The sequence below is a fragment of the Diadema antillarum genome, unplaced genomic scaffold (genome assembly GCF_040938485.1).
Source record: "Diadema antillarum isolate AM-2024a unplaced genomic scaffold, OU_Dant_1.0 seq00001234_RagTag, whole genome shotgun sequence".
Lineage (NCBI taxonomy): Eukaryota > Metazoa > Echinodermata > Echinoidea > Diadematoida > Diadematidae > Diadema > Diadema antillarum.
The window spans coordinates 2203764-2275852 of NW_027272022.1; the positions used below are offsets into that span (position 1 = coordinate 2203764).

Here is a 72089-nt window from a genome sequence, read left to right on the forward strand (position 1 = left end):
TAAAATACGTAGGCCTATGGGTTCAAATTGTTACAATGTAACAGGTTAACTTCCACCATTTTGTTGATTATTAATGTGGTGTATCAAGTTACCCCCATGAATTTCAGTTTAGTTATATTTTGTTACATACAAAAAGTCTGATTTATAATGACATGTTCTTCTTCATACAGCTTATGTGGAGATATTAATTGATCAATCATAATAAATTTAGATGTTCAAAGCCTTATACACTCTTCAACTAATTGAATCAGTGACTAGCATTTGAGCATTCAGCTATTAGTGAAAAACTGTTATGTTGCATGATCAATTTTACGCCTATGTGTCACTGTTTGATGCTTAATTTCGTTTTGCTTCGACGTGAGAGTTAACTTGTATTGCAGGTAAGAGTAAACTTGCATTGCAGGTAAGAGTAAACTTAATTTATCGCGTTTATTCATGATCAATGTTATGTGATAAGTACGTCATATCCATCTATGTTTTAATGTGTAGCCTTCGATCAGAGTACGAGTAAATATAAACTGCAAAAGTGTGCACAAACAATCATAGACAGATAGACAGACAGACAGACAGACAGACAGACAAAATACACATACAATTTCATGATATGTTATAGTTATAGTTACAGTTATACTTACAGTTTTTACAGTCACAGTTTTCAATGAATAGAGGGTCTAGGCTATTCGCACAGAGAAAAAGAAATAAATTACTCTGTTTGTTTCCTTGATGGACCTCAAAACGTAAAATCTGTAGCATTGTTAATAGACTCGGTCTCACCTGCAGAGGTATAGGAAACAACCAAACGCTCCTAGATATCCCGAACCAGAAGTAGAGTACACCCTTTCCACTTCTCCCAAATGTACTGATGTAAAACAATATGCAAGTTTAAAAGTGTGTATATTTTATGTATGTTTGGTTTTGCATTCTGTATTCTTTAACACTGTTCATGTCGTAGTACAAGGGTAAAACAATCAAAAGTCTATTCCATTTTTTTTTGGTTTCTTTAGTTTCAGTATTTCAAGTGATGTTAGACTTTTGTAAACAGTTGTAGAATGTTCTTGCAGATTCTCGCACAAAAACAAAGGCACGCCGAACTATGTATTATACAATCATGTATACTTTCGCGTTATTGTGTATAATTGGTACTGTGTTCTATTTATGAATACATGTATGTCGTATTTTTAAGGAATCAAACATGAAACTGATTTCGATTTTGCCTTCTTTTGGTTTTGTTTTTGGTCAAAAAGTAAAATGTTTTCGCAGCCTCCCCCCCCCCCCCCCACACTCACACATGTATGCTAGTTTACAAGTGACTTAATAGTGTACATGTATTCCTTAAATTTGCGAATTTGTTTTGGTTCTGCGTTCTGTTGGAAACGTAAATCGGATATACAAACATGCATGGTTCCTGGCGTATCAGAGTAAAACAATCCAAAGTCAACTTTGTGTCTTGTTTTGTATTGTTTTGTTTCGTTCTCTTTTTGTTTTTGTTTTTGGTTGGGGGTTGTTTATGTTCTTCAAACTATTTTAGTCTTTCTTGTAAAAAGCTATAATGTTCTAGCATTTTCTCGCGCGAAAAACAAAGGCAAACGTACAAAACGTGCTTGTATTGTATTTGGACGAAAACGCATGATGTGAATTATTATGTGCAATCTGTGGTAAGGTACTTGCATCTGAACTCAAACTGGTCAGGTGCGGGAGATTATAGTGATTTGCAAATGTAGAAACGAGAGCAAGTATTGATTAATTCACAGATATACTCTCTTAGCAAGAAAGGAATAAACTTTGTTGCACATCAATATTGTTTTTGAGATATCTTTTTTTTTTGTACCAACAAAAGGACAACTTAAATTGAAGACATGATATGAGAATGGGTTAATTTTGTTGCGCTATATACATACCAAAAGATTAATTGAAATATGCGATATATTATAACATGTTTGTCTGTGTCATGTGAATGCAATGTGTGGGACAGGGTTTTTTATGATCTGACTGAAGTAATAAAATTTAATCGTCCTTCATCAGAACTGATATAGAGCTCGATTAGAAACCGAATATACTCTACGAGTTTATGATAAAGAAAACCACTTTTATATCAAAGTGGCAGAATTACGTCTCACGAGATAAATCAATTACTTTCGATCACCGTGTCCTCTCTTGCGTTTCCGTATCATAAACTTATCACGACATCTTATAGCTACCCCATCCTGTTTAAGGCAAGAACTCACAGATGCACGCTCAATCATTCTATTCTCCTTCTGTGTTTTAGTGAACAATTCCTCAAAAAATCGAGGCAAACATGTCTTTCAGTTTCACAAACACGTCACGTTTCTTTCAAAGTTTGTCCTCGCAAGCAGACTGCGGCGAGTTTTCAAATTGAATGAAGAGGGGCTTCCGTTGTCACGAATGTATGTGCACTTATGTGGATAATATAATAGACATTCAACCCAGTAGCCGTTACAAAACAGCCGCAACTGTTCATAAACGATAGACCGCCTAGTTTTCTTTTGCAAAAGTAAAAAAAAAAAAAAAAGCAAATGTGACCCTGAATCACTAAACAAACAAAAAGTCGTCTGACAAGAATTTTTAGTTTTGGGCAGATTCTGAAAAAGCAGACTCTAAGCTTTAAGATGATGTACGGCTCAATTGAAATGGACTCTCCTAACCTATATTTAATAAAACTTGGAAAGTAAGCCCACACTCTGGAAAAGTGTGAAGTGAGAAAAGAAGCTCTGAAGCACAGGGTTTATTCAAGCGCTTAACATGCTTCAAACCGTGTTAGCTGTGCGATGAATGGGACAAAAAGCAGGGTTTAAACCGCCGGAGTAACAACAATGATTTTTTTCCGACATGTTTGTTAATTTACAGATCAGCAGTTGCGATCTTAACAAATTTAATTTGTAGATGGAGACAAAGTGAAGAAACTTGCATTTAAACAATGAAAAGATTATCAAATTAAGCTGAAATTGAGCATGGTTTATGAAAACATTCTGCCCATGCTCAGTGCCAACTTTCAAAACAGTAGCATTGTTCTTCCAAAAGTTACTAGACTTGAAAGTGAAGAGTGTGTAAAGAGTTATCAAGAAATGAAAAAGAGCCTCTAAAGACATACGTGATCTCACTACTCTACAAAAAAGGGGTTGTAGAAAAACTGCTGAAAATGCACTTTCCCATTTATTTTATGATTCCCAACTTAAAAATAATGTAGGAGAAGGGTAGCTCTTTCGGAAAATACGAAAAACCCAATATTGACTTGGTTGACCCGTTTCACCTTTTTTGAGTCCTCACATAAAATCAAGTAAAGGGGTGCGACTTTTTGTTTGTTTTGTGATGCACGGTCACAAATGGAATACAGCGAAAAGAGAGAGAGAGAGAAGAAGAAGAAGGCAAAAACATGCAGGATTGAAATCAGCGTGTGAATAAAGATGTGCTGTCTTTAATTAGGCTATAAGGCGAATGGGGTTAATCAATTCATTTCGATTTTAATGTCCGCTTATGGAATTTTGTTTTGTTTGCATGTATTATTGAACACGTTGTACATATTAAAATGCACACGCACGAGTTACATGTTTAACATAAACAAAAAGGAAAACAAGAAATATTCAACGTAAAGTCAATTTCAATGTCAGATAAAACATAACATTACAGAAGATGTTATTAAAGTTGAACTGAGTCAAAATTACGTTTGGTATGATCGCGCGCGCGTGTGTGTGTGTACACTGTAAAAACATCGGTGTTAGATTTAACACCATGGGTGTTAAATTTAGCACCGATCAAGTGTTAATAGAGGACCACACCCACAGGTGTAGAAAATGCACTGTGATGGTGTTGAAAAGTGTTCACCTGACACTTCATGGTGTTAATTTGACACTGTACCTGGTGATATTTTGACAATGTACTGGTGTTAATTCAAAAATGACACCACATGGTGTTGATTTGATATTTGTTGGTGTTAACATCAATGGTTTAACACCCGTCCAGCTTCAATAAAAGACCACACCAGCTGGTGTTACTGTGGTGTAAATTTATTTTCACATTTTTTTTTTCAAAAATCTAGTATTTCAATGTAAAATTCTTGATCGTCTTGTTTAAATTAAAAATCAACAAGAAGTGCAGTTACTATAAGAAACTCTTCAAAAAACAGTTTAAAATTTGGAAATGACACCGGGATGTGTTAATCTAACACCATAAAATATTAATGAGCACCGAAATTTAACACCAGCTCGGTGTTCACTATTTAACACCGGACTTTTTGCAGTGTACGTGAAAATATAAAGAGACTGCACAAAAATTCCAAGACGATTATTCCTTCTATGGATATAAAGCACGTACACTATAGCACGATTACATCGACAACAATAACAATATCGATGAGGCAGTCAGAAACATGACTATCGATGAGGGTCTGCATTCTAATGATCTCTTCGATTACGTTCAAACTTATGAATGAATTTATTTTTAATCATATGATTTCCTTTTCATTCAATTATTCATTTCCATCCAACAAGAGTGAAACAGAATATAAAACATGAATTACACAAAACGCATCATATTTTAGAAATACATCATGCAGTACGAACCATTATGTATTCTAAGAAGTATATCATGTGCAATAAAGTAGACCAACAAGAAGAGCAATGCATACTTTGCAATGTTGACAGAAAAGTAAGTACAACGATGATAAGGATCGGTCTACTAAAAAGCAGGGCTTGTAAAATGTGAATCATATTCAAACACGTAATTTTATCATCCAAGAATGAGTATGTCATCCAAAATCTAGTAAAGTATTGCTGCTAGAATGTAGATGTTACTATTTAATATGATATAATGCAGAATACAGTGCATCACAATTGCTAACAGTAATCATCTTCAATACACATAATTTACACAACCCAAATAAGCTATTTATTTTTCCTTAGATCTTCACTTTCAAATGACTGACAGCCTAAGATAAGCAACGGGTTTCGGAGGACCAATATTCATCGTCACTAAGCCAGAAACGAATGACTCATTCAGTTCTGTATACAGGAAAAATAAATATATAAACAAATAAATAAATAAATAAATGAATAAATAAATAAATAAATAAATATATATATATATATATATATATATATATATATAAAGTAATTAATTAATTAATTGATTAATCAATTAATTAATAAGTAAAGATACAGTATAAAAAAATAAAACCACGACTCTCCCTGATACCATAGAGCATCACAGTCCCGCTTGAAATCAGAGAAAATACAAGTGGAGAAAGGTTTGCGCATCAGTAGGCAACATCGTTCTTGGGTTCAGCCCCATCTCCCAACCCCCCTCCCCCCCAAAAAAAACAACAACAAACAAACAAACAAACAAACAAACACACACACACACACACACACACACAACACACAACTCAACAAAACAGTAGGCCAATGAAGAGCCCGATCAGAGCCCGGACCCATGGACTCAATAGCTTTTGGTTTTCCCCTTAGGCATGGCATTTTCTCACAGTCGACATGTTTTCCTCTTTTTGGTTTACTCACACATACTCGCACCAAAAGAAAAAGTGCTTGAAAATATTATGTTCTTATACGTGTACAAAGAAAAAAAAATGATGCCAGTTTATACGGAACGGGTGGGGGACCCCCTACGGCACACACACATAAATAATTGTTCGTATGCTACATAACAAGGCTGGCGGAGCGTTTCTGGTGCCCCACTTCCGGTTTTCTTCATCTGACAAGCAGGAAAAAAAAAAAGTCTTCAGCGCAAAAACATAAACCTTACCCCGCTCACACTTCAAGGTCTCTATCTTCTATGTATCTTTCTATAGTGTCCCACGTACGCACTTCCGGGGTAAATAAAAAAAGAGTGTTGACACCTAATGTCTTCCTTTCTATGGTATATACAAACAAAAATTGGGGGGCCCGATCAGCGCCCCCCGGTTCCGTCGGCCATGCATAATATGGGAACACATAGGGTTTTGTTGTTTCTTACTTCTGTTTGTTTGTTTGTTTGTTTGTTTGTTTGTTTGTTTGTTTGTTTGTTTGTTTGTTTTTTACCCTCAACAAGTGGCACCCGAGGCTACAACTGTCCCCCGCCCCGTTGCGTGTACAGAGACTCCAGTAGGGCCTACCCCAAGCACCTCTTGAGATTCTCCAGCCTGGAATCCCTAGCGAGCGGGAGACTCTAACTTGATGTGCGCGAAGTTCTAGGATTGTTTATGCAAATGCTCTCTTCGTGCTATCTATAAGGCTTTATTTTTCAACAAACGATGACACTAAGTTAGAAATCATTTCAAGCTGGAGACACAGAGCCTGGGGGGAGAAATTATTTGTCAAGCGGGAGAACGGGAGATTTAGCAAAAATGGGCTTTCGGCGGGAGATCTCCCGTCGAAAACGGGAGAGTTGGAGTCTCTGCGTGTAACATGAGTGTAAGATTATAGACATCGACGTGATACTTTCCATGTTTTCGGTGGTCTCTTATACATTTAAAGGGACTGTACAGTACTGGTTGAGCTGGGGATTCATCTTTTGAACATTCCTAAGTGAGATCAGGGAGGTGGTGAGATGATGAAAAGCCTCTTATGAAATATGAAAGAGTATGTAATTTTAAGAAGGATTCAACGTTTATTTGATGAAAATTTGTTTTCAAATGGCTGAGATATCCAAAAAAGTGCTAATAATAAAAGGCGACATGCCCCAACTTTATTAGTATCTCTTTGTTTCACCTTGTTTTTGGCCCTCTCAGCCATTTCAAAACCGATTTTCATCGAATAAACTTTTGATACCCCTTAGAATTGCATGCTCTTTGACATCTCATAGAGTGGTTTCTGAATATCTCGCAAAACTTTAAAAGCTAAATCTTCACCTCGACCAGAACTGTACACTCACCCTTTAATATCCTTCTTTTCTTTCTTCTTCTATTTGCTCCAACTTGCCTTCGTCTACTCTTTTCTTATTTTGGATTTATTCGATCTAGCTGGTTGATAGTGCTCCTACACGAACCCAAAAAACTGCCCTTAACCAATTCTCACGAAACGACTGGACACTACATCTATCTATCGAATTGAATAGCTCTCGGGCAATGCGAGATTTTACGTTACAGTTTTCAGACAAGTTCTCTTACTACAGGCAGAAATCATGGTACGTAGGAATTACAAACAGATGATCAAAAAGCGCCCAATATCACCACCATCTCATCGTTAATGTACAATTTCCTTAACTCTTAGTAATGAGAAATTATTGCCTGACATTACATCGTAGTCATGTTCTCAGTAACTCTCACGTTATACAGACATTAATCGTTAAATGAAACCCGATTACTCGCATCAGGTCAAAATGTTATGCGAAGTACCACTCGTAGCCACTGATGTCCCGCTGAATACTTGGCACTTGCATGCCTTGCAATGGGACGAGCTGCACGTACGATTTGTAGCATGTATCTGTAATATTCAGAGCCCCTTGGCCCTGTAGTTCTTTTCATTGACTTTCAAAAGGACATAGGCGTATTATAAGGCATATTTTAAAAGGCATAGATAGATGTAAGCCTTCCAACATTTATTTTCCTAGTTGGCAGGGCAGTGTGGTTCATCAGCCCATGCATGCGTGCTACTAAGTAGAGGTGTGACTGCGTGTGTGTGATCGTGATTTCTAATGTTATCGTTAGATTTCTATACAACATGACTCGAGGGAGCCCTTCTGCAGACTTGCTAGCTTGTAATGATACACTGTCACTAAATTACTAGTTCGGGATCTGGCTCAAAAGCATCCCTCCACTTCATGAGCATGGCTGGGGTGCTCACATGATTGGTGGGAGGCCCTGGCTTGGGCTGGGCCTTGGCCTTGGGGCGAGCTGCTCACGTAGAACACTTCGCCTACCCCCCTGTTCACTTCTTAACATGTATCCATCGCACATCTGATACATAAATTGTTGCAAGTTCAGGCAGTGATATTTTGTCCCACGCACTTGTCCACTCTCCTCATTGAGAAGAAGAAGAAAAAGATTGTGTGCGCTTTTTGACAAAAATCAAGTTTTAATCGGCCGATGTGCAGCAACCCACCAAAACATGGGTGCCCGCGGGTTCGCTCACAATGGAGGACTGCCGCACTGATCCCACTCCAAATTTTCAGCATTTTTTTTTTTCCACGGCTCCTGCCTCTCCACGCATGACTTGGCCCCATGAAAGTAAAGTATCTGAGTCCCTGACATGATTTTACAAATATTCGTAAAGAGAAAAATGAAATCAAAACTAGATACAGTTGTACGCTAGAGATTTCTAACCTAGTGTAATCTTGTGCATATTGCTATTCCACACTGGTCAGTGGTGCGGTGGGTACCTCGGTACCAGGTATGATTGAGGGTACCACCTATCGTCACCCTAAGGATCTGTAGCTAGTTTATTCCAAAAGTATTAAACAAAGTCACCAAATTTTTACCTCAAATATGCCATACATTGTAAATGCTGCAGTTTTGAATATTGTGACCGTCCTGTTGATTCTGAATCTCCGTGGGAAAATAACGCAATTTTAGTGGATGTGATTCATTTTCTTTGCGCAGCTAAAAAGGGTACCTTACGATCGGCACCCCCTCCCTCCATAGGTAATACATGTGAATTTCACAGTCATGCGTCATACTGAGCGGATGTGTAATTGAAACTGTTCAGTTTGGTTTGTGTAGTTTGTTTATGAGTTTGATTTCCGTTTCTTCGCTATTATTGTTTTCATAGCTAATGGCACTCAATCCCGCACGTACCTTGTCATTCTATACGCAAACAGCCATGATACGCAGGGTGCCGATGTCAAGGTACCCTGCCGATAGGTGGTACCCTTACCATACTCCAAATTGTTGGCAAAGAAATCACATTGTAGGTATTATGGGTTCACTTTTGCACAAAGAAGATATGCACAGGCAAGCTGCGCATGCGCGATTCGCTACTGCCCTCGCTCGCGTAGCATGACGTCATTTGTCATTCATGAATCGGGAGCTACACCGAAGCTGCATCATCATTGCAGGGGTCGCACTTAACTTTTTTTTAACTAGCCAGGCGGACTACTTAGAATCAATTTTGACACTGAAGCAATATTTTGGCCAGCCAGACGGGACTAGTAACTTCAGAATTTTATGATTTTTAGCTAGTCCGACGTGATTTTTGGTGGCCAATGGCCAGCGGACCATCGCCAATTTCAAACCCTGCATTGGCTCTTTACCCCCGTCATTTACATATTTTCCCACAACGTTATAACAGAGTGTGCGATGATTTCCAGCGCGATTGGCCGAATAGTTTGATACCAAACTCGGCATTTTCACATCAAGTCTTCGATTTTTGGCAAAATATTTTCCTCCTTTGGTGTAACCATGTATTCAGCGAAGCTGTCTTTGTGTTTGAAATTTGATGAGTTATATTTTTACATGATTTTAAGGTATGAATTTGTGAAGTAGTTCGATGTGTTCGTTGGTGTGTGTGTATCAATACATGCGATTTGTATGGTAGCGACATGTACGGGTGTGGAGCGACACACATAAGAAGCTCAACACCACGATGCAAATTAGTCGCCATATTGTGTGGTTGGTGTAGCGTTGTGTACTGATGCGAGCTCTTCAGTCGAGCTCGCCGCCATAGCCGCTACATAACACGATGGCAAGCACGCATGTTGATTGCAGTGCATTGTGTACACCACACCAAACCGCGGAGTAGTGAATCTTGCACACCACGCCGTGCAGTGAAGCGGACAGCCGGGCGATCAGCCAATCAGCGGCCCCGCTATCTTTCTATCGCTGTCTATGGGCAATTGCCTGCGTGTTTTGCTGGGAATTCTGCTGTTTACTTGCCTTTGGGCGTCTTTCGTGCAAGCGTCCTGCTGTATCCAGCGCAGACAGCGCGCAAACTATGCGAGCGGTGGGATTTTCAGAACGAGCTTGCCTACGCACGTGAGGAGATTTCTGAACAAGGCGTTTTATTGCATGGCTTGCGTGTTGTCTGCGCTGGACATAGTGTTCTTGCTTCTGCTACTGTAACGCTTCTGGTATGGGCCCCGTTGCTAGAAACTCGAAATGCGATCAAGTAACTTTACATCAAAAGCAAGTGTTTTTATGTTTTGCTGCTAGTTTTTCTGGAATCATAGAGAAGTCTGCAACATTTTTAAAATAAGCAGGTAACAACCTTACATCGTGTTACATCCCACTGGTTCCTTGTGCAAAATGATTGCAGAACACTAGGTCTATACCCCCTAGATTTGTTTGTGTCACCGCTTGGCTGTCAGGATGCCAGTTCATAGTGCTTTATACAATTTATATTAAAAATTTGAAGCACATGTTTTGTATTCTTGCATTTCAGCCCAAAGCAAAGAAAGTCAAGGGGAAGAAGGTCGCCCCGACCCCTTATGCAGCCAAGAAAGCTGCGCCGAAGAAGGTGGTCAACCCTCTCTTTGAGAAGAGGCCCAGGAACTTTGGCATTGGTAAGTGACAGCGAGGAGAAAGAACAGAGTCGAGATCCATATAAATGACAATACAATTAGGACACAAAATGTGTGAATGTGTCTGATCTGTTCACAGTGTAGTGAAGACTGCACCTTGTGCTCTAAAGTATGACTGGTGTTTACCATCATGTTATGAAGAGAAAATGGAATGGTATAGTTTTGGTTGAGATGGGGCTTCAGGTTTCATACTTGTTTGTGAGATAATGAGAAACCTGTGAAATATTAAAGCACATACAATTCTAAGAGGATTTCAAAGTTTATTTGATGAAAATTGGTTTTGAAATGGCTGACATATCAAAAAAACAGAGGTCGGAGCATTTGTCTTGCTTTGTTTTTGGATATCTCGGCCGTTTTAACACATATTTTCATTGAATAAACTTTGAATTCTTCTTAAAGGACAAGTTCACCTTCATAAACATAAGGATTGAGAGAATGTAGCAATATTAGTAGAACACATCAGTGAAAGTTTGAGGAAAATCAGACAATCCGTTCAAAAGTTATGAATTTTTGAAGTTTTGTGCAGTAACCGCTGGATGAGAAGACTACTGCAGTGTGTGAATAACTTAGATGTCACATGCGTACAACAATACAAGGAAAATATAAAGAGAATTTCACAAAATTCCATCTTTTGAAAAAAGTACACATTCCCCTGACTCGTTACCGACAAATGTTATGGGTAATATTGTTCCCCCCGCCTATAGAAAGAGGCAAGTCAAGTGCTCTTTTATTATGCGAAAAAAGTGAAAATATGTTGAATTTTCTTTTACATTTTCTTTATACTGTTGTACGCATATGACTCACAAGCTGTAGTAGTCTCCTCATCCAGCGGTTCCAACGCAAAAATTTTAAAAATTCATAACTTTTGCATCGATTGTCCAATTTTCCTCAAACTTTCACTGATGTGTTCTACTATTATTGTTGCATTCTCTCAATCCTTATGTTTATGAAGGTGAACTTGTCCTTTAAAATTGTATGTTCTTTCATATTCCATATGAGGTTAAAATCTGAATCCCCCATCTCAACCACAAGTACTTGTGTACCTTAAATCCATAACTTATGAGGTGTGTCTGTCTCTTATGATCTTAGAAATGTCCTTACCACTCATTTTATTCTCTTTTCCTGCTCTACAGTGATGTTAAATTGAATTTCTTCACCTGATACAATGTGATGTTTAGAATCGAGCTTTTTAAAACTGAGTGGACTGCAGGATCCTAGTGTAACGAGTGGTAGACCAAACTGAAACAGACAGGTGCCCAAAATGTTGTAAACCAAGCATAAGCTGAAAGCATAACTGATGCAGTGTTCTATGAACTGAATGTAATCAATAAGTTTAGTAAATGATATGGCGCCCAGTCAATTGAGATGAGGATACATTGTATGTATACTTTTACTTTGTTGGCACATTACTATATGATTGTATTAAAGTAAAAGGCCTACCATGAGTATAAGCCAACAAAATGTGGCTGAGCAAATATTCCCATGTCTTCTTTTTTTGCACCACATTTTCAAAACAGCTGAAAATATCTGCACTGAAAATATGACATGGTTGCAGCACTTTTTCTAAATGGGAAATTAATGCGAGCAACAATTTTTTCCTTGCTTTACTACGTTTTTGATGGACCCACCGCTTCTCTCCCACTCATTCCTCCACGTCTGCGTGTGTGCCAGGAAATGACATCCAGCCCAAGAGGGACCTGTCCCGCTTCGTCCTCTGGCCGAAGTACGTCCGCCTGCAGCGCCAGAGGGCTGTACTCTACCAACGCCTGAAGGTCCCCCCTGCAATCAACCAGTTCACCCAGGCTCTCGACAGACAGACTGGTATGTGCTCTTGGTCAACCTTTGTTTTTCTGTCTTGATTTTGTTTTTGTTGTTTTTCTATCTGTTGTCAAGCAGTTGGCTATAATTTTCTCCTAAATTGAGGAGTCAGATTTATGCATACATGGTCATATACTGCAGAATGTCATTATCTTGCTTACAGAGTCAATGATGTTGTCTTGAGTATTTGCTATATGAAATGTGATTTCAGCATAAACCACTCCTGAGACTCTGAATCTTTTGAAAAGCTTATTTCACATCCCCTTGTCTCCCTCCCCCCCCCCAAAAAAAAAAAAAAAAATGAAAGGAAAAGAAATGCAAGATTTAACTCATTTTACAATTACCGACCCAGCTATCAATAGTTGTTTCTTTTTCTTTCTTTTTGTCAGCCACCCAACTTTTCCGGCTGATGAACAAGTACAGGCCGGAGACCAAGCAAGACAAGAAGGCCAGGCTTCGGGCCCGTGCCGAAGACAGGGTCAAGGGTCGCGAGGAGGTCCCCACAAAGCGGGCACCCCGCATCATGTCGGGCGTCAACACCGTCACATGCCTGGTGGAGAACAAGAAAGCCCAGCTTGTGGCCATTGCCCACGACGTGGAGCCCATTGAGGTAATTTCTGTGGCATGACACTTTCATGCTCTACTCGACATCCATCACTTTCTGAATTTTGTACTTAAAGGGACTGTACAGTACTGGTTGAGGTAGGGATTCATGTTTTGAACATACCTATGAGAGATAATGAAAAGCCTCTTATGAAATATGAAAGAGCATGTAATTTTAAGAAGGATTCAACGTTTATTTGATGAAAATTGGTTTTCAAATGGCTGAGATATCCAAAAAAGTGCTAATAATAAAAGGCGACATGCCACAACTTTATTAGGATATCTTTGTTTCACCTTGTTTTTGGATATCTCGGCCATTTAAAACCGATTTTCATCGAATAAACTTTTGATACCCCTTAGAACTGCATGCTCTTTGACATCTCATAGAGTAGTTTCTGAATATCTCACAAAACGTTAAAAGTTAAATCTTCACCTCGACCAGAACTGTACACACCCTTTAACCCTTTTCATTAAGTTGTAATTGAGTGTTTCCACAGAGAATTGAAAAAGTGGAAACACACATGCAAGCCAAAAGTTTCATGGTTTTGCATAGCTACATGTTGTAGATCTTACACATTTGTACATGTATATTATGTGATTATGCTTTGTGAGTATGTATGTAAAAAAAAAAGTAATACATTCAAAATGAAAAAAAAAAAAGTGAATGCTGTTGTACAAGTTGTACAAGGCTAAGGAAGACTTGTTTGTATGTTTAGACTTAGAAAGACATGCCAATGAGGTACAGTGCACTCCCGTTAAAATGAACGCAGTTATAACAAAATTCCGGTTACAACGAAGAAAACACTCAGGCCGCAAGAATATCTGTGCCATGTTTATTATTGTTCAATTGTTCGGTTGTGACGAAATTTCGATATCAGTGGAAAATGAAAGAAAACTGCAGGTCCTGAGGACTTCGTTATAACGGGAGTCCACTGTATCTAATACATGGCTGTGATTTCTGGGCCTGTAAGAAAGGTCTATACAAGTATTTACACATTTGAAGACTTCTCCTAAGGGAAATGTGTCATCGGCTGGGGAAAGATGATCCATCAAGCCTTTTTCACAGTTTAATCAGATAATTTAGTTTCACTTCTGATTGCTGTGATTGTAGCATCCTAATGAGGACTGTATTCTGATCGAATTACATGTACATACAACAATGTGCCTATCTGAATACACATCATGGAGGAATATCTCGATGCAGTTATAATCGTTGCTGATAATGTTGTAATCACCATCTTTGTAACTGTTTCGTTGGTATGGTTTTCAGTTGGTTTAAAATTGCATGAGAAATGATAAGACGGGGTATTGGCTTGAAATGGATGGTTACTTGCATTGTACGTACTGTATTTCTTTCCAATCAGGAAGTTAAAGGGATGGTACAGTATTGGTGGAGATGAGAATTGGGCTTTTAACTTTTTGCGAGATGCCAAGAAAACACTTATGAAATAGTACAGAGTATACCATTTTAAGAGGAATTCAAAGTTTTTATTTGATGAAAATCGGGTTTGGAATTTTTTTTTTTTTTTTTTTTTTTTTTATTGTTCCATATTCCACATTTCAACAAATATATAAAACATAAACATCACAATACAAAAGCCTGGATGAATTGTCAAGTACAGCTTATAAGACAATAAAACATGTGAAATATGAGGAATCTACATAGAAGCATTGCTTGTAGGGTGTAGATTCCCAGATGCGGATGTGAGATTATTTCTTACTTGGTTATGTAATTTAAGGAATGACAATTTGTGAATTGGAGAAATATAAACGCCAAAAAGTAAAAAGAAAAAACAAAGAAAACAATGTCCACGGCACAGACTTCTTGAGAGTTGCGTGATCACCCGAGCGAGGTACAAGTCAGATGCAGTGTACAATAGCAGAGATACCAAATGTGTACAAAGGAAGTTCAGGAGATAATACAGAAATCACGAGCGAGGCACATGTTACATAATCGATAATGTCAGTAATGTGAAGTATGAACAGAGAATTTCGAGGAGAATTGAAGAATAGCTATAGATATGAATTCAGAAAAACTAGTTTAAGTTTATGCTTAAATGAATAAAGAGACTGAGATTGGAATGACTGAAACATCCAAAAACAAAGTAAACATCCAAAAACAAAAACAAAGTAAATCAAAGCAATTGTAATAAATGGTGGGTCCCACACTTTATTAGAATCGCTCTGTTTTGGATATCTCAGCCATTTCAAAACTAATTTTCATCAAATAAACATTGAATTCCTCATGGAATTACATGCTCTTTCATATTTCGTAAGAGGTTTCTCATTATCTCACCAAAAAATGTTACAAAGCTGAAATTAGGTCTTAGCCAAAACTATGCCATCCCTTTAATATGGGAAGTTCTGACATTCCAGGTAGTGCACTCTTTCTGCAGTGATGTGATGAATTTCTTCACCTGAAAAGCTTCATGTAGATTACAAAATCGAGCTTTTTAAAACTGAGCAGAAAGATGAGGCAAGAATTCTTGGCCTGGTGCGCTATGTAGCCAGGTAGCTTGGAAGCCTTACTCAGTGCAGGTTGTAGTGCTGATTTCAGCATATGTCATGACAAAGAAACTAACCTGTCTGATTTAGTTGTGTTTTGTTCTTTTTCCCCCACCAATCCAATGTTTGCCCTCTTCAGATTGTGCTGTTTCTTCCTGCGCTGTGCCGAAAGATGGGCGTGCCATATTGCATCGTCAAGGGCAAGTCCCGCTTGGGCCAGGTCGTGCACCGCAAGACGGCGGCATGCCTCGCTTTCACCCAGGTCAACCCAGAGGACAAGAGCGCCCTCTCAAAGCTGGTAGACGCTGTCAGGACCAACTACAATGACAGATTTGAGGAGGTATGTGCGAACATTTCACGGAATCGTGTCTTGTTTGTTTGCTTGTTTTTCCCCTTATGTTTCACACAAAGCAAGAGTCCCAATAAAAATTACTGATATTTGTTAAATAGGTCTGAAAGCAATTCTAATGGGAAAGAGGGAACAGAAAATGAAAAAATAAAAAATAAAGATGATGGAGTGTGAAATCTGTGCATGTTTCGTCCTCAAAATTCATAAGTTGCCTTCCTTCAGATTTTTCATCAATGTATTACCATGAAAAACTTGTGAAAAAATGTGCTTTTGAAGGGTATGCTCTGAGGAAAGTAACTTGCCCCTCGGTTGTCACCAACCAGGCTGAAATCATCAGTACAAAGAGCAATCTCACTTGCTTGAAAATGATTGTCCTATCCTCTCAATCCCTTCACGTTGTTCTCCACTCGTCACTCCCAGATCCGTCGTCACTGGGGTGGAGGTCAGGTGGGCAGCAAGAGCCAGGCCCGCATCACCAAGCTGGAGAAGGCCAAGGCCAAGGAACTTGAAGCCAGGGCCTAGGGTGAGATGCCCCTCCACAAACTCCGCATCAGACTTGTGTGATCTCAACACATTACACCACCACACACAGACCCTGTATCTTCTCTCTATTTGTTGACAGACACCCACAGACTGAGACAGCCTTCCCTTCTCCAGGGTTGGTGTTCTTCATCTTGCCTTTTTCTCCCCCATGATGACCAGGGCATGACTCCTAATCGTTGACCAGGGTCCTCGTCACTTTATTTCAGAAACTTCAAACACCCGTTTTCAAAGACCTATGGCATGATTGTAAAATCACATTTCTGCTTTCATAGCAACCAATAAAATGTATTGAAAGACTAATGATGAAGTGTCACGTGTACTGTCTTTTCTGGATGTTTGGAGTCCAGTTTTAGTCATGCCCCGTGCCACATAGATTCAGTGTGGAAGTGCGTATGTGTTGTTTGCCTTGGTGTTGTCGATGGCATGTTTTGTTTTTGAAGTGAAATGTCTGGAGACTGATGGATACAGTTGTAATGAGAAGTATGTGGGTTCATACATGTAGTACAGTGCACTCCTGTTATAACGAACACGGTTAAAATGAAATTCCGGTTACGACAAAATAAGAATCCAGGTTGCAAAATTATTGGCTCTATTTTTCTTATTGTTTATTTGTTCAGTTATAACGAAATTTCGATATAACGAAAGAAAACTGCCGGTCCCGAGGACTTCGTTATAATGGGAGTCCACTGTATCCAATTGTTTAGAACTTCTATCATTTTTTCAAAGAGCACCAGTGTGACAACTTGTTAATGTTCATTTTCTTCTGTGAATTTTGCACATGTATCTGTGACGGGGAAAGAGGAGATGGGGAAAATGAAATAAGTCATGTCTTAAATTGTTCAGTCACTATGAAATCACCATCATCGCATGGGGAATACGAATGTAGCTTGTGAAGCAGTGCGCCGTATTGTATGATTTGACAGGGTTGCAAAGAGAGTGTGCATGCTGTGAGACTGGGTTGCAATGAGAGTGTGCGTGCTGTGAGACTGTATGAGGAAGAGCTCGTTTAGTGCAAAGCTGTGATGCGATTGTAATGACTCGTAATTTCTCCATTAGTTCTTTAGTTGTCATTTGTGGTGAGTCTCTTCAGTCACTTTTATGAAAAAGAGGAAGTGATACTGTTAAATGATTAAGAAGAGACTGTTTTTAATAGCATTTGAGACTGTGATAGAAATTAATTTGGTCTTTTTATTTGCTCTTTATTTGGTACTTTCTCCAGAAGAACAATCATCAAACACAAACATGTACAGTATATATCACTATTATATATTGATGGATTGACTGTATGGTGCAAAAAAAAAAAGGGGGGGGCCTGAGCTGAGCCAAAAAAAAAAAAAAAATGTTTGAAGTTATGTAGATTTGAGCTTCTGACATTCCCATGTTCTATCAGTCCATTTGTTTCCATACAAAAAGAGGGTTGTGTTTTTTTTTTGTGTGTTTTTTTTTCCAGATTGAAATGCACACATGGCTTCATGCAAATACAATTCGAATGATTCTGACAAAAGTAGGAATACATACCTATTATGTAAGCAAAGCATACCTGATCACACAATTCTAGTTACAGTGTTCCAAAAACTGCACAAACATTAATTTCCCATTCATTTTAAAATCCCAAACTTTAAAATTACTATGTAGAAGAATTGCTCTTTCAGAAAATGCTCAATAAGAAATTAATAAAGATAGGCTGTTGCATATTTCATACATTGTATTTTGAGTCCTCACGTAAAATCAGGTTGTGTGACTTTTTGTCCCCGCCGAACGAGTTCGAGCAGGGGACTATGAAACGGGCTCCGTACGTGTGTGTGTCCGTCTGTCCGTCTGTCCGTCTGTCCGTCTGTCCGTCCGTGCGTCCGTGTGTGATAGTCCAGGCTAGGCTCCATAGAAAGTGCACCTAACCTTGTTTTTTGATATATACAATGTTTTTTGATGGTTTCTTGTCAATTCGAGGGTGCTGATTCCAAATCCGATTGATGCCACTCGCGTAACCTTGAGCATTTTCGGCAAAACGCAAAAATCCAAAATGGCCGCCAGATATGCTAATTTGGCCATGATGATCCCAGTTATGTCAATTTTATGACAAATTATTCCATCAAAGTTTTTTAAATTCTTGTTCCGTGAGTAATTCTACTTGCACATACAAGAAATTTTTCATTTGAAGGGGTACATTTAGTATTTTAAGCTTATTTTCAATTCAAAATGGCCGCCACTCCTATACTCATGTACTATATTAATGGCAAAAAGTATGCATAGAAACAGAAGACGAATTTTCAGTCACATACCTACGCTTTTATCAAGTTTTGCATGTGCAATACAAATCTGATGAGTGCCACTAGCAAAACAAGCAAGCAAACAAGGAAACAAACTGAAAGTTTATTGTCTTTAGGCTTATTATATTCTTTTTAATACAAAACTTCAAAATGGATGCCACTCATATACCCCTGCACAATATGAACGGCAGAGCGTGTGAAATAATTTTTTTTTTCTGTCACTCAGGTACTCTGTTTACCAATTTGTGTGCTGATTATAAATCAGAAGGTTGTTACTAACAAAGGCTGTTTTATTTTTTTGATGCAAACATCCAAATTTTCTACCTCAATCTGAATTTTTCCCTATAGGTATTTGGAAAAATCCACCAAAACTTGAATTGAGGCCAAGATCAAGATCGTTTATCAGGAATTATTAGACATGAAAATTTGATACTTACTTGCCTTGAGATGTTCAACATCAAAATATTCATTCTGATTTACTGAATTAAAAGGCTGAATCCTAGATGATGACAAAAATGAAATTTCCAATTAACTGCCCTGTTCTACATTATCTAAAAGCGATATTATACAAATTTTTCAGTCCCCTCATCCGAGAAAGAACATGAGGCAGGGGAAAGTGGAAAAAGGGACCACCTCACTTCCTGTTGTCAAATCTCTGAAATAAAAACAATGCCCCAAAATTTTTAATGTTAACCCAGATGAATTATATATGGTCGATGAATTTTACCACCGTTTTTTTCGGAGTGAATGTGTTTGAGTATAGGCCTATGATGTCGAGGGAGACTCTGAGATCTGGACAGTGCTTCCTCATTCTGAAAGCAGTGTTCTAACAACTTCACACTGCTTGTCTTTAATCTTCAGCATTTGCAGATTCAGGATTGCTCTCGGTAACCAGACCAGCTGTGTTAGGACTCTGAATGATGGCCTCCTTAATGGTGGCTGCAAACTAACTCCACTAGAGGTCTTTTTAACGTATGTGGTGACATTACATTCACTTCACGTAGGTAGTTTGCAGATGATCTTGCCTTTACGTCTCATAGAAAGTCCTTGGATGACATGAGCCGAGTACTGACCCATCTCAAGACAATAGTGGAGTACTTCATCTTCTGGAGACTTTGCCCTAACCTTTATTAGATTATCATCAGACCCATGCCTTCCATCTTAGTAACCATCTTGCCAATGCTATGTTCAAGGTAGCCCTCTCTGGCAAGCCTTCCAAGCATACTAGGCTAAGGAAGTCCACCCTCCTTCACTGGCACTCGATCACTCTCCCTCACACTGGAAGGAAAGGATGGCCAGTGCCACCAGTGCCGTCAACGCATACCCGCATTTCATGAAGCGTTTTGTCTGACAAATTTGTCTGACAAATTTGCTCTCAGCCATCAGATGCAAGGATTTAATAGCTTATAACAGTTTGTCCAAAAGAAAAGATCTGACAAAACACTTCATGAAATGCCCCCTTGAAGAACCTACCATCAATGCGCCTGAAATCCCACAAGCCTAGATTTCCCTACTGTAACTTGAAAGCTTTGACCCTAAAACAGATTGGGGCAGATGCTGGTCTGATGTCATCTCTGATACCACCCAAGTTACCTATACAACACTGTCTCTGGCCTGGCAACAAAGCCACAGGGCTTCAACGGGTGGTGATCAAGCAAGTCTTCATGTTTCATCCTGTTTCTATGACAAGTAATCGCCCTCTGACCCTGAGGAAGTGCTGAACACCACCAGATGTGGTTGCAATTAAAACAATTGCAGGACTAATACGCATCTTTAGATCGAGAATTCTGCAAATTTGGGGGCTAATGTCGCCTGCTGCTAAACATATAATTAAAGGGTTCTTTAAAGACAATAAAAAATAACAGTTTTAGTTTTAAGACAAGACTGAATGAGATCATGATTTCAAAGTTTATATTATCAACACTTGGGATCTGTGAGAGAACTAAAAGAGGTATCTCACATTGCTCCTTGGTTGATGTTTAATGAACAGTTTGTACGGTATTGCATTAGGACAGTTCCGTTTATGCCTTCAACAGTTTTTATTGTTTTAATTCAAGGAGAAAATCAGGTTTGCTCGATAACATCAAGGCGGCACTTCTAAATTAAATCATATCAAAATGATGGAGGTTATGATCCATTTCGAACTCGCCTCAGGACTGCTCCCCCCCCCCCCCCCCCCCCAACTCCTTGCTGGAAAAAAAAAAAATCTACAATGTAAAGGGTTTTTAGTTGTGTCATTAATGTCCGACGTGTTTTTGTCTGCAACCATGTATCTCTGCACTTACTGTATAGGATTTTTCTGTACTTTGTTAATATGATTTTAGGGGAATGCATATATTACAAGCTTTCTAGCTTCCCCTCCATTTTCAACATTATTTGATAAATACCATGTATCTAGGCTCCTTATTATATTGTGTTAGTATTACATTTTTTTTACTCAACCGGCATGTAGAATATGATGGTATATTGATTCCTTGCGAGACGTTTACTGAACTTATATTGTTAAGACTTTTGTTGAGACAAAATGAAATATATAAGAAATTGTGTTCAACATCGTAAGGTTTATGAATATCAAATGCTCATATATGTAGGCCCCATGTATATTGTAAGTGACACCCAACATATTGCACATGCAACACTTCATGATATCGTAGGTACGGGACTGGAAATACAGTAAATTTGTTCTATATTTCCATGCATATGTTTTGCCATTCATATAGTACATAAGCATAGGAATGGCGGCCATTTTGAATAAAAAAATGAGCTTTAAATGTTAAATGAACCTATATGAAATGAAAATTCGCTTGCAAATGCAGATGGAGTAACTCTAGGAACAGAAATGTACAAAGTTTGGTGGAATAATTGGTCATATAATGCACAATATTGTGTTTTATCACGGCCGAATTAGCATATCTGGCGGCCATTTTGGATTTTTGCATTTTGCCGAAAATGCTCAAGGTTACGCGAGTGGCATCAATCGGATTTGGAATCAGCACCCTCGAATTGACAAGAAACCATCAAAAAACATTGTATATATCAAAAAACAAGGTTGGGTGCCTTCTAGCCTGGACTATGATCAAAATGTTCAAAATGCTACTCCTTCGCCATTTCTAACCCGATTTTGATTCTGTTTGCTTCATATGATAGCACTACATGGGAGCTTTGAAACTTGTATACAGAATTTCAGTTGTGACCTTTGACCTTGACCTTTGACCTATATTGTACATTTTGCTTCAAAATGCTACTCCTTCGCCATTTCTAACCCGATTTTGAATCTGTTTGCTTTATATGATGGCACTAGGTGAGGGCTTCAAAACTTCTACACAGAATTTTGACCTTTGACTTCTTTGACCTTTGACCTTGATTTTTGACCTATACAGCGTGTCCCAGAAAAAAACGAAACCGAGTTTCCTTGCAACTTTTTACTAACAAAATCATAAATTTTCTTTTTGAGATATACATCAATTTAAAGATAAACTTTTCTTCTTTCATTTGATGTACATCTTAATGTTCATTGTTCATGCATGACTGAGTTAGAACAACAAACAGTGGTGCTATCAAATTTTCATTTGCACGCGCAAATAGTGACTTTAAGTGAATTTTTCAGACTTTTAACGTTACGTTTTAGAAAAACAAAGTTCATAACCTAAACATCCATATTTCTTTCTTTCGTATGATACCTTATGCATCAAATATGAATAACGCATGCTTGAGAAAAATATGCATGAAAACATGCTTCATTTCTACCGATTCTACCGATAGTCGAAAAACAAGCATTCAGCTGTCACGACTTAGCATTAGACAATGGGCTCACCTGCGCCATTCAATTCACACAAAACAATGGCAGTGCTACAGTGAATGTTGTTCGGGGGGGGGGGGGGGGGGGGGTTATTTACAGAGTATGCTGAATGAGACGGAAAGCCCTTTGTTGTCATTTATTTAGAATAAGCTGTGAAACTTAACCAATAATTGAAGACTCATATCGTGTGTATTCTCAGGTTGCATGCAGTCCAATGGCTATGGGAAATTTTGTATACCTAAAACTTATCTCACTGTTTTCATTCCTCTCTACATTTCCCTCACGAGTGGGTCATCCTTTTACTGACAGGGTTTCGAAGTTTTTGAAGGGGAAGGCGAAGCAGAAAGAGGGGGCACATCACTTTTTAATCACTGAACTTGCGCTTCTAACATTTCTAAGGTAGAAATGCAGGGCTGAAAGTCGTCTTCTTTCCTTTTTTTGTGTGTGTGTGTGTGTGTGTGGGGGGGGGGGGGGCCTCGGGAGGCTTTTTCGGTCGGTTAACTCCCCCCCCCCCCCTTTCAACATTCCGCTGATGAACACCCTTTGCTCTGTGGTTTGCTGCATGGTCAGGCAAGCTCACGATCATGTGCTACTTTAAGACCCTATTACGAATCATCCGTAACATTCCCTTCCCACCTCCTTTCATGTTTGTGTAAATTCATTGAAGCATGAAGGCCATTGTTATCTGCCAAGTCGGGCAGGCGTCGGGAGAGCTTTCTGGCTCCTTATTTTACTATCCATCTTTCTGGGTAAAATGGAAGCATATTTTCAAATTAAGTTTTCTCGAGCAGGCGTAGATCATTTTTAACGCATGAGATGTCATATGAAAGGAAAAAGAATGGGTATTAAGGCTATGATTTTATATTCTGCAAAGGATTGCTGAAAAAGTCTGAAAAACTCAATCAAAGTTGCCATTTGCTCGTGCAAATGAAAATTTAGTAGTATTATTTTCTATTGTTCTAACTCAGTCATGCATGAATTATGAACCATGAGTTGTGCATCAAATGAAAGAAGAGATGTATATCTTTCCATTCATGCATATCTCGTAAAGCAAATTTATGATTATGATCGCAAAGAATTGCAGTGAAACTCGGTTTCGTTTTTTCTGGGACACGCTGTATTGTACATTTTGCTACAAAATGCTACTCCTTCGCCATTTGTAACCCGATTTCAATTCCGTTTGCTTTAAGTGATGGCACTAGGTGAGGGCTTCAAAACTTCTACACAGAATTTTGACCTTTGACTGCTTTGACCTCTGACCTTGATTTTTGACCTGTATTGTACATTTTGCTACCAAATGCTACTCCTTCGCCATTTGTAACCCGATTTCGATTCCGTTTGCTTTATGTGATGGCACTAGGTGAGGGCTTCAAAACTTCTACACAGAATTTTGACCTTTGACTTCTTTGACCTTTGACCTTGATTTTTGACCTATATTGTACATTGGCTACAAAATGCTACTCCTTCGCCATTTCTAACCCGATTTCGATTCCGTTTGCTTTATGTGATGGCACTAGGTGAGGGCTTCAAAACTTCTACATAGAATTTTGACCTTTGACTTCTTTGACCTTTGACCTTGATCTTTTTACCTATATTGTACATTTTGCTACTAAATGCTACTTCCGGCGGGGACATATATTACGCACCGCGTAATTTCTACTTTTCCTTGTTTTGGTTTTGTGATCCATGGTCACCAATACTGCTGAGGAGTCCTGTTAATGCATATGAAGAGGTTTGGTAAACTGTCCCTCTCCTCTTCAGTTCCGTTTCTGTTGTTGTCCCCGCCGAACGAGTTCGAGCAGGGGACTATGAAACGGGCTCCGTACGTGTGTGTGTCCGTGTGACATTTTGAATTCATAATAATTACGTACACATATGTAAATACATACAGACACATTTCTTATATGTACACAAATACACACATTATGCAAATAAACAAATCCAGCTGCCTGGTTACAAGCAACTGGACTTCACAAAGCGTGGACAAATGAAACACGTTTTGAAGGACCCGTGCTTTATTCACACTATATACAAACACAAATTTATCTTTTTGTCACAATATAATTTATGGAAATGTATATACACACAAACATGAGTTGTTGGGGTAAAGCTCTACAATTTACCACCTGGAGTACAGACCACAGCAATCAAAGTCACAATTTGCCAAGACTCTGCAAATCGGACGTGTAGTTGGTGATCTGTAGCATACAGTCTTGTAACTTATGTGGTGTTCAAAAAAAAAAAACAGAGAGGTACATGTAAATGGGGAAAAAAACAGATTATGCCCTTAAACTACAAAGTCAGTTCTAGCGAGGCTGGATATTTTTTTTTTCTTCTTGATTCACACTGTATGAGCTACATTTGGGAAAGTGGTGTGATATGATATTTTGAAAGCGAAAATGACTACACTTCAATTTCCTTTTGAGAGCAATTTGCCACATCATAATGACATCATCCAACTCAAGTGCAAAATACCACGAACAGCCACTCTTCTCCTGTATCTACTCTCTTCCCTATATCATTACCAGCTTCTTAAGCTGGCCATTTTCAAGTCATTTCATTTTCGACCTTTCAAGTTTTCTAAACATGGTCAAAAGTAGCAACAAAATTCAAGGACACAAGTCAGTAACGAACAGTCTCTAAAAAAAAAAAAAATCCCTCAGTGACTGCATCCATTGCAAATTGCTCTGCATCCATTGCAAATTGCTGTGAACAGAAGGGGGAAGTGGGTTTCACAAAGACAAACATAAATCATAGTGCTACAAGGCAATGTTTCGTCTGATTTCTTTAATTTGGTTTGCTGTGCCACGACATTGACTCATGGTCCCAGAAGAGAATCCAAAATGCAATTCTACAAAACTAATTATCCATTTTTTTTTTTTTTTTTCTGAGAGAAATTAATGGCAGGATGCCTGTCTGCCTTCAATGGGAATACATAAAGTAAAACCCAAAACAGTTTCTATTTCTTTGCCAAAGTGAAGGCACTTTTATCTGACATTTTAATTCTGAAATTCTAACTGAAATTCCACACACAAAAGTCTGTACCAAATGACAATTGTAGCTGAGCTATCATAGAAATCCTTAGGGCTTGGAATAATAAAGAGATATGGGATTAAACAAGAATTAATGTCAACAGGATGATTGTTCATTCGCAATTGTCGCTCGGAATGCTTAAAAAAAAAGTTTGGCCCAAGAATCATCATCTCAACAAGGGTAAGAATGTTTCTGTACTGCAACTCTGGCCACTCTGCCATTTCCTGTCAGCACCCACTGTGCACATCAAAAAGGAGCTCACCCTTTCTGGACTACAGAGGGCAGTATTTCCACAAAAATAACCTCACTGCTCACCTCCCTTTTCTCTTTTACTCTCTCACACTCTCTGTGCAGCAAGAGCAGGAATATAGTTTCCAAGTGATGAATGTTCATACCATCCATCTGTGCATGCACAAGATCAGACTTTAACACAAGTGGTAATAATCTTGCTTGCAAATCATGAAAAATACTCATTTGGTTAGAATGATATGAAACATAGAACTTCATCTACACTGTAGACTTCTCTGGAATGATATCAGAAATGCACATAATGCATCACATTTTACCTTTGACCAATGGCAGATTCCTACACTCCTCATTGGGCATACATTATCATTGTTATTCACCATAGAAAAGAGAAAGAAGTACATTTAAATATATTGAGCAAACAAAAATTAGAGTTTCTGTCACACTCCAGGCTGCATTTAACAGTGACAGACACTACATACCCTTGGGACGGAAAACTTTGAGATTAAAAATGAAACCATGGTAACACAACTTGAGAGTGGCTATGTGGCTATGCCCAGTCAACCATAAAAATGTTTGCAAAATTGGCACGTACAATGGAGAGAACCTGACGGGTCCCCCCCCCCCCCCCCCCAAGCTTCTCTGTGCAATCCTGGGAACATCTTGAGAACTCACTCTACCTACACTCTTTCATTTGAGTGAGTCATAAAATGAAAATGCACATAATAATGTCCACAGAAGGGCACTGGATGAATCCTCGATCATGATTGGCTGATGGCGCCGTAAAAGTTGAAGTTAGGTCTTTTTTTTTTTATCTGTTGCAATGTCCACTCTTCTAATTGTGTTCAAAGCAAGAAATGCTACGCCCACTGGCTATGATGCAAGGAACTGACCACTTGGAAAGAAATGGCTAATTTTGGTGGATATTGTGCTCCGCTACTTTCCTGCAAAATCCACTTGCTTATTTCAGGATCATAATTTCTGATATAGTCAATGATTTGTCACAATATAACAGTCAAAGTAAAGTGTAACAGGAAAAAATGATAATGACAAATAACAGATGATTGCATTTTCGTAGTGATCTTGGAATTTTCATGAATTTTGGAAGGATCATTTATATTTTAGCAAACGGGGTCATGAGTTCAAGCGGCGCATATTTGCGGTTTGCATATAAAATGCATACCAAAGAGCGAGCTCTGCTCAAGGAGCTGTATAGCTAGCTGGAAGCCGATGAGGTAAACACTCTTACCTTTTTTTTTTTTCCTTTCTTTCTTTTTTAGCTATCATTGTGGAATTGGGCATATCATTGTGGAATTGGGCAATTTTCAGCATGCTTGTATGGGTGGAAATGAGCTGTTTGGCAGAGGTCTGCGCTCTCACAGTGTTTTCTTCTTCTTCTTTTCTTGTCTTTGGTTTTCTTGTCAGAGATGGGCATACCCTATAATGGGAGATTGAGGGTGGGAAGAGTGATATTGTCATCACAAAAATACTGCCCCAAGCAGTGATAACTATTACAAGTAATTGTGATCCTTGTATCAAGCTCTAACCCATTGAGGACGAGCTAATTTTTGCTATAACACACATTTCCCATAGATGTTTACTTGGATATACTCGGGACTAGTCTGCAATGGGTAAATAGCAAACAAAATTGAGGAAAAGACGGTGCTCACAATGATGAAAAGAAGAGGTCATTTATCAGACACACCATAGACACTCACTGAGATAATGGAATTCTTATGCACTTAATCACTACATCATTTTGGCTAAGCCACTGAAATGCAAAGAATATACCAATATTAGATATTTCCCACGAAATGAAACCAGAGAGAATGAAATCAATTTGTGATAAAAAATCTGCATTCATTTTCTGAACATTGCAAATAATTCAATTCAAAGAACTCAAAGAAGTTCCACTCTGACAAGAATATCAATGTAGAAATTAAAAGTTTGGTCAACATTGTTTGTGCAAGATTCCTTGCAGTCCACAAAATATATAATACAATAAAAAGACATTCTGAAATATCACCATCATTACACAAGGAAATGTAATCATTAAACACTTTCCACTAACGTCACTTTGAACTTTGGCAATGTGCTTACATGTACATACTCTTACATCAAATTTTACAGTAATTCAGATTGACAGTAAGGAGATGATATTCTAATGGTGACTGGCTTCTTACAAGGGTTACAGGCAGCTCATTACATTTCAGTGTGACATCGTCAGAGCTCACACAGCTGACATTCTGCAAGGGCCTTCTACCGCTACTGAATTTAGACAATTAAGTTGGCAGTTATCCTCACTTGCAAAACACAGTGACAATCGAGAACGGGGACAAAAGCATGCCCAGTGCAGCTTTAAATAGAAGTCAGGAAGTGACATTTCTTGGATCCTGATACAATTCCTACAGGCAAACAAGCAAGCACATGTTAAGACCACAGGAAGGCACTACTGTGTAGTCAGAGGAAACCATGATAATATAGATAATGGATAAAGCACTAATGATTTCACAAAATTTGAGAGTATTGCCACCCTATCCCCCCCCCCAAAAAAAAAAAAAAAAAATGCTAGAAAAAAAAAAAAACCAACCAGAACAAATGCAAGAGTAAAACCAGACTGGTACAAGTGCTCAGACTGGCTTGAATTCTATGTAAGTCAGACATGCTCAATGAGAATACTGCACAAAGCGAAACCACCAAAGTTTTCACATGAATACAGTGCAGGGACCAACCTTGGCGGACACGAAGCACTGGAGATGCCTCGGACATGCCGACGCACATGCATGCCACTCTGCTCCGGACTGGGCATTGTGGAACATTCCACTTATGGTGACGACAAGTGAGAGGTAATGATGAAGGAGAAGGGAGGAAAAAAGAGAGAAAAGGTGGAATGAGGGCAAGTTGGTGGGAAGTTTATGATGTGGGGCTACTGCGTCTTCACTCTATTTCCCCAAACTCGAGGAACAGCGCCCTCACATCCAGCATGGAGGCCAGGTCTAGGATTTGCTTGTGCAGCAGGGTGCTCTCCAGAATTTCGTGCCCAAGAAGGTTTGGGAGGCAGCGAGGGTAGTAGCTCTCGTCCTGTGAACAGAAAAGGCAGATTATGATGGAGTGTGTGAAAATTGACGATGCTTTCCCCTTGATGGAAACTTTCTTATCCGCTGAGAGGTACGTGAGGCTGCTGACAGTAAGGACACGTTCCTCTCATCGCCATCACATTTGGTTAATACTACAGCAAAGGTCTCGACCCTAGCTTGGATACCATTGTGATGGATGTTGTTGAATTTCTTAACAATATTTCTCTTTCCATCGTATATTTGGAAGAACCATCACATGTGATGCTGTGTACTTGCAACATTTTTCATGTGGTACAATCCGTCTATAACAGTTTTTCTTCACGCTGATGGAGTCAAAGAATAGCAAATGCACACCAAATTATCCTGAAGCAATTGAAATCCTCAAAAAACTTAATAAAATAAGACTTTGGATAAATTCTATTGCACACAATAAAGCCTTCTGAGAGAAAGAGATGGACCAAAGTGTAACATCTCTTGCATTCACGACAATAAATAATCTAACATAATCCAACAATCGTCAACAATCGTGTAGCCACTGGGCATTCCTGGCTAATGTTACAGCAAGACTTGATATCATTAGTCAAAGCGCAGAGACCTCTGCCCAAAATCAAATCTAATCTAAGTCTCATGCATCATACCTTGGCCAAATACAGCACGTCAAGAAAATGTATAGACAGGCTTCTTTTCTTATTTTATTGTATTAATAAACATTTATGGTGATTTATTTAAATTTCAACACATGACAGAATCAACACACAATTGCATCCATCCCAGTAAAATTTTTCTTTGACTAAGACAATCTTTGACTTGTGCAAGGTCGATTCAAGCACAGTTGACTGTATGTTGAGAAATGCCTTTTTTTTATGCAGTATGACACAGTATCATCTAATATAATAATTACTTTTATTTTCATTACTATACCATAATTGTTACTACCAGATGGAGTAAAAATATCATCACTGTTTCATTATTACCAAGAAATTGCACAGTAAATAACCTTGAATCTGATTACACTTGTGCTTTCTGGCAAGCAGCCGAAGGGTCTCGCAAAAATTCCACATGGGCCACCTACCTTGAATCCCCGGTGGTATCGCAGCACGGCATAGCAGAAGATGTAGCGAGTAACCAATAGCCGAAGGAACTCGTCACTGAAGAACTGCTTGTAGACATGGTCTGCAAAAAACACAATTGTTTCATCAAAAATATGCAGCACACTTGCTCTCTTCACTAGCAAATCTACACATGCATTTACAATTAAAAGGAGTTCGATCAAATTTCATTACACAACTGGGGAATGGTTCATAAACTTCAGTAGAAGCCCAACAACTTGTACTTTCATTTTACGTCGGACTACTGTAGAAAATGTGTTCCTTGTCTGCTTTTCTAGCTTCAGTATATGAACGCACTGCTTTGGAAAGAAACCCACACATTGCTTACGCTGAATGAATTACAGCTCACCACACAATCGGACAATCGGTCTCTGAGATCTCAGGGTGGGGGGGGGGGGGGTCAATTTGACCCAATCCCCCTCCCCTCCACCCCCACACCCCAATCAAAACTGCTCTGAAATAGCCAACTTGAAATAGTTGGGGAGTGGGGTCAATTTGACTCAATCCCCCTCCCCCCCACCCCCCCCCCACACCCCAATTAAAACTGCTCTGAAATAGCCCACTTGAAATAGGGTTAAATCAATTAATACATTGACACTAGTTTGGGGACAAGTACTAATATCCTTCAGGCGAGCAAAAATTGCCCATCTGGCAAAGGGAAAGAAAAAAAATGATGTCACACCTTGTCCTACTGAGTTTTACACCCTTCTGCCTTTATGTGATTATCAATTTTTTCCCCACTTTTTTTGTTGCTGTTGTTGTACTTCTAGGACGTATCAGGACAATAACCCCCCCCCACCCCCCCCCCCCCCCCCACCCCCCCCCCCCGGCTAAATACTGGTTAGTGATAAGATTAGAGTAAAGATTAGGGTTAGGATTAGGTTTAGGGTTAGAGTTTGAGTCAGGGTTAGGATTGGCTTCAGGATTAGGATTACCGTTAGGGTTAGAAGAAGGGTCTAGGGTAGTTGCCCAGGGGATAATTGCCCTAGCCCCCATCTAGGGAATTCATACTGCTGTTGTACCTATTGTCTTGGACTTGACAATCTGCATGTGGCCCTCCAGGATAATCTTCTGCACCATGGCCTGGCAGTTGTCCCAGAGGAGGCGGGGCACGTCGGTGATGTCGCAGACGTAGCAGAAGGCGGCCAGCGGGGCATGGAGGAAGTGGGTGAAGAGGTTGCCCTTGTTGGCCGCGTTGTCCTGGATGGTGACCGGCAGCTGGACAGGCGACATCAGGCAGATGTTGGGCTGACCAAACAAGTTGGGAATGCTCTAGCATGTGTGAGCAAAGGAAGGGCATGGAGCGACAGACATTAAGTATAATATCGTTTCAAAAATCACTTCGGTGCAAATCACATTCCAAAATATGTACAATTTAATATCACTACATCTCCCACAATCCCTTTCCCTTCTCCCTTATTATGGACAGCAGAAGATTGTGTGTTGAACAAGGTTGAATTAGAGGGCATGTAGATATGGTGTTGCTTTCAAACTGTCTCTTTATTTTGTCCCCTTATTACACTCAAAAGAACAAAATAAGAGACATGTCCTATGTATGGAAAGAGCAATTGAACGGGTACATATTTTCTTGCACTTTTATGTTCTCATCGTGGTATGTTATTTCATAATGTGAACAGGAACGCCACTGATATGTTGATTCCCAGTTAACTGGCAAATGCAACTTGCTTTCTTGACAGATACAGATACTGTACTTACATTGTACAGCTAAGTAACTCATAGTATAATGAAAAACCTAGTGCAGAAGTCTCTACAAAATGGGTGTTAATTCATAGGGTACCAGTACTCCTAACTGGATATGACACCTATGTACATAATATGATGCAAGTTTTCAACCTTTTTATGAGGTCCTCTAGTTAATTGGTCTGCACAATCTTATGAGAATAAATGAAGAATACTGGACTATTTGTAACTGCAAATGTGGAAATTTTAGCGGTGTGGAAATTTTGCGTATTTATCGTGACATAAAGTCAACGTGAAAATAAAAGTGCGCCAATATCTGTGCTTCTAATATATGTAATAACATTTCATCACTTTGTTTTTCTGTGAAATCAAAAACATGCAAAATTCATTTCATGAGGTTGATCTCAAAACATTACTCATGTGACAATTTCCATTTTTACAGTAGTCCAGATTTCAGTGGGTTGAGAGATGTAAAGAACATACCGTGAAGGCGTGAGCATTGGGGCTGTCCACAATAATGAAGAGCGGTTTCCTGGTAAATGGGTACAGATCCCCTGGATGAATACTGCGAAGAATCAAAACAATCCGCATGAGAAATATATAAAGATGGAGCAACAGACACTAATAAACAAACACACATATAAACAGCTGCCCTCAGACACATGGAGAAGTATCAATACCCCATTGAACATAAAAAGGAAATTTCTGCACACATTTCGTTGTTAGGCACCCTAGTGGAATGAATGCCATATTTTGCCTGTAAGTACAGTATGTCCCCAAAAAAATTACAACTGGATTTTGGCATTGATAACTTCTCATATGATTAAACTGTCTGAATGCTATTTCAGGGCCTTGAAATACAACATCTTAGCTACATTTTGCAGAAAACCCCATTCAGTTCGGTCAAGTGGTCACAGAGAAATGTGGATCTTTGTAAAGCATGTCATGGATCTGTTTCTTCCAAGTTTAGCACTTGGATGCTCTTGGAGCTGCATGTCAATATGTGAACACAATGGACAAAACTTGGAGGGAAGGGATTCCTAACATTCTCTAGAAAAATCCTCATTTCTCTTTGACCACTGAAGCAAATCCGATGGGATTTTCTGTAAGATGTGGGTAATACGTGTACATTATAGTTTTATGCCCTGAAATTGTATTTGGATTGACTCACTATTTCCAAAGTTATTGTTGCGGAGGGTCCCGTTGTAATTTTTTTGGGGACATAATAGATGGTATATATGAAAGGTGTGGTGGTTAGGTATGACAGCATCATTTGAATTCCTGCTGGTACAAATGCCGAGAGCATCTTGTGTTAAGATCTCAGATAAAGATATTTAATAAACTCTGCTGCATTTAGACTGTGATTGAAATTCTCTAACAACTTAACCAAACAAGACAAAAGCAATCATTTATTAACCACACTGTTGAATTCTAGAATTTCAGAAGATATTAAAATCAACTGCTCGGTGCAATCAAAAGTTAGCACACAAATAGTGTTCATCCATGTGAAGTCATCTTATATGGCTGCCTACTGTACATGCATCAAAGCACATATGGAATAAACACAAATGACACAATTGTGAATTGCTATAATTTCCACATATTGGTGGACTACCTACCCCCCCCCCCCCAACAAAAAAAAAAAGTATGCCTTGCATGAGTATAAGCTGCCATAGAATTTGGTGGACAGTCTCTGCAATTATGTTTTATTGAGTAATTCTTCAAGTAACAATGCATTCCTAGTCTGAGGAAGAAGAAAGACAAAATAACAGGACAAGAGACACCCCCCCCCCCCAATAAAAAAAAAAGAAAGAAAGGAAACATGACCAGGAGTATCCGCTTCCATTTTAACAGGCTGGGGAAGAACTCCACACCTTGAAAGCATGGCTGACAATATTTCTCTCACATACTTCAATCACATATTCCTCACAAAATTGATTACATTCTGATGCTAGGATACTCACCAGTGGATGTCCTTGAGCTGGGCAGAGCGTTTCACATGGTTCTCTCCATTCTCCTTCTTTGGGTTGGTGGCTACCCCGCCCATGTCATAGGCCCCGTCGCTGTCTGGCTTCCCAGGGGCAGAGGCGCTGGCAGCCAGGTACACCAAGAGCACAGAGTTTGGTGGTAGCTCCTGGAACGTGCACAGTGACATCGTGGACATTTGAAGTCTGGTTAATCATTTTATGTGCCCAAGTATTAAACTTGCCAAGCACTTCCATGAGCATCTAAAAAGTTTCCCAAATTTGACTAGATTGCAGACTGACAAAGCCCATTCAGGTGCAGCAATGTGCGTCAGTTCAAAACGAAGGACTATTATTACAATCATCCTCATCACCATCACCATCACCATCATCATCATCGTCGTCATCATCATTATATCAAACTATCATGACACAACAGCAAAAGAACCTATGTTTTAAATACATCACTGGTACATTCTGGTATGATCTCACACTTTAAACTTGCAGTAACAACAGTCACTACTGATTAGAATTAGAATTAGAATTTTATGTTTAATTGAATATGAAAATTTGATTAGAATTTATCTTTGTTTCAGGTGACAACTAAAGCCCCAGTCAAATATAAACATGGATCCTCAAGGATCTACATGATGATCCGGGGAGTTCCGGGACAGCTTTGCCCTGGATGGAGCGTCGACGAGCGTTGATGGCTGTACACACGGTATCAACATGGCAGCTACTCGGATAAGGCCAGAACAGCATGGCATCTACACGGCATCTACACAGCACTCACACGCACCAACTCGGCAGCTACGTGGTGGCCACACGGATCATTCCAGATAGCTCTGCCAACACGGCAGTCCCCGGCTGATGCCGGATGTTTTTGACCTCTAAAAGTTGCCGTGTTGGCCTTCCAGATGTCCAAGGATGCCTGAGGCGTCAACACCGATCTCTCCCCAAATCACCCTAGATCAGATCCGGGGTGATCCGGCATGTCCATGTGACTGGGGCTTAAAGACGCATTGAACGCTTTAAGCAACCAGTGGAAGGACAGCTTTGAGTTCCCTCGGGAGGACTAATCTATGTAGATAAAGAGCTTTGCCTTCTGGCAGAACTGCTGCAGCCAGGGGACTCAAACCGGGGACATTACAAGTGATAATCAGTGGTCTTATCCACTGAGCTACACGTACAACAACTTCATTGCAGCTAACCTCTGTCCATACACAACATAGTTCAGTGACTCATCAGTCTCAAGCCTGAGATATTTTGATAACCAGGCAGACACAGTCCCAACCAAGCCATCCTTCAAGTTATTCAGAACGCCTACCTTCACTCCTGCAGACATGAATGTGTAGAACTGGTCAAATGATGGCTTGTACAGGAGATACTTGTGAGGGTTCTGCCGCTTGATTTGTGTCTGGTCCTGCCAGCAGCAGGAAAAAACAGAACAAAACAAAAGGAAAGGAAGGCTGATGATCAGACATATGAAATTTCAATTACCGGTATGCTTTCCACAATCTGGATGGATGTATTTACAACTAAGGCCTAAAATAGTGCAGTACTGGACCGATGAAAGCATTGCCACATTATGTTTACTTGAAAATAAGATACATCCAGAGGGAGCATTTCATGAAGCATTTTGGTCAGATATTTCTTCAACAAACTGTTACAAGCTACTGAAATCCTTGCATCTGATTGGCTGAGAGCAAATTTGTCCGACAACTTTGTCGGACAAAATGCTTCATGAAATACCCCCCAGATTGACACCTGACAAAGTCACCAAACAATGATTTCCTTGATTTCAGAGTTCTACGATTTGTTTGCTTGGCTTTGCCCGACTATACTGCAAATCTTCATCAGAAACAGGAAAAAAGCTGGCAACCTGATGACAACATATTTAAATATTGAATATCAAATCCAAGGTTAAAATACAGTCATGATCAAACTTTCAAATAAAACAGTTCTACTAACAATGAACCATGTTTCATTAAAAGGGAAAAATAGTGAATTCAATCATACACACATTACCCCTGATATTTAAATAGAATTTCAAATGTGGATAGAAGATACAGCACTGTAATTAATACGTTGAGGATGCACTGATTTTGCTACAACACGCATTTCCCATAAACATCTGCCCGAGTATACTCGGGATTCGTCCTAAACGGGTTAAAGACATCTATATGGAAATTGTTCACTTTTCAGCTGAATATCTTTCTGACTTCTCAGATTCAAAGTCTCTGTTTATGAGGGTAACATGGCAACATATGACAGATTCTGAGTTGAACTGTAGTTTCTTTCTTCCCCTATCCTCCTCCCTTCTCTCCTTCTTCTTATTCAGTCTCCTCTTCTGTCTCTCCCTGACAGTTTGTTTTCTCTCCCCTCCCCCTCTTGATGGATCACAAGTCTTTTTACATCCTGTGGTGGGTAGGACACACAAGAGAATGGCTTCGCTACCTTGACGCTGTTTTCGTCTCTCAGCGTAGGTTCCCTCTCCAGAGTCTGCAGCATTCTGTACATGTCCAGGGTCAGCTCGCTGAACTTCACCTGCAACATCAAGGCAACAGGAGGGTAGTATGCAAATCATGAGGATGATGGTGGAAATTATCATTTCCAAGGTGCTTTTCATACCGACCCTTCTATCACCCGAGGCGTTATCAGAGCAGTTAATATTTGTTTTATATACCTCATCGTTTAAGACTTAAACAAAATCTAGGGCTAGGCAAACATGAAGCAAATTCTAACTCAACTGTTAGGCCTAACGCTAGCCCTAAAATCCGGCCACAGTACTCGCTTGCATGGTTTTCGTGCATTTCGTAGACTACCCAAAATGCACGGTAATCACTCACAGTAAGTCACATGGCCTTCGGCGAGCTCCTGCATAAAATCTTGGCAGAAGATTAGAGTTATACATCCAGTTTCCCGTCGCTCGTGTTTTAATTCGATATTTCCAACATGCTGAGATTTGTCTCTGCTTCGGGAACCTAAGAAATCCTAAAGACAAAGTGTACGATCTTTGATTCAGCTCATTTCAAATCACGGAGGAGCGCTCGATCATCATGCCATGTTGAAACATGCCTGCTGTGCGCTAGTGCGATGATTGTGCATGTGTTGTATACGATGCGCATAGTGAACGTCCTTGGAGGGGTTGCGGACACCGTGCGCGAAGTCTAGTGTACTTGTTATGTGTACAATAGTCGCGGAGGGTTTACGAATTCTATCACGAGGATTTTGACTTACTATCACGAGGGTTTTGCCTTTCTATCACTTACATGAAAACCCTAAGGCAAGAAAGACGGGACTACACCTTGTCACGTGACATACTTTTGACCAATCAGTGAAACGAATCTCACTTATGAGGTATCTTGTTTACCAAGGCCTTTAACATGATGGGGCATTCTTCTACCGCTGAACATCTCAGCCCGCCCCCATCCCATCCCAGTTGATCAAATGAACAAATTTATGATGCCACTATTATTACTGTCCCAATCAGCACTCAAACTACTGCATAAGCTGTTGTTCTCGCACACAGATATTTTTTTTGGGCGAATGACAAGGTCAAGGATATTTTCGCGAGATGTTATTTTCATGATTTTGACACCTCGGCTATCACTGGTGCGCTAGCGCCTGTCAGTCTGAGATATTTTTGCATGTTGTTAAATTCGTGATCCAGTAGTTATTTGCGAAATTTGCAAAAATTAACCCTATTCCCACCGGGGGGGGGGGGGGGGGGGGGGGGGGGGGGGGGGGGGCATTTTGGCCCCCCTCGACGTTTTGCGTGATTATCCCGCAACGCGTGATGCTCTTGCCGCGACAGTTTATGACTTTTTTCTGTCAAGTATCACGCAACTTTTGAGACCAAATTTGTCGCTCCCAGGCATACCGTTTTGAAGCCACGCCCCTTTGAAAAAAATTTGTCGACCCAAAAATTGCTCAAAAATATGATTTTGTGTACAAATCCAATGTAAATTGTGTTTTTGCAATAAATTCATATGAAAATAAATATTTCTACTTTCAATGGCTGATGATTCATTTTAGCCTGATTATGCTTTAGAAAGTTTCTGCGACAAATTTTGACAAAAAAAAAACAAAAAAAAGAGTAAAAAACAAAGAAATACATAAGAAATTCAATAAACAACAAAATAAATAAGAAATAATCATGAAGCTGAAATTTTGCTTGAATATTATTGTTGAGGATATTGAAAAGAATATGTTCACCAAAAATTAGAAGTCTTGGAGCTTTATTCTTTTATCTAAAGGCAAAAAAAATATTTTTGCATAAATTAGCATGAATTAATGAATATAAAATACATTATTTAAAATTTGAAAAATCTAACTATACAGTCTTGTAGATTACATTGGCCTCTACCTTAGAGCGCATTTCGCAAGGATCGCGCGATCAATGACCAAGATCTGAAGGGGGGGCCAAAAAGGCCCCCCACCCCCCGGTGGTTTCAAGTCCCTCAAAAAACCCGGTGGGAATTAGGGTTAAGGAATTCTGACACAAAAATTTAGCAATCATTCAGTCTTTTTAATGGAGTTACAGGTGAAAATATAAATTCCACGCATAAATTTACATAATTAATTTACTAAAAATAGAAAATCAGTATTTTTCTAATATGTGACCATGTAATCTCGTAGTTGACATCCTGCTCTATGTTCAGGAAAAAATTTTGCGGCGATCACGCCATCAGTGACCGAGATCTAAAGGGGGGTCAAATTGACCCCCCACCCAGTAAAAACTTGGTCTCAAATAGCCCAGTTAGAATAGGGTTAAACCCTCACAAAAAAAAAACAGCTTATAGGACCTACAGTATGCAGAAGGTAGAAGGTAACCAACAAGAAAATAAGAACAGCTGACCTGGTGGGCTGAGTTGCCCACAATAATGGCCTCCTGCAGAGTAAGCTCGCTGGTGATGGACGGGTCTTTGGCGGGGACAATCTCCTCGGTGAGCCGGTGGGTTTGGACCTGGGGCGAAGCCTGCTCGTCCAGTACCCGTATGCCCTCATCAGCCTGGGTGGGTGGTGGGAGGTAATAACAGGGCCATGGTTGATATTACAGATCTTATACATTGTGCCTCTCCTAGCCAGGAAATCTGCTTGGCATCGATTGACTAAACCGTAAAGGACGATTTGATTTTGCTACAACACTTATTTCCCATAGACCCCTGCCTGAATATACTCGGGACTCATCCTCAACGGGCTACATGAATTGTATAACTTCTACCTTGCCTTCAGATCTCAACATTTTGAAAGTAGAATATACACAAAAATGTCCATGCTCGTTCAGAAGAATAAAGAGGACGGGTGTATAATGTTTTTCTCTCTTTTCATAATATCAAGATTCATGAAAATTACAGGTACTGTTTTACTAATTGGGTCAACATTTCCTGCTTAAAGATTTTTCCATGGCCACTTTGTGCGAAAGAGTTTCACTAGCAGCAGAGTCAATAGCATTAAATACGCCTGAATGGAGATAGGATGAAACTGTGGCACGCTCAATAAACTTTGCCTTCTGAGATATTGTGGAATGACCTAATAGACATTGACCCAAACAGTCACATTGTGAGCAGAAAAAAGTGCTGCTAAACCCAATCATCTGCATCAGAGACCTCAGTAAAAACAACATACAGATGTAGCTCTTGCCTTATGCTTTTCCTGTTTCATACTCTTTAGTCTTCTAGATCTATAATTGGTCCTACTGCTCTGAATCTCTCATCACTGTTTTGCATTTTGGATTTCACTTTGTGCAGTCATTAAAATCAACCTTAAAATGAAATGGGGTTCCACTTCACACACTAAAATGTTAACCTTCTATGCTAATGCACTATACAGTGGACACCCCAAAGTCCTCAGGACTGGCAGTGTTCTTTCATTACATCAAAATTTGGTTATAACCGAACAAATAAACAATAAAAAACATTGAGCAGATAATGTTGCAGCCCTAATTTTAATTTTGTTGTAGCCGGAATTTTGTTATAATTGTGTTCATTATAGCGGGAGTGCACTGTACTTGATCAGTGGAATAAATGGTCGTAGATGATACAAGCATGACAGCTCACATCTATAAAGGCCTCGATTTCACCCAGCACTAGGTCCCACTCCGGCTGATCCTCCGCATTGTAGTTGGATCGATATTCTTCCAAATTCCTGCTCAATTCCTGTTGGACATAAGAAGCAGCAAAAAATATAACATACATGCATTCAATCAAATTGGACCTGTCACATTCATGCAAGAAGAAAAAAAAGCATTCTGCCAACTTCGGCTGACCATCAGAACTTAACTCTTCGGCAAAAGGAAGACAAGAAACTTTTTATTTTTTTCTGCCAGACTAGGAAAGCACCACAACCAATTGACACAGATCTATGGAGGACTTGCCATTTTCTCCTGAACAAAGCACAAACACACACACACATTCACACACAGACACAAATGGATTCTCCGTTATTTTGTTCCAGGCAAATATAGAGATGATTTCACAATGCAATGGATGGAAGTAATACTTGCAATGGATGACAGTAATACTTTCATTGCATGCTGAAGTCATAATACGAACGGTTCTGCAAATACTATCAATACTGTTATGTTTCAAAGTTGATAAAATGTATAAGAGTCACGTTAACACAACAGAAGCTATCTGTACAATGGTCACACTCATTAAAGAAGACAAACTTGACACCAACCTTTACCAAGTCCTTGACTAGATCCATCTTGCGTAGTAAAAGCCCGACCACAATCACTCGTGCGTAGTACCGCAATTTTTTGACCATAAGTTCAGGACTAAATATGCACAGCATTGGGAACAACATGAAACAACATTTTATCACAAAGTACATTTTTAAGCCATTTCAGATGGACTATGTCGCATTGTTTTGGATCTTGTCTATTGGTTCAGTTGTAGAACTAAGACTTTCAAGCTCAACTAAATGCCAGCATTATAAAAGATGCAATTTGTATGCTGAAATTCACAAAGGTACACGTAGTCCAAATCTATACAACGTATGTTGCAAATGGACTATGCAAATTTCAGTTGCATTATATGAACATGTTCCACTTATAATGACATAAAGGTACTAACAAGATATAATAATCAACATGTGCTGTCATGTGCATATTTGGTGGATGACAGTACACTTTAAGTGTTTTTTTAGCTGATAGATTTGATCTTGAACCATGGATTTGATTCAAATTGCCTTTGTGAAGTCAGGCCCTACTTTCCTTTGCACAAGTTATTCTTTCAGGCCCACATTAGTCGGAACCTGTTGCTAGAATAGTCTCGTGCATTATTCACACATACTTGAGAAGTTCTATCTTTCAAGCATAAATATTCATTACCACTGTTGAAAGAAGAAAACAGAAAGATTTAATCAATTAATTGTGCAAAAAAAAAAACTAGCTACACTTACCTTTTCTCTCTATTAACTTTGGAGAAGTATGCCCTCGCCCTGATGGCAGAGTAGAATGAGTACGCTTCATGGAGGTAATTGGTCTCACTGGTTCTTAAACTGCAAAATAAAAGCATGAATTTGGACCTGTTAGTGAAACATTTCAAAGGAATTCCACATAGTACAAGTTTTGAATGGTAAGACAAAATCTGCATTTAAAATATTTTTGAAAGCTACATTATGTATATCCAAAGACCACAAGCAACTGCATCACATGTGGATTTCCCAATGATGACTCTAAAAATTGACAAACCATACTCCTGAGCTGAAAACACACACAAAAAAGGGAGGAAACAAGGCAAACACCATGCAATGTCTTGCCCACATATCATAAGTTGTGATTACAGTGTTTTTCAGTGTTAGTTCACAAACCTTTGACCTTTGACCTTGTCAGAGATTACTAATTGATAGGTACATTGTATATGAACTTGACTGGCATCTTCAGGCAAAGTACTTTTGGTAAACATTTGGTGGTCATACAATATTAAAGCTGTGGAAAGTACACCACAATACTACACTTGTATACATCTGCACAGTGCTTTAATATCATGCAAAGATTTACTGTACCTATCAATGTTGCCACGGTTGTTTTTATTGCTATACTCATCAATGTTATCATTACCATCACTATTACATTTAATATCAATTTCATTACATAATCATCAATCTTCCTTCTTTATCAGCCATTATTGTGACTATAGCATCTTCACTGTTCTCATCATCACAAGCAGCACTATACAATTATTCTCATAAAATCGTCCTAGTGACGGGCATGCTACTGTGTGTAGGCGAGCAAAAACTCCAAAGTAGCATTCTCTCCAGAGGGAAACAATAAGAAAACAGGAGCAACTGTGCTGCACTATGGGGCTACATCATCACTTTTGATGTCATGTTGCAAAATTTATAGTGCTTTTGGTGTGACTGACAGTCTGTCTCTTGGTATGAAAAGGAATCCCCATCTGTTGCCTAGCAACATGAGTGCAACACTGCTCCATGTCACCTCAGCCACATCCTCCCCTGCCAGGTGGTAGTCACTTCCTCCTGATCAATAAATCACTCTGCACATCTCCTACTGCACATCCAACACTGGCACTAAGTGCATCTCATTTCATAAACAACCTTGCATCTCATGAAACAGCGTTGCCATGGTGATCTGGCTTCATCATCCACACTCGGAAAGCTACATCACTGGTTCTTTAATAGAGGGCAGAGTACATGACTTCTTTTTGTCTTCAGAGTGATTTTGGAGGTGATCCAGAGCTACAGATAAATTTGGTTACTGAAGTACATTTTGAAATAACTGGCAAAGCGCCATTTGAATTCATACTGTAGGTTTACTCAAATTCATTTGGTTTTGTGAAACACCACACTTTGATTATAAAACCTTGCTACAGACCAGATGGAATACGGAATGTTAAGTACCATTTTACATGAGAATGTAAAGGTTGTTATGTTTTATTTCCATTAAACAAAATTGAAAACACATTTATGTAATGAATTTGGTAGTGCAACCTGATACACAGCATACACTATCACCACCCTCTTTCCTCTCTTAATTAGGAAAAAAAAAACAAAAACTTTCAATACAAGGACAGTCTAACAAAGGTTGATGGTCGAAGCCTTCCATGTTTAGAACATATTGTGCGCAGGTGTTCACCCCACAATAGAATGTACTCCACAATGGTCTCTCCAACCTTGGCATTTCTTTTCTTATTTATATAGCTACTGGTGACTTAATACTGACATGTGATGTATCATTCTGTAAAATGCAATCTCTTCCTGCATCAATGGCATTCATCAATTTTTCATCTCTATAGGTGAATGTCATTTAACAAATAACTGAAAATTTAACCGTGGTTTGCTCTGCGATTAGCATCATATGCATGGTGGCGAGCTTTCTTCACCATTTGACACAGCTGTCCCAAAACTACAACTTAATTACAAATAAACAGAAACTACCCAAAATCTCTGATCTCTATATTGCATTATCATGACCTTCCTATTGGACTGAGATATATTACGACACATATGTGGGACTGCAAATATATGTGACCCGCTACAACAAAATGATCCTAAAGTCGGGCGAGGTCGATTATTTGAAAATTGCATGACACAATTCCCTAATCTTTCTGCTTTAAATTGATATACAACACGTCTTATAAAAATAATCGGCTGCGGAGATATCGATGTTTAAAAGAGAGCATGTCAAGACTTGTGGGAAATCACTGTTTCGAGAAAAGCGCCCTAAAAGTTCTCCTTGCGACGCAATCACAATCAAGAGACACGCAAGTCAGTATTCACCTCCGGACAATAGAAGTTAAGCCCTAGCAACCCCCGAAATGCTCATTCAAACACAGCGTCGGCGGTCTCCTCACCGACCAATCAGTGACCAGGATGTCAGGAGAAGCGGCTAGGCATAGCTCAACCCGCCCGCACGCACCAGTCGACTGGGCAGAGTGCGAGCTTCACGCTTCGGTTAGCGGCAAGCAGCAAACTGACCAATGAGAGCACTCTGGTCGTTGTTAGGGGCGGAGCCTATGTGTGGCGCTCAATCCAAATGTTCGAACCAGTTTCTGCTTCGTTGAAACGCCAAAAAAACATGGCCTAGAAAAACGCTATTTTTTGGTCTTTCCTTTCATCATTTTGCTTCAAAATTTCGACAGATGATAGAAGACATGTCAGACTCTAATAATATGTCAAATTCAGAAAATCCTAAGTTTTGACCAATTTTGATGCTCTAACTTCAAAGTCGATTTGCACGGCTTCGACCGTGCGCGACTTTAGGACCATTTTGTTGTAGCGGGTCACATATTAGGCACATAAAGGGTTTAACCCTAACTAGGCCGGGGGGAGGGCTTCTGAGGCCCAACCCCCTCGACGTTCCACGCAATGTGTATCGCTATCGCAAAAAGCTATCGCCACAATGTTTCATGACTTTTTTCTTTCGAGTCTCCCGCATCTTTTGACACCAAATTTGTGATGCCCGGGCGCGCGGTTCCGAAGTTGCGCATAAATATGTACATTGGGTGCATGTCAGATAAAAGAATTGCTCAAAAACGAGAATTTCTGTACAATTTCAATGCAAACTGTGCTTACAAGTTACAGGCAAATTTCATAAAAGCATGATTATTTGGGGGTTTTATCGATTAAAATCAATCAATAACATATTTTCTTGTTCGGAACAATGTCGGGGACAAATTTTATCGAAAAAACAACAACAACAACAAAAAAAAAAACATTAAGTCAAAAGAACAAAAAATACATAAGAAATTCAAAAAACAATTTAATAAAAATACTTTCAAAATTTTTTTCTGATGGCACAATTTTTTTCTCTTACATTTGCTAAGGACACGAAAAAGAATTTACACAAAAAATGTGCCTGTTTTGAGCTTTACTTCGTGATTTATACCAAATTATCTGATTTCATGCATCATTATGCATAAATTAGCATAATTTAGCATAAATGATAATTTTTGTTAAAAATTATTAATACTTCACGGTACCGGTACTTTATTAGGTACATGTACAGCAGTGTGTGTGCCAATTTTTGTTGCGATCGCGCTGTCGACGGCCAAGATCTGGAGGGGGGGGGGGGGGGGGGGCCTGGGAGGCCCCTGCTCTATCATCTACCTAAATACAGTAGCCCGGCCTAGTTACGGTTAAAAAACAAGCTATGATAAATATATACTATTTTGTACATGTACATGTACATTGTACAACTGTAGTCATTCATATACATACAGACAAGTATATCATCAGCTGAGATATAATGTCCAACTGGAAGAAGGCAAAAGCTGTCTGGGTTCTGTGACCAACAGAGTACAGCTGTGTAGCATTGCTTGCCTTAACACATCTTACATTACAATCACCATTCATAACCTGCCAAAAATATTTTTTTCCTTTTGTTTCCAAGTAAACAGTTTTACGAAAACGATTCACGGATGATAAATACAGAAAAAAAAGTCACTATACCATGATTACAAAATCTATGATATTACGGTTTCAAAATCAGATCTGCCAAACAAATTTGACTTTCCCACAAATATTCAACATTTATTATTTTCTTTTTGCCAAAATGTAAAAGAGGAGTGGTTTTCTGACCCAATGTACACATAAGAACACAGATCTGAGATGAGTAAGGGCATTCCTGACAACCAAAACATTGAGCTACAGATTTTAAATTCCTTTGACTTAGATTGTAGAAGGCATCCTTTTTATTCTTTCATCATTTGTGTAATTCTATAGAATATGACATAACTTTACTCAAGTTAACACACATTTATGTCTCTGTTACTGTATCAAGATATTGTTATCAAAAAGATGCTGTTCTGTGCTCTTACATCAAATTTCAAATCATTGCTCCCATAATGGCTTAAATAGTCTCAGAAAAGTGAATATATACATGGGCCCTAGAAAGCTATTCATAATTTGTTTGTTTTTATGTATTGTTTTTGTTAGTCTGTTTGTTTTGTGTGTGCATTTAATAAACTGAAATAAACAATAAAATACATAGATATTAATGAACAAATTACTTCAGGATAATCAATTAACAAATAGCTTCAGAATTGTAAGAACTTATGATTGTTAGTGGAACCAGCAGCACTCGAAATTAACAAAATTAGTAACTAAAAAAAGTGGGGTAGGCAATGTTATCTATCAAAAGAATAGAATAAAATGGTCTTAAACTGAATGTGGGTATGCTGTTTGGGCTTTGTACAATCTGTTTAATCCAAATCTGAAAAAAAATAACTGATAATGGACCATCAAAATGCTGGTCTTCACTTTCCCTTCCTATTTTTTAACAAACTTCACCTTTCCTTGCACGTTTGTCAAAATAACTACATGCATGGTTTGTTTTGTTGTTTTTTTTCACAGCTTTAAAGAACAGCTGCATTGTGTATTCATGCTTTCAGCAATAACAAAAGCTATTATTTACTGCAATTGATCACATTGTCACTGACAACTCACTAGTAGTGGTAGTACAGCTGACCAATCTTGGAGGCTATTTCACCAATCTGCCACCGCTTCAGTCCATACCTCAGATCAAGGACTTGCCTGCAAGAAAGGACAAGATACCATCGATTCAACCCCATCCATTCTAGAATCAGCTGGGAAACCCAAGACTTTGTACATATTGAAAAGAGCAATCAGGTTTGTGAAGGAAGTGGGTTGGCATTCATATCAATTTCCATTAACCTTTACAGGAACATTGCCACTTCCTAAGGATCACATCCTCTTCATCATTGCATTACACTCCAATTATCACCTTTTTATCACAAATGTCATGGTTAAAATTCCCTCACCTCGTCAGTAACAAGAGAAAAATAAAAACTCAGGGCAGCGTGCTCATCACTGTATCTCAAAAAGTGTTCTAAAGTCTGGAAGAAAAATTAAACATTGCCTTTGCTATCAACGAGGAAATTCACAAACAAGGTTGTAAATGGTGCATCCCCCCCCCCCTTTTTTTTTTCTCTCTCTCTCTCTCTCTCTCTCTCTTGTTAAATGGGCATCAGAGTCTAATAGAGAAGGACAACTTACAACTTGCAAAGAACACAGGCTTGTGTGTGGGTGTACATCGCATTGTAAGCAATACCCAGTATTGAGTATTTTCTCATCTTTATGGCAAAGGCCAATTTTATATTACATAAATGACACACAACTTCACTGTGCAAGTACACTTTCATTCTTTTGATGCAAAATACACAGGTAATTCACTTTTCCATCTAAAAGTTTGCTTCAATATCAATAACTGTACACACATAACAGTGTACAAAAGTATGATCAAGAGTCTAGAGCACACTATTCAGGCTCGCACGGTCAATATTTCGCATTGTTCGATACCGTATCCATGCAGTAGACATTGTACTACTTGACTACCTTCGCACAGGTGGATTACCAACTGTCCGGTAGCTTTCAACGGGTAACAGAATCTCATTTGGGGGCATTGAGGGCCTCTCTAAGAATTGTATGGGAGGAATGGGTTAAATGAACAACTTCAATTCTTAAAAAAAAAGGCTCCACAATTTTAATTGAAAAAAACTATGAACAAGATTTAACAGGCATGTGCATCACTGCACAATTTATACTTAATATGAATTGTCTTGATACATATCTGGTTTTTACAGTTTAAAAGAAAAACCTTAGCACTATGAGTGGGAAAAAATTCCTGTGGTTTAGTGTAGCTATTGAGCAAATCCTGAACAACAGAAGTAGGCAATTTGTACTTTTTGAAACACGAAGTTTCATTTCATAACTTAGCAAATTTCCTTGCAGCTACATTCCAACATCTGTCACACTGACCACCACGCGTTCACAATCTCATCTACATTGTAGAAGAAAGCAATGTACCCGTAGCTTTTTAACAGGAGTGACCAAGTTCAAAGAAAATTGCAATAGAAGTTTGTCTTCATCTGCTATTTAAGCTTCCAAAGCAGCCTTACAAAAAGCAAATATCTGACACAAGTCAGCATGGAAATGATTCAAAACTTGGAAACTCTGCATGAAACTGACATGAAGACAAGCTTTACAATGTACAAGTAGGCATACTACGTACCTGTTTTGCTGCTGAAATTTCCACAACTTTGTGTAGACATCAAATGTCCTTGCAAAATATGATTGCCACTGTTTATGTCCATACTGAGGCAAGTCCCTGGAACAAGAAATTACCATAATATAAAATGGCCATAAAAAATGGAATATAAATTATTATACAAAATTACCATACAAAATGGAACAACAAATTACCATTTCAAGATTGCACAACAGACCACAGAGTCTACACATGCATTGCATTCAACCAGATATTCCTAATCCTAATCCGATTTATCACAGGAGACTACACATCTACTATCAGTACAGTCCCTGCTGTTGTATGTATGTTGAGTCACGAAAACTAGAAAAGCACTCTGAGAGCGTAGACCTCTGCCAAGCAGCTACTTTCCACCAATGAGCTCTTCCCAAAGAGATTTTTCTCCTTTCCACCACTGGGGAAAAGCTCTTTGGGCTCTTCTATAGAGATCAGTGATTTCCACCAATTATACGTAGGTATGTACATGCTGAAAAATCGCCCGATTTCCCAATACAGAAGCCTTTGTTACGCGTATGAAACTTTAGTGCGCGTATGAAAACCTAAAAAATGTGCAGCTTGAACTCCAAAGTTTATTGATTCTAGGTTCTACCCGCCAATTTTTTTTTTTTTTTTAATCCTTCATAAATTCCCATCGGATCATATCCATAAGATACACTTCTGTTAACTTCTATGTTTACCACATGTGATTTTCCCAGCTACCTACACAGGAAGGCATGACCATAAGCTCAAGTACATAATCCCAACCGCGACCATAGATGCGTTCAAATTTTCCTTTTTTCCCCCAGCTGTTAGAACCTGGAACCATCTGTCAGGACCTGTGGTCGCAATTACCAACCCATTAACATTCAGAGAGGCTGCTCTTCCAGTCATCCGAGTGATGCAACCTCCTGTTGGGTCACACACGCTCTAAGCAAAGAGGCATGTGGTTTTTTTTACTAGCACTATGCACCATCAGTTTTATTGTACATTAGTGACATTTAACATCATCCTGTTCACTGTAGCAGTCAATTGGGTTACCTCTCAGTGCAAGGATAAAGAACACCCCTTGTTAGAATAATGGATCAATCGGGGCAGGTTTAAATGCAAATTGGGGGGGTCCATCGTTCCGGTCCATGATTGGCCAAAGAAGGATCGCTGCAGAGACTGAGACAAGGACTGAACTGGTTTGAACACGTATGGTCAAAGCTTGGTCTGAATCGGTCTCCATCTGTGTTGTACTGTTAGGCGAGATCCTGTGCTGTAGGTCAGCAGGTGAGCTTGCAGGGTTACTAAGTAGTTTTGTATAAGTAACTAGTAGTTTCGTAGGGTATTTTAGGTGTAATTTTAGTAAGGAGTGCAGCTGTTGACCCGCTCTGCCACAACATTAGCGCGTACAGCAGCGCTAGCGTCTTGTAGTACTCTCACCTGGCGTAGGGTGGGAGCGTAACTACAACATCACCATGTCACCTCTCACTGACGCACGACATTTCTACCATCCCGGGATAGTTTCAAGGAACTGCTGAAAGGGATTACTAGTACTTCAAGGTTCAAGGTTCAAGATCACTACCAAAATTCAATCATCTGTTTAATACTCGCATCATTCTCAACTTTTCCTGTAAGTTTCATCCATATCCGGGAAAGAGTTCCTTATGCCCCCCCCCCCCAATAATTTGCACAAAATAGATAAATTACAATTTTTTTTACTAATAATACACTAAATAAAGGTTATGCCATAGACCTTTATTTAGTTTATTATTTAACATTACAATGTAGTATCAAAAAAATAGTAATTTATCTATTTTGTGCAAATTAGTGGGGGGACATAGGGAATTCTTTCCCAAATCTGGGCTGTTAACTGCTTTTTGAGTTATTTTGCACACGGACAAACAAACAAACAAACTGTACCCGGTACTAAGCATAAACATAACCTCCTCCTCCCTTTATGCCCTTGGCGGAGCCAGAGGTAATGAATGACTGGAATAAAATCTCCTATGAGTCCTAATCCTACAATCAAATTCGGCTCAGATAAACACTGGCACTGTCACTAGCTGAGGTGTGTTAACATCTAACACGTTAGCATCCACCGCATCTGGCACTACCTGGCAGTTTTCCCTTGAGTAGACAGGGTTTAATAGAACTAGATCTAGACTAGACGAATAAAAGTACCTATCCAGATTCTACACAACCTTATTGCCGACAACATCTCAACATCACGATTTCCATGCTCTGGGACTGTGAACATGCATCTCAGTCTCTGCACTGTAGCTGTAAACTTTACCGTACATTCATTGTGTATCCCACGCACGTAGCATCATGTATTTTGTTTACGAATTTGGGCACCTACCTAAGACCATTGAAGAGCTGTTTGGATTTCTCGTGCAAGTAGTTGAATTCCTGCACAATTTTCCTTTCATCTTCTGTAATGGCTGTTTCACCGTCAGTCTCCATCTGGTATTTCTGTTGAATTTTCTCTCGACGCTCGACGCGATCGATCTTGAAGTACAAGTGCGCACGGATCTCCTACGCGACTGTGACACACATTCACCAGCCAGCCGTGCAGATGCCGACCAACCTACTACGCTACGGCCTGTGTTGCAGGGCCGGGCTCTCGTGCAGTGGTGGTGATCAGTGTACGTGTGGATTTTTCTTCTCGCATCCAATACAATACAGTAAATCAAACATACACACACGCACACACGAGCACACATGACGATACCCACACAGCCCACCCGAAATGACTCCCTGTGCGCTTCTGCATTGATTTTACTGAAGTACAGTACGCCATCTGGCTTCAATAGACTGCTTTTCTCTACCACTTGTTCTGCGTTATGCACGCTCTGAAACACCAACCGAAGATGGTTTGGTAGGAGGAGGCGCCACCCGCATGCCATTCTCCAAGACGGAGAATCCTAAGGGCGCCACGGCAAAGTAGAATGGCTCCTTAGGCCAAGTTTTCGTAAGGAACTGTGCTCCCGTACAGAAGAGATCAAACAGCTCAAAGCACAAAAAAAAAAAAATACAAAATACAAAATACAAAATACAAAATACAAAATACAAAATACAAAATACAAAATACAAAATGCAAAATACAAAATACAAAATACAAAATACAAAATACAAAATACAAAATACAAAATACAAAATACAAAATACAAAATACAAAATACAAAATACAAAATACACAATATAGCGTGTAATGATTTTGGATAAACAGGACAGAGGCCCTGCATATTTTTTTTTTCTATTCTCAACCAGAGTTACTCAAATTTTACTCCCGATCCCACTTTTCGCTATATTTTTTTTCTTTCCGGTTGCTATACTGAATGGGCCACATATATTTCTTGTTTGATGCGGAACAAGTGAGAAAGAAGGATGGTCAAAGCTGGACATTGATGCAGGTCCATGACCCAAGCTTTCTAACGTGTCGCTGTGACTAATCTCTTACAGGTTCGATTCCCACTGGTTCCTTTTCCCGACGTGTCCGTTGAAAATATAGCGTCCTAGATCAGCAGTTGCGATCTTACAAATTCCATTCGTAGAGAGGACAGACAAACTGAAGAAAACTCAAAGCTCACATTAGTTCAAATTTGTTTCTACCTGAGTGAGTACTTAGTTCATGAAAGATTTTTACTATAAAGTATTGAGTTAATGAGGAAATTTTGGTCTTTCAAAACAAAAATAAAAAGGCTTCTAATAACCTTTCGCATCATTAGCGCCTCTGTCGACCAATCTGGGAATCTCTATCATCTTAATCATGCGAGGAAAATACGTAGTATATTTAGGGCCTATAGCTATACGTTATAGAAAAACAGTATTTTGGGGGGATTTATTTATCCGTTCTCTTTTCCTTGCAAGTTTATACCAACATAAACACTGATAATAAAATGTCATTGCAACGAATGACAAATTAACCTGCACCAATGTTAACACACGTCAACATTATTCAGTCGTTTTGAGTAATGGCAATCATTAAAAAAAAAATCATGGACATATACTCCGGTGAGATGTAAGTCAATAGTTTTTATCATAGATGTCATTAAGAAGAAATTGATAATCGATACATGTAATTATTATCGTCGTTGAAGGGCACTTTGTCAAAGAGTTGCAGTAATGACATCTTGATGCCATATTATAATCATTAATTTGAATAATGAAAGTTCATTGTGAACTCACTTGGCTGTAAATCAATAGGGAGGTGAGCGAAATTCAATCCCGTTACATACCATTCACTTCATTAAAATGACAGATATAACAAAAACAATCGAAATGAGTAGGATAAACATATTAGTCTTACATGAGAAAGCTGTGGGAAATCATTCTGGAAAAGCTGGAAGAGATTAAAGAGAACAGGGGAAGGGGCGAAGAAAAGGGGGTTGAAGGGTAAAACAAACACACACATACATTGTACGAGGCATGAGACGGATTATTGGGCTCACTATAATGACTAAGGTTTACAGAGGAGAACGTATTAAGAGACGATAAACGATTCATGATTTTTGTAACGGTCTCACAGGATGCAATAAAGGCAAACGCTTGCAAGAGTTATAACTCATTCTGTTATGGGAGTTTCTCTATATGATTAATCCTCTAATTGAAAAGTTAAAAGAATAAAACTTAAAGCTTCACTTACACTGTTCTCAAGAGAATTCCAAAATCTAAGGGGCAGAAAAGGACACAACAGATTCGAGGAAAAAATTATCCTAGTCAAAGGTAAGTGAAATTCATTACAATGCCAAATATGCTATGAGTGAATATAGTTTTCCCTTTTAACGAACATTGACTTGAATAAAAGAGGGAAAGGCTGGTTGGCAAGTTTCTAAAAAAATGCCCTAAACGTAAACAATACATGTCATTGATCGTTTAAATGTTGTGTTAATGAAATACACCAACAGTGTGTCATGTGAATGATCCATTACAAATAATTCATGATAATTTTTCACTCTTCTCTTGCTAGGTTTCATTCAGCTAAGTCGAAATTAATCTACACATAATGTAGAAGCTATGTTATCCCTTTAAAGAGCTGTATACGTGTGATTATTATGTGACATAATCACCATAACCGATACTACAATGCATGCACACAAGAGCGCTTATGAGAGTGAAATATGATGATCGCTGACAGGATGTTAATAACAGTTCTATCGGAAGCGGGTATATGGGAAGGAACAATTAGGAACTTTTATGTGCATGATATTTATGAAGGTAGAAAGGCGACTCACAACAGTCTTACGGAAAGTACTTGCGCTGTAACATAAGATAGCATCAATGCTAACTTTCCATCACGCTATCAGGAGAAAGAAATTCCTCACAGGAATGATTACATAACTTGCGTAAGTGCGTTGTCAGGTCTGCCGCTGTGACCTTCGCTCCAATGAGACGCTAGAGAAAAAGAACCGGATAACCCTTTATTCGAATGGCTGCTGAATATCTATGGAACATTGTTGAAAGCACAGAATGTCAGTGGGCAGCGAAACCTGTTCGCATGTTCGAGCGACATAAATCGTAATCCACTTACTAGTATGCCATCATTATCAACGGCTATATACTATTGGCTGGTCATGTGTAACTTCATAGTACTTCCATTATCGATGCATCCTAACAATGCATTCGATAATTTCAGTGCATGGGAAGAATCTTAGCTCACCGAGAGAAGGAAGTCTTCACGGCCAATAGACAAGAGAAAGCAGCTATACAACGCAGTCGTGTTTTGTTCTACTTACTTGAGACAACCCAGTAAATACAAATTGTACTATGAAACTATCACTATGATGGCCAAGTTCTTGGTATTCCTGTCTTTCCTCTCTTGGATCTTATGCGGCTTCCCGGAAGGTAAGCGTTAGTGAGAGTTGATCATCGTCTATATACCGTGCAGAGATGAATATTTTTGTCAAACTTATAAGATAAAGAGAATATTAATTTGGGAAAGTTGACACGTGCTGCTGTATTTTGAAAATTAATTGCATCAAACAAAATGTGTTCCATTTACACAGAAAGAGTTAGCATAGTCAACATGACTTTCTTTTGGTGATTGTCAAAATTCATGATTAATCATTCCCAGCTAACAAACGCATAATGTGAAGAAAAAGAATAATCCGAGGCCTCTGGAAATAATCATTATAATTATATCTGGTTCATCTTCCGATGCTTTTTGCTGATAAGTTTATAATAGAGCAATATAAAGTTAGTTGTTCGCTTTTTTATTTTCCCTGGCTTGTCTTTATAAACAATGTCAGAAATTAAGAAAACTGATGACCGATTTCCTTGATGCCTCCACTGAATTACTCATGACTTGCAAGGCAGTGATATATATATATATATATATATATATATATATATATATATATATAGGTCTGGCTAGAACGCTTTCAAGACAATGGGTGTTTTTTTTTCATGGGGGAGGGGGGGGGCGTTAAAGAGGCCAAGATGTTTATCATGACCTTAAGCACATGTTAAGCTCTTGAAAAAAAGCTGAGAAATTAAAGGGGAACAGAGCAGTGAATGTTATAGCAAAATCTGATCCAAACTTAAACTAAGAAGTTATTCAATCTTCTCAATATAATCAATCAAGAGCAAATTGACAACTCCGTAACGTATCATGTATAAGCTTTCACGGTCCTCTCCCTATTCTGTCCTGGTCAGAACACGACATGATGAAGATGAATTATAATGTCGATGATGATAACAATGATTAAAATAATAATATAAATACATATACGTATTGATAACAATGATGATAATCATACTACTACTACTGCTATTACTACTCATAATGATGGTGATGATGATGATGATGATAATAATAATAATAATAATAATAAAACCATTATTAAAGGTGGTGCTGGAATCATTACAATTACAGTTCTTGTTTGTAGTAAGGGTATCATCATCTGGTCAGGGCAGTGTAATTGAAGAGTTTGTTTGCAAAAACCTATAAGTCCTTTTTTGAAGATTTTGAAGTTCGGTCTCTGTCATAAAGTACAAAATGATACCTTTTAGATGATATATTGGTCAGTACAGATAAAAGGTACATTTTCTCATTATTCTCTTTATTTTTCTTGACCTTTAATAGCAAATATCTCCATTTGGCAAATATGGACTAATCAGTTTTTTGCGAACAAACTCTTCAATTGAATCTTATGTCACATGAAGTTCTTAAAATATTCGTCAGCAGGAACAGACGCCCTTAATGTGACAACTTCCATTCAAGACCAAGGGGTCGTGGGGTCTGCTGTGGTCATTACATGCAAGTATGATCCACCGTCCAGCAAAGGTGCAATGCACGATAACCTGAGGTGGTTTGTTAAACAAACGGAGCTGGTAAGTTGCAAATATGATGCCGCTTCGAATAAACCACGGTGTGATTCAAAGACGGAAGACAGTTCAAAGTACTCATTTGCCGCTGATGGCTTGTGCTGTGGGAGTATTACCATAAAGCGACTTACCGAAGACGACGAAAATACGTACACCTGCCTCGTAACCACCAGCACTGGAATCGGTACCAGTAGGGTAATTCTCAACATCACACATCCCAGTAAGTCTACCATTATTAGGTAGTGGCTAATTTTGCAAAACGATGTGTGCTTTCAGTCAATATATGAAAGTGTGAAAGCAATCACGAGCGAACTGAACCTCGAGTTGGGGTTGAGCGCTCAAAGTGAACCATGTCAGACATAACCGCGCCGCATCGAGTTTGTTTCATTATTGCCACATGCACCTGTTAAGGAGTATAGGGGGAAAAGCATATAGATTACAAAATGAACCATTGCAACTTCTGGCGACATAAATCTTGCCTAACATAAAAATAATAATATCTCCTTATATATTTCACTATAATTCAAGACATTTAACACTAAAACACATAATATGAATCGTTCAATCTTCCCATATGAGACAAAGAAAAACCACAAATTATTTTTCACATGTACAGAGGTGCCATGACCAGAGAGTAGTTAGGGATAGGATGTAAGGGTCCATTAATGTAGTGAGACGATTTATCTGAGGAGTATTTCTAAGCTGCATCTCGCATCGTCTGGCGCATGGATGGTAAATGAAAGTATTTTGACTTATTCCGATTAATAATGTGATTCATTATATTGGTAAATTTGGGGTGTTGTCGTACGTGTGAGCGTGAGGAAGTCCCCTGAAGCGTGAGTCTCATTTGCTGAAAATGCATGAGACTTGGCAGGTCTCCATGTAGGTCTACCTACACATACGTTAGAGTATCCAGTGTACTGCTCTCAACTACGAGCACCATAATTGACAATATAATGTCCCATCAATAGGATCAAACAAAACATTAATATAATTCAATGTATGGAATAGTCACTAAGTATACATTTTCTCCATTTTTTCATGAATTTCCCACTCGAAGAGCTTTTACAAAGCTATATTAGATATAAGCTTACGTAAGCGAAGCGTGACTCTGAGGTACCCTTTTGGCACATTTTAGAAAAATGAGACTTCATACATTCGGCGAGACAGAAAATGTGTCTGTCATTGTCTGTGTGGAGGAGTTTTATACATTTTATTTTTCTTTACTTTGACGTCTGCGAGTCATTCTGTAAAGCAAGACATAATCTCTCCGGAACATTTCCCCGACAATTCATACAGATTGATATTTCGGTGTAGCTACCGGCCTGATTCAGTTCACTGTTAATGTGGCAAGATCTGGATTGCTCTTGTTCGATCTGGTACAGTTCTTTTTATTTGGGACTGATGATTCCAGTTAATGTCCAACGTCGGCATGGTTCATTTTGGGTGTTAAAAGTCACATGATGATTATTACCAGTGAATAGTTATTGAACAATAACTTCACGTTATTGATGTGTGAGGCAACAGGTGTCATGATCTTCTGTTTAAACTCTTTGTATAGTGAACATCACATTTACATTACTTAATTCGCGCAGCTCTTTTGTATGTGACATAAAAAAAGATTAAAAAGGTTGAAAGATCTAAATTCGCCAAAGTTATTGCATGGATTGCGAATTAATTTTGAGGTAAACGCCTCACACTATACAGTAGGTAGAGCATGTAGTAATGTTTCTCCTAGATCTATTCGACATACAACGTGGACCAACACCTGCCATGAAATCAAGATGCAAAGAAGAACATTTTTTTTTTCTTTCAAAGGATTTGATACTTACATTTCCTGTAATGCTGTTGTCTTGGAATAGGTGAAAGGTACCCAGGGAAAAGTATAACTTCATTTTCAGGAAACTATATTCCTGCGCATCCATGAAGTCCGAGGTGTGTGTTGTTGTTGTTTTTTTCTCCCTCCTAGCTCTCTGTTTCTATTTGTCTCTTCTATTTACCTCAAGAGCACATAGACATACTAGAGATCTATATTTTGTATACCCTTTCCCCTGATTGCAAAATGCGCTTAAAGGAGATGGCTATAGTAACTGATCAGTGCGAATCAGTGAAAATACTGGGGATGATTGTTCCAATCCTTGTGGGATTCATTTAAGAGTACATTATATCTATTATTATGTGAATATTGTTTGCTTCAGAATGGTCTCATATTCAAGTAATGTGCAGTTCAATGTCTTTAGGTTAGCATGCCTGTGCAGTGACGTTAACGGGCAGTTAACGATCGCCCAGTCACTCATACAGACGTGTTAACCTGGAAACATTAAACTGCACATTACTGGAATATGAGACCATTCTGAAGCAAATGATTTTCACACAACAGTATATAGATATATAATGTACTTTTAAATGAATGCCACAAGGATTGGAACAATCATCCCCAGCATTCCCACTGATTCGCACTGCTCAGTTACTAGCCATCCCCTTTAATAACCAGTTACAGATTTTGCCCTTTCATTGATTGTACTTCTTCTGTTTTTGTGAGTTTTTTACTGTTTTGTATTGTTTTTGCTTAAAAATAGCAAGACTGCCAGGTACCGTGAAACTGACTGGTACTGACAACCTCCAAGTTAACCTATCTCAGCAGATCTCATGCACTTCTGCGCGCAGCTACCCTGCGCCGACCTTCCGCTGGTACATTGGTACACGAGAAGTCACTGCTGACGTCGTAACCCTCCCACATGAGACCGATGGGCAGGGTGGGCGTGGAGAGCTCGTCAACGCAACGAGTATCCTCACTTACAGGCCGTCTCGAAAGGACCATGGGAGAAGTCTGGTTTGCGAGCTGAGTCTTTCCATCTCGCCTTCCAAAGTGACTTTTGTGAATTCTTCGGCAATCCTCGAAATTCACGGTAAGTCTGCAAAGCATTCTCCTCAACTATATTAGTTTGTTTGATTAAACTTTCACTTTCAGTATAACATGAAAACTTACACCAGTTGCGCACGGTGAAATATACGAAATGGGACTAATACCGGGTGTTACAAAAACATTTCCCACTTTTGATTCTTAATAGCTCAAAAACTATGTATCAGATAAAACTGTCATTGATAAGAGTAATAGCTGAATAGTGTACAATTAAAGTTGAACATGATTTGAATATGAAAGCCTATATTAGTTTCATGAAATCAATAATTTATTTCAATGATAGCTTCCAGATTTTGAGCAATTTTTTATCCTCTGTACAAAAATAGAACTTTACACAGGAACCACTTATGTGTATGTGAGTGTGGGCTTACAATGACCCTGAACAATAGTAAATAGACATGGCTACGACCCGTTCGGAGCTCTGCTGCAAGGCACATGAATGCTGCCCTGAGCACTGCTAGTCTGAATTCAATTCAATTCAATTCAAACTTTATTTTCACTCTTTTTCCAACAGAATGTACAAAAACAATATGATACATTTGGCATGCGAGTCTTTGATAATATACATAGTCAGACAGGGATAACAACATGTTCATGTATTTATGTTTAGTACAAAAAGAAACATTTATACACTTTGTGAAAAAAGTGGAGGTACCCACTCAAAAGACTATGCTTGTAACATGTGGGTACCTCTGAGGGAAAAGGGGGAAAGAGGGGAAGGGGGTGAAAAACTTACAACTACAAAGAGTGCGGGAAACTGGGAAAGTCGGGAATAAAAAAAAGAAAGAAATAAATAAGAAAAAGAAAGCAAAAGTGTGCAAATAGGGAACAGAAAATGGGGAGAAGAGGAAGAGAGAGAGAGAAAGAGAGAGAGAAAACCTAACTTATTTTGATGCATACACCACGGGGCGAAGCCCACAGAGACAAATAGCCACGCGTTTTCGAGAGTGAAACAGTGTTGAGCTGCTTTCCAGCGGAACAGACTGTAACCGTGAGGGCATGTGGGGAATACAAAAATACTAAACGCGGTAAAAATGGTCGATGCCTCAAGAGAACGCTGCCTATAGTGAAAGAAGATACATTACAGAATTATATTTATTCGGTTGCATTATAAGACTTCAAAAGAAAACTCTTCAATCTCTTTTTAAAAGAAAACAATGATGGTGCATTTTTTATGTCCATGGGAAGGGAGTTCCAGAATCTTGGACCTACATAAATGAAAGTTTGTTGAGCAAGCACGGTTCTTAATAAAGGTAAATGAAATTCATTTGAATGTCTGGTTGGATATCCATGATATGTCCGGTTGCGCATGAACATGGAGTTAAAAATAGACGGAAGACAATTATTATTATAAGTATACATAAATTGCCCGAGTTGAAACAAAAACAAATCTTTAATTTTCAGAATCTTATTATGAAAAAACAAAGGATCTGTATGAGAATATGGAACGGTGTTACAAATAATGCGAAGAGCCTTCTTTTGTAGCAGTAAAACCCTATCCAATAATATTTGATGAGTGTTTCCCCATACTAAAATTCCATAATTTAAATAGGGTAATATCAAGGATGAATACAATGTTAACAACGAATGTTGAGGAATAGAAAATTTTAGTCTATTAATAACACCTATGTTACGTGAAATTTTCTTACAGACATTTTCAATATGAAATTTCCAGGAGAGTTTATTATCGACTGTAATTCCGAGACACTTTCTAAAACAGCATCACCAAAACAAATATTCATATTCAAATTATCTAAAGTATTACTGAAAAGCATATATTTAGTTTTTTTTTATATTTAAAGACAACTTATTTGCTCGTATCCACTCACATACCTTTTTTAACTCACAATTAACTGTCTGCACAAGGGTGTTTGGGTCTTCATGCGAATAAAATACATTTGAATCGTCGGCAAAAAGTATGAAAGATAAAACATCGGAAGAAACACAAAAATCATTAATGTAAACAATAAACAACAGCGGGCCCAACAAACTACCTTGTGGGACGCCACTCTTAAATTCTCTCATATCAGAGTTATGATTATTCAAAAAAAACATATTGTTTGCGATCAGTTAAATAACTCCTGAACCACTCCAAGGCCTTCCCACGTATACCATAATGAGACATCTTGTATAGTAAAATATCATGATTTATAGTGTCGAAGGCCTTGGAGAAGTCCAGGAAGATACCAATCATATGAGAGTGATTATCTAAAGCATGTGCTACTTTATCAACAAAATTTAACAAAGCGTGACAGGTGCTATGCTTTTCTCGGAACCCAAATTCCGAATTCGTAAAAACACCATACATATTCAAAAAATTCAACGTTCTTTTATATATGATAATACAAGATAATAAAGAAATAGGCCTATAATTACTTATATCTAACTTATCTCCATTCTTATATATAGGAATAACTTTAGCTACTTTCATTTGCTCTGGAAACACACCCGTTGACAAATTAAAGATATGTGCCAGAGGATCCGCAACAAAAGATATAACACCTGTCAAAATCATATTGCTTATGTCATCATAACCTGAACTTTTTTTGTTTTTCAAACCAGATACAATATCAATAACCTCATATCTAGTGGTAGGAGTAAAAAATATTGAATGCATATTATACTGATTTAAAAAATCAGAAAAATGTTTATTAGTATCAGGAATTTCTTGAGCAATGTTTTCTCCAATTGTTGTAAAATATGTGTTAAAAATTATTTGCTATATACACAGAATTATCAATAATTTCATCATTATGTCTTATTTTCGATATACCAGACTTTTCATTTGATACATTCATTGCTTGTTTTAATACATTCCATGTACTTTTTATATCACATCTATATCTTTCTAATTGCTTATGATAATATTTTTTCTCTTCAATACGTATCATCTTAATAAGGGTATTCTTATACGAGGTATATTTCAATCGTGCTTGTTCAGTTTTTTTTTTTCATTTTAAATACATAAAACAATTTATTTTTTCTATTTATCGAACGCAAAATGGACTTTGAAATCCAAGGAAGCTTTGGTGTTGTTTTATAATTCCCTCGATTATCCTTTCTTTTAGGGATACAAATATCCAAATGATTATTGAAAATATTCAAAAGATTATTCATAGCCAAATTGATGTCATCAGTATCAAACACACTATCCCAACTGAGATCATCTAAAGAAGCACAAAATGAAGACAAATTTTCTTGGGTTACCCTACGCCTCAAAGATGGCTGGGATGAACTTTTGCTAATATGGTTAAATTTAAAATGCGTCATTATTGGAAAATGATCAGTGATATCTGATAAAATTATCGACGAATCTGGAAGGGTTATAACATTACTAAATATGTTGTGACGGGAAACGCGAGTCGGTTTCAATTTCAATTTCAATTCAATTCAATTCAATTCAATTATTTTCATACTTCTCATTTATGAACATTACAACAGAAACCAGACAAGTTCTTTTACCTTGTGAACAATGTGCAGAAAACAAACAATATACATGGTGATAACACAGTAATTACATGTAATGATAACTGGTCAAAATCGAAATCGAAATGGGGTTGATCAAAGAGAAGTATGACGGGACCATGAAAGCTAGCTTGTTTGGCTGTAAGCCCCGAGTAATCAGTGTTTGTGAAAAAGAAACGGAGAACGGATAGAAGATAAGACCAGAATGATGATGTAAGGTTGCCAAAATTTTATGTAATAAAAAAGAAGAAGAAAAAGAAGAAGAAGAAAAACAAACAAACTATACATTAATATGAACTTACTGTGACCGAGCCATCATTATTATACAGCCTACTTTGGTATATATACTATGAACTATTGTTGCATTAAAACTTTCACCAGGATATGATCAGTAAGACACAAAAAGTAACATGTACAACTATTAAGCCATTTGGTGCCTGCCGTCAAGCTCTGCATAGAAGGTTAGAGAGGGGTAGAGGGAAAGAGGAAGAGAGGGAAACGAAGTAGAATGTGGAATTGCTAATGATGAATTCAGAGAGCCCGATGGCAAGACCCTAAATGGAATCTGCAACGTGTTGACAAAATGTTTGATTGGACAATAACATACCACAGTATTACATAAGACATTACGACTGTTCAGTGTCTGCAAAATATGCACTCAATAAAAACTCTTTTTTTTACTCTAATTTACGTTTAAAGGAATATAAGGACGAGCAGCTTGTTATTTCGGGGGAGAGGTCATTCCAGTATCTAGGGCCCGTATACATTATCGTTTTTTTAGCGAAAATTGTTCGAGTACGTGGAAGGTGAAATGCGTCACTTTGGCGGGTAGGATAATTATGAATCAAATAGTTTTTTTCTGAACATGCTAGTAAAAACACCCGGTAACTCGTTGGCAGAAAATTTGTACATAAATATGCCGACGTTGTAACTGAACAGATCTGATATTTTCAGTATTTTATTTTTCAAAAATAAATCATTCGTGTGGGACAAATATCCGACATGGTTGATATTTCTGATGGCACGTTTTTGAATACGGAACAGTATATCAAGAAGATTTCTAGTTGCATTCCTCCACACAAGAATACCATAATTAAGGTACGGAGTAATCAAAGTAGAATAAAGATTAAGCAGAATTTGACTTGGAAAAACACTCTTAAGTTTCTTAAGAACACCCGTATTTTTAGAAAGAATATTACTTAAATAACTAACGTGGGATTTCCAAGATAAATCACTATCAATAAAAAGCCCTAAAAATTTTATACTACTGACTTGATTTAATTCAGTTTCATTAAACTTAATATGAAAAGGAAGGGTTTTAAGACTATTGCTAAAAAGCATACAATGAGTTTTATCAATATTAAGTGACAATTTGTTGGCGTATATCCAAGATTGCACAGATTTAAGTTCTTTATTCACTGTGTTAACAAGAGTATAAGGATCTCTGTGTGTAAAAAACAGATTGGAGTCGTCAGCAAAACATATAAAGGAAAGAATTGGCGAGGAACTAGGAAGATCGTTAATATACAAAATGAACAATAGTGGGCCTAGTAAGGAGCCCTGTGGAACACCACATGAAATTAACTTTAACTGAGAATCACGGCCATTTATACTCACAAATTGTTTTCTGTTTGATAAATAATCTCGAAACCAGTCCAAAGCCTTCCCACGTATACCATAATGTCGTAGCTTGTAAATCAAAATATCGTGGTCAATTGTGTCGAAGGCCTTCGAAAAATCAAGAAAAACTCCAATAGTGTGGGAGACATCATCTATAGCATGAGCAACTTTATGGATAAAAGTGAGTAAGGCATGGGTCGTACTGTGGTTTTTCCTAAAACCAAACTGGTAGTTACAGAAAACTTCACACTTTTCGAGAAATTTGTGTGTGCGCGTATATACCAACCTTTCAAGAAGTTTTGAGAATGAAGTTAACAAAGATATAGGGCGATAATTTGTCACAGATTCTTTTTGTCCTTTTTTAAAAATTGGTACTACTTTAGCTATTTTCATTTTTTGTGGAACTATGCCAGTAGATAACGATAGATTAAAAATGTGTGTTAATGGTATAACTATTTCATTAATGATGTTTTTAAGGAGAAAATTGGTGATTCCATCACATCCAGAGCTTTTCTTAGTGTTCAAGTTTTGCACGATATCTTTGATTTCTTCTTCAATGACAGGTTCAAAAAAAAGAGACTGCTGATTCTGATCTTTTAGAAAGTAATAAAAATCAGTATTTGAATGCGGAATACTGCTGGCAAGATTAGGTCCTATGCTTACAAAGTATTCATTGAATACTTCTGCCACATCAGCTTCATCTTCAATGTACTTATCATTATTAATAATATGCCTAGGTGGTTCGATGTTATTTTCAGTGTTCAGCGCTTCATTTATCACCTTCCACGTACTCTTGATGTCATTTTTATGCTTGATAAATTGCTTTGAAAAATACATTCGTTTGGCTAAACGTATGGATGATGTTAGAACGTTGCGATAATGCACATACCGAGACCGAGTTCGACTGTTAGGTTCACTTCGGTATTTGTAGAAAAGAGCATTTTTACGGTTAATAGACCTCAGGAGAGATTTCGTAATTCATGGTTTCTTTGGAACCTTTTTACGGTTTGAACGAGTAAATGGCTTAACGGGTATAATGGAATTGAATGCGGATGATAATATTTGTGAAAAGTGTTCAAAAGCTAAATTTGCATCGCTTTGGTTATTAACAATTGACCAATTAACGGATCCTAGTCTCTCCCTAAGTCTATTAAGATTAGTTTCTGACATTTCTCGAAAACCAGAATTGGGCGAATAAAAAGAGGCATTACTTATGTTAACATTGGGCAGAACAGCGAAAATCGGAAAATGATCGGATACATCAGACACTATTACACCAAACGTGATATTGGAAAGAGAACTATTAACAAAGATGTTGTCAATTAGAGTTGCTGTGACATCTGAAATTTGAGTGGGCTTCTTTATAAGAGGTGAAAAGGACTCGGATAACATCACATTGAGGAAATCTTGGCATGCGGAGTTGGTATGACAGTCTAAAAGGTTTAAGTTGAAGTCACCCATGATAAAACAACTTTTATTCTCCAAATATTTATCAGCTAAAAGTACGGATAAAGATTCAATAAATTCAGTGGGGCTTGTATTTGGAGGTCTGTATATTTCACCGACAACAATACTTTTTCTATTTGGAACCCTAATTTCAATGAAAATACTCTCAATAACTTCAGACATTAAACTGAATTCGTCTAAGAGTTCATAATTCAAATTCTGAGTGACGTAAAGCCCAACTCCGCCGCCTTTTTTACCTGCCCTGTTTTTTGTCAAAAGAGTGAAGCCATCAATGGTAAATAGCGAAGAAGGTGATGTTTCATTTAACCAGGTTTCACTGATTCCGATAACCTGACTATCAAATTTAACTTGATTCACGAACATATTGAATTGATCAAAGTTTTTGTTTATACTCCTTATGTTAAAGTGCGAAATAAAAAATTGGTTTGGATTAGAATGAGATAATGAAATTATGTCGTCTTCAATGTGGTATTCTGCGGGTGGTATTTGAGGACTGGTGTCGTTTACATCAGAATCAAGTATCAGTTCGTGAGCTTGTGAGTTCAAAAAACTAATTATATCAGGGTTATTACCCTCTTCGCTATTTGTGGCATGTACGGGTACATCCTCTTTGTCTTGTGCATAAGCAGACATAACAACAATTCCATTATTCATATCATTCACACTATTTGACTCAGCCATTGTGAAAAAGTTTCAGAACAGTGGGTATTACATAAACTTGTTGACACAAAACTCTGCTTTTGAACTTGTTTGCTGCTTGCTGTTTAGAGAGAAGACGACATTCACCTGGCTGAGTTATATAAGATGCTTGAGTAGCTGGCAAAGGAATGTCTGTAAACAAAACATGAGCAAGCATTATGCGTAAACCAAGCTTGAAGTACGAGTACAATTTTTGTCTTGAGGTAGGGATTTCACGGGATGATTTACAAAGAAAAATACCTGTGTTTGTCAGTACAAGCAGCAAGAAAACTGTATAAAAAGCAGGGAGAGACACTGGAATGAATATTTTCCCCTTTGAAGAAATGTGACCCGTTTGAGTAGCTACGTACGTACAGACATTGACAGCAAAAATGTCGGTTGTACGGTTACAACCAGAAAATAAGAAACACTTGAAACATGTTAACAGCTTGTGTTCACTGGGTGTGGAATAATGACAGGGGGTGTGAATCTGGCTACTGGAGTATCTGCATACCAGAAAAAGAAGGGACAAGTTCATGTGGTCACAAATAAGAATTGTGTCGATACATTTTGTGCTATTATCATAGGCATTTAAAAGTGCACGCTTGGCACACATATAAAAGAAATTAAAAATCTTTGTGGAGCTTGCGTTTGGCATTTCAACATAGATATACCTTCTAATATACCTTCTTTCGAAATAATATACCTTCTTTCGAAATAAGAGGTAAGAAGGAAGAGGATAAGAATGTCTCAAGAAATTCTCCAGAGATATTATCCGTTGTGTGTTTTAACAAATCAATATTGAAATCACCAAATATGAAGGAATCAGAGTATATAAATAAAGGGTTGGTAAGCAGCTCAGTGAGATACGAAAAAAAAAGATTTGTTGTTGGAATTAGGAGGTTTTTAAATAATACCTATCACAATTTTTTTACTACCAGGAACAGTAATCTCAATGAAAAGTGACTCAACAATGTCATTCATTTTGCTAAGCTATTCATGAACAGTGCATTCATAACAATTTGAAACATATAAAGCGACTCCACCACCAGAGCGATCCGGTCTATTATTCGCAAAAATATTATACCCATCAAGCGAAAAAGATTGTTTTGGACATGAGTATAACCATGTTTCGGTGAGTCCGATCACTGAAAATAAAGATTTGTTTGGATTGTCTAACAATAACTGTAATTCTTCAAAATGCTTATTAATACTTCTTATATTCAAATGTACTAAAGAAAATGTATCTTTCATAAAACCCTTATTAATATCTTGAAATTGATTCAAAGTGACATAATCACACAATGGAGCTTGAGTCAAGTCATTAAAATCATACTGTATTTCTTCCGCTGCTGAATTAATGTTGTCAGCGACTAAGTCCTCATAAAAAAAAATGCACGATTGTTAGAAACTTCTTTTTCTAAGGGATCAGATTCAGGCGTAGTTGGTCTGAATAAATCAAAGAAATCATCGTCCAACATAGAGTGAAAAGGTACATATATTCCGTCATTCATTCTGGATTGAGACATTACTGACTAGGTGTATCATCCGCGCCATTGATGAGAAAAGGCAATCGTGATTAACGTTAGCACAACATAGAAATTGGCACGACCGAAACCAAACGGGATACTGTGGAATAAAAGCAAGTGCAAGGTAGAATAGTAGGCAGCGATCATGCGTGACTGTGAAAGGTACGTGCTCTTTGTATTCATGCGAGCTGTATAACAAGGCTAGTTGGCTGTTAACGAGAAATGAAGTGCTGATATTGTCAGAGAGAATAAAAAGATATAAGAAACAATGAACAGATAACATGTAGAACGTGTCTAATGTCTCAGTAGGCTCTCCCCCCGATAGAATGCACAATAATAACAGGAGTGAAACGAGTTGGCCAGTGAATATCTTCATTCTGTCACCAAACGATGAGTATATCCAGCATCTAGCAATGGTGAGCTCCCTCTCTGGGTCTTTATTATTTGAAAAGGAAATACGTTGCAATTTACCAAATGCAATGAGATATAAAAAAGTACTGATCAGCGTATATACTAAGCACATCGGGGGGGGGGGGGAGGAGGAGGAGGAGATAAGGAAAGGGGATAGAAGATATGAAAATGAATAAAGTAAGCTGACCGAGATCTACGTACAAAGTTTTCCTAATAATGAATCAATTGAACAATAATTTAACCAGATGTACCAATTATGCATGCATGCATGTAAAAAACACCAAAACTTAACACGTTTCCATGCATTTTCATATGCATTCATTAATATTCTTGTATACCATAATAACAGTTGTACGAAAAAAAACCGTAGTCAGACCATTCTGCAAGCAAAAATACACGTATGCATTGGCATGACAGCAAAGTTTGATCATTCAGACAGCAAATAATGGAGTTTCAGTGTATTCAATACATACAAATGAACAACGTCTATGATTAAGCGTTAACCCTTATCTAGCATACAGCTGTAACACTGAAAAGAGAGAGAGAAAAAACATGTGTGCGCAGTTCACTGAATAACTGTACCTATTCAAAGTTACGTAATTTTCTGAATACAAATAGCAAAGAAAAAAAAACAAATTGGTTGCGCGATCCAATAAACATCAGAATTCAGAAGTTCATCCCACAGATATTGCGAATCATAAGTTACGTGAGACAGCATGTTATACTATCAAATTCACCAATAAACGCCCAACTGAAGCCATTTAGGACAGACAGCAAAGTTTCAGATACCCGTGACCAACGTTTATCTCAGGTCACTGTCAAAAAAAGAAGAAAAACACAACAAACATAATTATGTGATTACGCATACCATAAACAAAGTTCAGTTAGTTAAATGTAACATATATTTGGTGACAACCAGGTCGTCATAATGAAGAAAGCACACACTCGGATATTCATTAAAATATTTCATTTGAATACATAAGCAGATATTATGAATATACAAAGAATATATATATTTTTTTCATTTTCATTTTTTCAATTCATGACACAGGGTGAAATGCATGCACATGAAAAAAAGAGCACATGTTTCCACGTGCTTGCATACACCGCGTTTCAGAATGAATAAAGACTTGCTGTGAAAGTTGAATTCCTCATAAATATGTAATAGAGCATTTCAATCCTGGCCATTGTCCAGGGCCATTGTCTGGGTATCAACAACACACTCCTATACACACCAATAACCCCCTGTGCAAAGGACTCTGGTGAAGTTTTGGACAGAGGGTTGAACATAGAGCAAAATCTGAAACCTAACTGAAAAAACAATGTTAACGAAACTGAACCATGCTTTAATTTTCAAATTAGCTTCAACAAAATTTTACACTATTCAGCTATTGCTCATATCAATGTTAGTGTTATCTGATATATAGTTTTTGAACTATAAAGGATCAAAAGTGGGAATTGTTTTTTTTTTTTGTAACACCTATTACAAAGTAGACCTATAGTACAGCATTTATCATTAAATTTGTGAACCACTTTTTTCCGTATACTTTACTTGAGAGGGAAAAAACAGTATAGTTTGATAAAACTGCAATGTTGTGTTTTAAAGAAAGAAGAAATAGAGAAAAATGAAAACATGGATGAACATAAATAAAAAAATGGAAAAAAATAAAGCTGCAATGAAAAAAAGAAACTTTTGTACAATGTGACTTCTTGATCTGGATGAAGGCCTTGCAGTGATTGGTGTGTCCTTTCTTAATTTACTGGTCATGAAAGTTATGAATAAAGTGTAGGACATGCTGAAATATCTGTCAAGATGCTTGATAATAATACTTGTCTCAACATAGACTATAAGTATTAGTACCATCAAAACATCAATCTTATCATCCTCGAAATTCTTGTTCCTGGTTCCTGGAACCCGCGGTTATACAAGATTTGCTTTTCCGGTTCCTTCATATTTCACATCTTATTAAGTATAGTCTTTTCTGTTGATATCATATACGCTGACACACTTTCTCATCATGATCCACTGCATATTAAATATTTTCTATCTTGCTTGTTTGTATGTATTACATCAAAGTCAAGTGAAATATGGACATAAATGTGCTGGGACTGTCCACTGAGTCTCGAGTGTCAGACCGGTGCAGTTTCAGTAATTCAGCAATTCAATTCAAATCCACTGTGTGTCTGAAATCAAACATACTGATCTCTTCTTTTTTTCTAGACTGTTGTTGTTGCTGTTGTTGTTGCAGGTTTTACCTCTATGTGTGAGTGCTAGCATTATGACTCTATCCTCCCTTCTTGTAGATCCACCATTAATATATGACCGACAAGCCTCGACCAACTGGAACGGTGAGAGCTGCACCGCCTCTCTGTCGTGCTCGTCGGTCTCTAACCCACCAGTTAATCACTTCCGCTGGGTAAAGCTTGGAGCAGAACGCGTCTTCAACTCTAGTCGGACTCGTCACTTCATTCATGCTCCTGGAGGACTGGGTGACAACGAGAGAATCGGAACACTTCTCATCGAAGACGTCCAGGCCTCCGACTACGGCTCGTATCAGTGCATAGCGTATGATGAGAACAGAGAGAGAAATTTGACGAGTGCAACGCTATCTCTTATTAGACCCAGTAAGCGTATAAGTAGAGTGAGTTGGGGGGGGGGGGGGTGAAAGGGGAGGGATCATGAGAAATTGTCCAACTCGAGTTTCTACACATTTTTCCCTGTGCATACTGATGCTGCTGTTACTGCCTTATTCTAATCATGTCCATTCATTTTTTTCTTTTCTTTTTTGATCGATGAAATAATAGACTGGAGTAGGCCCATTTAGTAACATGAGGTTAAGATTGTATTCTTAACTAAAGTAATCAGGGTCGTCACAGACAGCAATGCTTGCCCGAGTATCGCCCAGCGTGACGATTAAAGCGATAGCTAATGCATGGATACTGCACTCCATGAATTGAATTAAGTAATTTGAAGCGTATTTTGTATAGAAATAGATGACTGTAGGACTAACTGTTCTTTAGTCCTGAAAGGGAAATTATAAATCAATAATGGGAAAAAAGTATTCCCCGTTGCTGGTATTATCTATAAGGGAAGATGTACGGTATAGTACACACGGGGAATTTCTGGGATTTCGTGCTTGTCACAATACAATAGTGATCAGCAGTTATTATAGAATATTGTAATCATCTTTGTTATTCCTCACATCAGCAATAATAATATATCACAATTAAGTCTTTGCACCAATCGTTGTATTTCTGTGGAGTATATACGAATATATTAATAATTACTATGTTTGTTACGTGATTTCCCTTGTACAAGGCCAGTCATACCCACCAAACATCACGGCCTATCCGAACAAAGCGTCACCGTCATCCATCTACGTTGCCTGGCAACCAAACCATAATGACAGCGTGGATGGTACTTGTAGAGTAGAATATTGCCATGTTAATACGTCAGAGGAGGACTGCAAGACCTCCACCAGTGCATCAGGTGCAAATACCACCTTGACAGGGCTCCAGTCGTTCACCTGGTATCGACTGAGTCTTAACTGTTCAAGCTGCGCTGGTTCCCTCAGCAGTCAATCCCTACTGGCATCGACAGCTCGTAAGGGTGATATTTAAGTTTTGGTTACCACACATTGAGAATCAAAGAATACTTATGTCTTAGTATGAGATATAATTTTTTTTTTTATTCTAAACCGTATAGGTCACTCTCTGTTACTTTGATATATCATATATTAACACCTATTTCATTTAAAACAAGCCCCAAGCCTTTTCGTTTCTAAGAGCATAATTTATTAAGGTCATTTGATAATCATATATGGATAGCTCTTTCTCCCTCTCTGTCCCTTGTATGTCAGTGTTCTATCTTTATTCTCAGTACTCAATATACATGATTATGATATGGTAGCTGCGATCTTCATAAATCTATTGCTGTATACAGTTTTAATATTCTAATCCAGTTTATTCATGTATATGCAGAATGTGGCACATGCAGAATCATGTGATAACTATGAGAAGATAAACATTAACAGAAAAACATTATTAATTAGATTTTCTGTACCTCTGGCAATTACGAGAGTCTTGGGTAAATACCTATACTTTACCAGCTATGCCTCCATGATTATTTGCTGTATAATATATCTCACTGAAACACAATGATAAATTTCTGTCACTTTTAAAAAAAAGTGTTGTAATAACATTTTGTAAGTATTTCAGTGAACGTTTTGTAAATGTCCATTTGTATATCAATTATCAGGAGGAAATAGATGATCCAAATCAAATCAGTAATACTTAATATATGTAATAGTATTTCATGAGAGTAGCATCGTTTGCAGTTTACTAAACGGTTTATACTTTGACATGTTTGATAGGAACTGAAAACGAAAGAAAATTAAATCTCAAAATGAATGAAGTCAGTGTAAAAAAAGGTAACCACTTGAAAGTGATGACTGTGTTGAGGATTATCAACGCATGGATTGTTTATAAAACAACCATTCTCAAAACGATTTCATACAAAGCAAACGTGTGTTAGTCATTGTAAGTGTTATGAGGCGATGAGACCATCAAGTTTTACTTTTTTATGCATGTGGTCATTATGGCCACTTCTGTGGTCAACATGGTCAACATGGCCACTAGGACTATTTCATGACAAGCATGTCAAAAAGATGTTCGAACTAATTTCTTCTCTTCCCGCTTTTTCCCATTTGTTTCTTGATCGTGATCAAGCCTTGCCACCTTTTGACTATGGTAAGTGATTTCATCGCTTTTAAAGGACAATCTTTTTTTATTGGGGGGGGGGGGAGGGGGACAATCCATCCGAGCATTCCTTTGAAATATGAGATTAGCATTTTTGCAGTATGATATTTCATTCCAAAGAAAAGTACAGTGATGATAGTAATGCATTCTTATACCCTCGTGACTAAATGATTTGATTGCAATGCAACTGCAAGCATGATTGTCTAAATAAAACCCAGCAAAATGCGTGAAAATATTCATTGCCAGGCTTACAGGAGCATGAGCCGCGGTTGTATTTCCTCCTTACAGTAACACTGCCAGAGAACATTGGAGAATGGTGCAGTTTCTGGTTATTTCTTACTCTGGTATACATAGGGTCTGTTCATAATTCTTCTCATCTAATGCATGACTTCCGGCCAAGCATATTGCCTTTTCTTCTTCTTTTTTTATTCCCCTTCG

The 72089-nt window shown here is 38.2% G+C and overlaps 2 protein-coding genes, 1 long non-coding RNA gene and 2 other non-coding genes across 5 annotated transcripts in view; 4 read left to right on the forward strand and 1 right to left on the reverse strand.

The window, feature by feature from the left end:
* The first annotated feature begins 7122 nt into the window (after window positions 1-7122).
* LOC139745103 (large ribosomal subunit protein eL8-like) lies at window positions 7123-16579 on the forward strand. Its single transcript, XM_071655523.1, has 6 exons — window positions 7123-7131; window positions 10323-10443; window positions 12133-12282; window positions 12669-12889; window positions 15527-15727; window positions 16157-16579. The coding sequence occupies exons 1-6, from the start codon at window positions 7129-7131 to the stop codon at window positions 16256-16258; spliced, it is 798 nt and encodes a 265-aa protein (XP_071511624.1). The 5' UTR covers window positions 7123-7128; the 3' UTR covers window positions 16259-16579.
* On the forward strand, window positions 11589-11665 carry LOC139745141 (small nucleolar RNA SNORD36). The gene has a single exon (XR_011711870.1). It is a non-coding gene; the product is annotated as a small nucleolar RNA SNORD36 (small nucleolar RNA).
* On the forward strand, window positions 15273-15350 carry LOC139745140 (small nucleolar RNA SNORD36). The gene has a single exon (XR_011711869.1). It is a non-coding gene; the product is annotated as a small nucleolar RNA SNORD36 (small nucleolar RNA).
* Window positions 16580-28561: 11982 nt separating the features above from the next.
* Window positions 28562-49958, reverse strand: LOC139745104 (protein SCAI-like). Its single transcript, XM_071655524.1, has 14 exons — window positions 49834-49958; window positions 47475-47570; window positions 45890-45976; window positions 40883-40981; window positions 40160-40256; window positions 39538-39636; window positions 38337-38489; window positions 35933-36022; window positions 34803-34898; window positions 33476-33645; window positions 31995-32076; window positions 30833-31082; window positions 29774-29874; window positions 28562-28705 (listed from the first exon to the last, which is right to left on the reverse strand). The coding sequence occupies exons 1-14, from the start codon at window positions 49935-49937 to the stop codon at window positions 28562-28564; spliced, it is 1668 nt and encodes a 555-aa protein (XP_071511625.1). The 5' UTR covers window positions 49938-49958.
* A 20466-nt stretch (window positions 49959-70424) lies between these two features.
* LOC139745108 (uncharacterized) overlaps window positions 70425-72089 on the forward strand; it is a 2802-nt gene continuing 1137 nt past the window's right edge. The window contains exons 1-2 of the long non-coding RNA XR_011711867.1: window positions 70425-70497; window positions 71622-71642. This is a non-coding gene — a long non-coding RNA (uncharacterized lncRNA). The remainder of the gene's footprint in view (window positions 70498-71621; window positions 71643-72089) is intronic.

Excerpts from the sequence above, each read along its gene's own strand:
- LOC139745103 (XM_071655523.1), top strand. Across the intron at positions 10,444-12,132 it reads GCCCAGGAACTTTGGCATTG|GAAATGACATCCAGCCCAAG; the intron begins GTAAGTGACAGC and ends CGTGTGTGCCAG. Across the intron at positions 12,283-12,668 it reads GGCTCTCGACAGACAGACTG|CCACCCAACTTTTCCGGCTG; the intron begins GTATGTGCTCTT and ends TCTTTTTGTCAG.
- LOC139745104 (XM_071655524.1), bottom strand. The coding sequence starts at position 49,937 with ATGGAGACTGACGGTGAAACAGCCATTACAGAAGATGAAAGGAAAATT. Across the intron at positions 40,982-45,889 it reads CAGCTGTACTACCACTACTA|TTTAAGAACCAGTGAGACCA; the intron begins GTGAGTTGTCAG and ends TTTATTTTGCAG. Across the intron at positions 29,875-30,832 it reads TGTCAAGTCCAAGACAATAG|ACCATGTCTACAAGCAGTTC; the intron begins GTACAACAGCAG and ends TGTTTTTTGCAG.